General features: G+C 41.8%; 1 protein-coding gene and 1 long non-coding RNA gene across 2 annotated transcripts; both read left to right on the forward strand.

The window, feature by feature from the left end:
• The first annotated feature begins 28151 nt into the window (after positions 1-28151).
• Positions 28152-53065, forward strand: LOC138955890 (uncharacterized). Its single transcript, XR_011452417.1, has 3 exons — positions 28152-28225; positions 44114-44212; positions 52967-53065. It is a non-coding gene; the product is annotated as an uncharacterized lncRNA (long non-coding RNA).
• An 8255-nt stretch (positions 53066-61320) lies between these two features.
• LOC138955891 (uncharacterized) lies at positions 61321-68349 on the forward strand. The gene is made up of 4 exons (XM_070327398.1): positions 61321-61496; positions 63324-63623; positions 67186-67400; positions 67787-68349. The coding sequence occupies exons 1-4, from the start codon at positions 61353-61355 to the stop codon at positions 68058-68060; spliced, it is 933 nt and encodes a 310-aa protein (XP_070183499.1). The 5' UTR covers positions 61321-61352; the 3' UTR covers positions 68061-68349.
• Positions 68350-72089: the final 3740 nt, after the last annotated feature.

Genomic DNA, 72089 nt, shown 5'->3' on the forward strand with positions numbered 1-72089 from the left:
TGACAAAAACTTTAGCGCTTTAGAAAACTGAAAAGTATGTCATGTGACGCACGACATAGGAATCAACATTAATAAGAAAATGTTCAATCACCATCTATGATAACAACTTTCTTTTAAACATGGACAAGAAGTTATGTTTTGAGTTGCTATGACCAAGTGCAAACAAAGTCAAGTCAAAACGTCACTACGCCCACTAGTGATGAATTAAAATACACCACTCACAGAAGAATCAAAGCATTCAATACCTTAAGTTCTTCTTTGACATGACTAAAATACATTTCAGCCATATCTTACTCAACCATACTGTACACAGTGTCACAAAAGATAACTGTGCCTGCATTGATTAACACACATGTGATTCCTCTCACATCAAAACAGTCCTATTAGTCCCAACTCCATCAATCAAACTCAAAGTGTTCTACTCTTCAACATGTCTTTTCTCCCATCACAACAAAGCGACAATTACAAATAATAAACAACAGAGAAACTTGACACCAAGTACAAACATAACATTGTTAAACAGTCATAAGTATAATTAGTATTCCACTATTCCAAGATGCAGTTGCTATCTTGGAAATTCCAGAAAGTCCCTGACCAAGTCTGGCATGCCAGGAGGCTGAGTCATACTCAACAGAGCGGGAAACACAAACTTGACAAAATGTTATGATTATAATATGAAGTTACCACCCCAAGGTAAGATGTTATTCTTGCAACTAGTTTTCAATGTAAACTTTGTTCATGATCTCATCACAATCAAAGGCTTATTCCTTCCTGTCTTCAACTAACTTCTGCAAGTCATTTCCTGCAGTTCCTGTCTATCCCACATGGTAGTTCCTCATCTAATTTTTATATTTGGTTCAAATCAGACTCATCTTTGGTCCATATTAAACATTTCCTCAAATACATTTTACAAACCAACACACCCATCATTTATAAAACAATTGCATTAAATATTAAAACATTTCCATACCTGAATTAGGAATAACAGCTTGAAAAGGTCAGAGACTAAAAGTTGGCACGTCTGAAACCAGCTGAGTTCAGAGGGAGAGACCAGTTCCAGCCATGGGAACTCAAAAAGTTGGAAGGTGGTTTCATCATAAATAATATATCTTCATAGTTAAAAATATAATTTCAACATCTAAATATTCCTTAAATGTAACCAATGACTTTCAAATACTTCTAACAATTTTCTCATCACTACTTCTATTTTATAACTTAATAATTACAATTACCAGAACCTAATTAATTACCAATCTTAAATTTTAAATAACTCCCACATTCTAAGTAAATAATATCTTAAAACCACACATACAAAGTTCTAATATACTTAAAACAGAACATCAAATAACTATTAACTGTCAGGAATACAGAATTACAATAAAGAATAATCAAACTGACCAATGGTGAGAAGTAGTCAATTAAGTCAAGGGAAGTAACCAACTGAAATGCATGTCAAAATAATAAGTGCAGTTGTGTCCCTTTTACTTTAGTCACCTCTTAAGACTGAACTAAGTAACATACATTTGTATTTACTCCTATCATGCCATTTGCTTCACCTGTGATAATCATGAGCAGAATTTAGACAAATCAAGAAAAAACATTATCCAGGCTCTATCAGTCCTTTTTACATTTAGTCAAGTTTTGACTTGATGTTTGAACATAAATGGGGAATCGAAACGAGGATCGTGGTTTATGTGTATGTGTGTGTGTGTGTGTGTGTGTGTGCGTGCGTGTAGAGCGAAACTACTGGACCGATCTTTATGAAATGTTACATGAGAGTTCCTGGGATTGATATCCCCGGACGTGTTTTTCTTTTTTTCGATAAATATTTTTGATGACGTCATATCCGGCTTTTTGTAAAAGTTGAGGCGGCACTGTCACACCCTCATTTTTCAATCAAATTGATTGAAATTTTGGCCAAGCAATCTTCGACGAAGGCCGGACTTCGGTATTGCATTTCAGATTGGTGGCTTAAAAATTAATTAATGACTTTGGTCATTAAATATCTGAAAATTGTAAACGATCCAAATTTACGTTCATCTTATTCCTCATCATTTTCTGATTCTAAAAACATATAAATATGTTATATTTGGATTAAAAACAAGCTCTGAAAATTAAAAATATACAAATTATTATCAAAATTAAATTGTCGAAATCAAATTAAAAACACTTTCATCTTATTCCTTGTCGGTTCCTGATTCCAAAAACATATAGATATGATATGTTTGGAATAAAAACACGCTCAGAAAGTTAAAACGAAGATGGCACAGAAAAGCGTGCTATCCTTCTCAGCGCTACTACTACCCCGCTCTTCTTGTCAATTTCACTGCCTTTGTCATGAGCGGTGGACTGACGATGCTACGAGTATACGGTCTTGCTGAAAAATTGCATTGCCTTCAGTTTCATTCTGACAGCTTGACTAAATGTTGTATTTTCGCCTTACGCGACTTGTTTTATAAATGTCTTTGATGACGTCATATCCGACTTTTTGTAAAAGTTGAGGCCGCACTGTCACACCCTCATTTTTTTTATCAAATTGATTTTAAAACTTTAGCCAGGCAACCCCCGTACTATGGGATTGCATTTCAGCTTCAAAGCTTAAAAAATGATAAAAAAAAAAGTTTGGTCATTAAAAATCTGAAAATGCTAAAAGACTGAATGTCTAGGTTTAGCTTGCAGAAAGCATATTTTGAACAGGTTTCACATAAGTTTAGATCTTTGAAATGACATTGTGTAAGGAAACTGGAAGAAGACACACTTATCAAAATGTTTGCTCTTCAGTAAGATTTTAAACAGGGATGGTATTGCACCAGAAAAGCCACAGTCGCGTGTTGTTGCACTCATGAACAACATGCATTATGGGTTATACATAAGTCGAATTAGGGGTATTAAAATGCTAATTGCACAAGCTTTCTACCAAAAATCACAAACGTCATGAAAAGCGTACGAAGGGAAACAATTTGATGAAAGTGGTACGAACAGACACATTTTCCCGTCAAAATCAGTACGAACGGACACAAAACTGTTTTTTGCAAATTCAATTCATCTTATGGTTCACATAGGTCTAATATCACACGCATTCGTACTTTGTGCTATTTGAAGACGATTGGAATACACAGAACTTGTAGTGGGGGCCTGTTTCACTCTGATCTAACGAATGTGTATGAACGGAAACGCTTTTCGTACGAAGGGAAACATGCACTTTTGTACGAACGGAAACATGGGGTATGAACGGAATCTGTATGTTTTCAAAAGACAAGTGATTGTACAAAAGCCATGGGTTTCTATAAACTTCTGTTCAAGCGAAATGTCGTAACAGGCAATGGTTTTGGTGATCATGTGCAAATCAGGGGTCAGATTCGATAACAGAGCGAGAAAAACAAGAAAATGTTAAAAAATCAGGCAATTTTGCCACGTTCGGCCCGCGTGTGTTATTACTAGGATTCACTAGCACCTTGGTACTTATCGTACACATAGCCCAACCATTTTGCTACCTTATTTTTTCAATATCACACAAGCGCGCTGCCCACACGACTTACTACAACGTTTTTCCCGAAGCAAGTGACAAAAATGGGACTGTATGAACGGACACATCCTGCGGATGAACGGAAACATCCGGTGGATGAACGGAATCAGTTGACACACCGTGTGTATGAGAGAGAGAGAGAGAGCGACAGAGAGAGAGACAGAGAGACATCACAATAACCCGCATGAGTCACTTTCTGCACGCATTCTTCTCTCTGTGAATGTTTGTGGTCGTCAGCCTTTTCAATCATAAGTTCGATCTCGTGAAAAAAGCAAAACATGCACACACACCATAACACAAACATGCACATACATTCACCCAGAAACACACACACACACGCGCACACAACCTCACACAGCCCCCACACACACACACACACACACACACACATCCACGCACACGAACATAGGCTATACATTCACACACACCACCCTTAACACACACTCAAACACACTAACGCACGCACCCACACACCACACACACACGCACTCAAACAAGCTAACACGAACACACACCACACACACACACATACATACTCACACAATCAAACGCGTGTGCGCGCGCATACAAATACACAGACACACACGTACACACACTTACAAACACATACACACATATAAATACACACACATGCACACGCGCGCACCCGTCGCGATATAACCTTGAATGGTTGAAAACGACGTTAATTACCAAATAAAGAAAGAAAGAAAGAAACACGCGCGCACTCACTCACACACATTTGCATGCACACGCATATATGCACACGTGCACACACACACAAACAAACACATATAAACACGCACAAGCACACACACACACACACACACACACACAACCACACACGCACATGCCCAACCGTCACACACACAAACACAACCACACACACACTTGCAGTCACGCGCGCGCACACGCACTCATGTACACACGTTCTGTGCTTGTGTGTGTGTATATGTATGTCTGTATGTGAGTGTGTATGCATGCGTGCGTATGTGCGCGCGAGTGTGTGTTTATTCGTGTCTATGTTTGCCTCTATGTGTGTGTGTGTGTGTTTGTCTGTCTGTCTGTGTGTGTGTGTGTTTGTTTGTGAGATAGTGAGAGAGACAGAGAGAGAGAGAGAGACAGAAAGAAAGAGATGATGAGGGGAAGAGAGAGCGAAAGGGAGAGAGAAAGAAAGAGAGCAAACAAGATAAGAGAGAGAGACTTTCATACGGACACAAAGAGAGACAGACAGACTTAGAGAGAGATGGAAAGAAAGAGAAAGACATAGGGAGAGGGAAGGGAGAAAGAAAGAATGAATGAAAAAGAGAGAGACGTAGACAGGGAGACAGGCACTGAGAGAGAGACAGAGAGAGAGACTGCGATAGAGAGAAAGAGACAGAGAGAGAGTCAACCGCCAAGCTCAGTACAGTGCAATAGTTTCTGGCGTGCCACCTCTCAGGTACGTTACAGAATGCTCCGCGCAAACCCCCGTTGCCTAGACCATTCTCAGCGAGCAGTCGCCATTGTTACGCGTCAGTGACCCCAGACAATGGTACTCGTACCGAGCGCTTGCTAACGCTCGCGAGCGCCACAACAAAACTATGCGTTGCCTAGAAAACGTTCGCAAACGTTCTGTGGCGCTCTGCCTATGCAACGCACCCCAGGTCTAGTGCTGATCTCTGCAATTTCGGTGATCTCAAGAACAGGTTGCTGAGAGATAAAATAGTGTCTCTGTGACGGACAAAATGCAAGAACTTCTGCTCCGTGAAAAGGCCCTTGATCTGACGAAAGCCATTGACACTTGTCGTTCATTTGAAATCTCCGTCCTCTGACAGCCGGAACTGTCAACACCACACGTAGATAAAATCATACGTGGTTCAGTGAGTGCAAACAAGCAATCCTCGAGTGTGAAATACCAGAGGGAGAAAAGTGAAGCGGTTCTGGATTGTAACTTTTGCGGCAGAGATCATGACCGCAAGAAGACAAGTTGTCTAGCCTGGGGAAAGGTGTGCAGAAGATGTCAAGGTCGCAACCATTTCCAGGTCAAGTGTAGGCGAGTGCAGGCGATTTCAGATTCGTCTCTCTGTGAAGATGACATCCAAGACGACGGTGAGGAAAAGATCTATATGCGTTCTGTGACGTCAACTGAGTGTTGTTTTGATGAACAACAAAGTCGCGCATTTCTGAACTCGATGACGTCAGCAAGGCCGGGTCGTGTTACTGCACTCATGCTTGTTGAAAACCATGAGGTGCGCTTTGAGCTAGACAGTGGGGCTGATGTGAACACTATTTGTGAACGCTTCGTTGACAAACGTTTGCTTCTTCCCTCGAAACGAAAGCTTACCATGTGGAATGGATCAGCAGATCAACCAATTGGAGAAGCTGTCATCGACCTCACTGGGGTCCTGATTTGGCCTATTATGGTCCGCTGGACCCGAAAAGCAACAGCTAACTAACTAACTAACTAACTATATCGACCTCACTAATTCAAAATGTGGGAGTAGCACTGCAGTACGTTTCATGGTTGTGAAGAACGAGCGCACATGCCTTTTGGGTGTAAATGCAGTCCAACAGCTGGGGCTCATCACAGTAAACAGGGATGTTTTCATTGATTCTGTTTTCATGGAGACACTTGGTGATCTTGGAGAAGCACATCTACAGACAGATCCTGATGCCCAACCCAAAGTTTTGCCATGCAGGAAAATTCCTTTCGCGTTACAGAAAGAAATTAGACAGCAGATTGACAAGCTGGTGGAACGTGGTGTTCTGGTCAAGGTGGATCAACCGACGCCATGGGTGAGCCAGATGGCGGTCACAAGAAAGGAATCTGATGGATCACTGAGGATTTGCATTGTCACGATCGGGTGACAGAGACCAGGAAAGCGTCACTCAGTGGAGTGCCTGTTCTTGGTCGGTTATGATAGAAAGCGCCTGTGCGTGATATTGGACACAGCAGAGTTTGCTGACAGCGCTTAATGAACACGGATGTTTTGAAACGCACGAGTTTTACAGTGGAGGTTTCTGCTGTCATAGAGCTGACGGTTTTTCGCTGACAGCGCGCACGGGATTTTCAGGGATTGAGTTTCTCGTGTCTTCTTCCTGCTTGGGGAGGCAAAACTGTGTATAGCTGGACTGGTTTGGTGACAAGGTCAGTCACGTGTATTTGGCTAGGTGGTCTGTCAGAGACTCAAGGACGACACACTTGACACCCAGCGGCAGAAGGGGAAGGACCTAACACACAGTTACTAGAGTATGATGGTTTTTCACCGAGTATCATATTCGGCACTCTAGGGGAACTTCCACAAGTTATTCCTTTCCTCTGCCACGTATTTTGCTGAGGACAAGTCGTCACATTTCCTTCGTCGGCGATGGCTTTCGCATAAGGATTCGACAAGGGGTTCTGGACGTTTTGGGTCACTGTTGACGAACAGAGACTGTTCCAGGGAGGAGGCGGACTTTGCTTCCATTGAGAGTTACAATCATAGGCTTTTGAGGTAATAAATCATTATTTAACGCTGTTGATGAGTCTGTGTTGTGGAATGAAATACTCTCTGTTGTTCTTTCCAGGTTAGCGCATAATTAACTCTCTGTGACGCTAAAATACTAATCTGTATATGGTTTTTGCAGATAGGGAGAGAAGGACGGAAAATGGCTGTTTTGTTGTTGTAAAAAGTCAGTTTTGTGCAGGCCCACGTGCTCGATGAGATATTTAAAGATGACATGTTTTAAGGTGGTGGGTGAGGGGTAGCTGACATGTTTAGTGCACCGATGCTTTCTGTTTGCAGCCTTCCTTCGTTCGTTCGTTTCGTTCGTTCGTTACGTTCCCGTAACATCGGCACGGCTGACTCTGGCGGGAACTGTTGAGGCTACGCTAACCAGGAGACCGGCTAACCAGCGGACCGGCTAACCAGCGAACCGGCTAACCAGCGGACCGGCTAACCAGCGAACCGACTAACCAGCATACCGGCTAAGCAGCAGCAGCAGAGATAAAGCTAAGTGCACCATGTCGTACGCACCCCGTTGACCACCGTTGTCTTTCGTATCTATGATTTCATTGGAGTAGTGACAACGTGGGGTGTGGACACCTGCACGAACTAGAGCTTTTCGAACAGAACATTCTCATTTAACTATATCTACACGGGTTCAGCGTGTTCCTATAATTTTCTACATACTACTGGCATTTTGTCAGTGAACACTGGTTTTTACGTGTTGAGAACGTAAAAGGAACATATTTTGAGTGAAGGCTCGAGGGAGGTGGAGAGTTTATACATAAACAGGCGTCTGAAACTTATACTTTTGTTGACTCTATTTAATTGTATGACTGCGAGAGTGGATCGTGGTGTGGTTAGTTAATTAGTAGTAATTAACCGGTTCATAATCACCTTAAGTGATATATTGAAACGTGACACATGGGGGCCAAGCCGGGATTTACTCAGTTAATTTCTGACTGATAAAGACCCACCAATTAAGGATAACTAAGAGCAGATAATCTCGTCAGTGCTCGACTTATTTTCTGCTTGGTGCTACCCTTTTTTGTATAGTTTTGATCATATACCACACCTTAAGCGATTCACATCTTGCAGGAAATGTAAATTGTAATTTGTGAGTTATTGTATGCGCTAACTGTGATTACCTCCCTTTCCTTTGTTTGTGAATCTTTGTTGTACGTTCAGAGTTTACCGTTGCAGAGAGCTGAGCGGGGTTAGCGGATTTGTTATTCGTTTTACTCAGTTTTCTCTACATTGTTGTTTCGCATTCTGTAACAGGTTATATTTCTATAGTCTTGTTTTACTTGGATTTTTCTCCATATTTTGACTTTGTTGGAATTTTGGGGGGGAAGGGTCCGAGGACTTCTGTCCTAACCAAGGCTGTGGGAGACACTCTGTTTCACCGCAAAAAGCAGCCGATAAAGTAGGCCACGGCTGTGGGAAACACTTTGTTTCACCGCAAAAAGCAGCCATAAAGTAGGCTACGCGTTTTGTTCTACACCGTTTGGATTTTTCTTCTGCATTTTCCGGTTGCTGGATTTTTGTATCCACCGCTTTCATCACCGCGTGTTCTAGCTATAGCTGCGTTAGACTTACTTTGGTAATAAAGCTTTGCTAAAACTAACCATGGCTACAGGGGGATCTCCTACGAAGAGATTAACTTTTGAGACTCCTGGTAGCGAGGAACAGACAGAGCGAGACGCACGCGTTAGAGCGCGTAGTTTGCTTAAGCGCAAGGAGTTAGAACGTAAGGAAGACATAGAGCGACAGACGAGAAAAGAAGAGCTTGACAGACAAGAACGACAGGCCGAACGTGACAGACAGGACAAGAAGGACGAACGTGACAGACAAGACAAGAAAGACGAGCTTGACAGACAAGAACGACAGGCCGAACGGGACAGACAAGAAAAGAAAGAGAAAGACGAGCTTGACAGACAAGAAAGAGAACGACAGGCCGAACGACAGGCCGAACGTGACAGACAGGATAAGAAAGACGAGCTTGAGAGACAAGAACGACAGGCCGAACGTGACAGGCAGGACAAACAGGCGGATCGCGAACACCAGCTAGAACTAGCTAGGCTACAGGCAGAGAAGGGTACGCTTACTCAGGCTAGCGCGCCGACGTTTGTCGCCGACCGTACGAGACTGCCGACGTTCGACGATGACAAGGACGAGCTCGACGACTTTTTACGCCGGTTTGAGCGCATTGCATCCGACCAGAAGTGGGAAGAGGCCACGTGGGCTAGCCGCCTTAGCACCTGCTTGAAAGGACGCGCATTGCAGCTCTACAACGCTTTGGATGACGACGAGGCGAGAGACTATCAGGCACTAAAGAAGGCGTTACTCCAGCGCTTCAACCTGACTGCGGAAGCCTACAGACGACGTCTGCGTAACAGCAAGAGACTGAGCGGCGAGCTGAGCCATCAGTTTGTGGCACGCCTTAATCTCTACTTGCGGCGCTGGGTGGAGATGGCCGAAAAGGACTGGACCGTCAACGACCTTGCCGACCTCATTGTCATGGAGCAACTGATGTCCAGCCTGCGACCTGAGGTGGTGACCTTCGTGCAGGAGCACCAGCCAAAGACTACTCAGGAGGCAGCCGACTGGATCAGAGTGCACGAGGACGCCCAGGCGATCTCCGGCAAATCTTCAGGCTCACGGCCAGGAAAATCGGGAAATTCGGGTTCTTCAGGACCCAAGGACGGGAAGGACGATCAGGGACACAAGGGATCAAGTTCCAGAACTGACATCCAGTGTTACTACTGCAACAAGCGGGGCCACGTGAAGAAGGACTGCCACAGGAGACAGGCTGACCAGAAGGGCGTACACTTTGTTGGCAGCGAGGAGTTCAGGGACGTCACGAGCTCATGCACCATCCCACAACTCTGCGTTCCGTGCTCCAGGAAACATTTCCAGCCCCACTGCAACGTCTACGTTAACGGAGTGAAGGGCGAAGTTCTGCGGGACACAGGAGCAGACATGATAGTGGTTCGGGCGAGTCTAGTTCCAGCTATGGCCTACACAGGAGACAGCATCAGGGTGAGAATGGCCGAGGCATCTCACGCTTACGACTTGAACACGGCAGTGATCAAGGTCGTAACCCCGTTGTTCACGGGGACCATTGTGGCCGTCGTCATGGACGATCCTCCATGCGACCTGCTCATTGGAAACCGGGTTCAGTTTGTGGACGGCGTCACCAGGGAGGTTCCCGTTTATCGGTCTCCCGACGTCATTTCAGTGCTCACGCGGGCACAGGCGGAGCGAGAGGACAAACCTCTCAAACCCCTACCTGCTGCACGAGCTGCCCTGGGGAACGTGACCCCCGCGCTTCTCGCGAAGGCTCAGGATTCTGACCCGACCTTAGCTACTCCTCGGGAGCACGCGAAGTCGGGGAAGGTGAAGCTGAGCGGGAAGCATGGGAGGTCAAGGTTCCTCAGGGACAAGAAGTTGCTCTACCGTGAGTTCAGCAACAAGGAAGGTGCATTCAAACAGGTTGTCGTGCCTCGCGAGTTTCGCGAGGGTGTCATGGCAACGGCACATGACTCGATTCTGGGAGGTCATCTTGGCACCAAGAAGACCACGGATCGTGTCTGGCGCCACTTTTACTGGCCAGGCATCTGCACGGATGTCCGACGTTTCTGTGCGTCCTGCGATAAGTGCCAGAAGGTGGTTGCCAAAGGAAGGGTGAGGAAGGTCCCCTTAGAAAAGATGCCGCTCATCGACGAACCCTTTCGTCGGGTGGCAGTGGACATCATCGGGCCCATCTTGCCTGCGTCTGAGGACGGAAACAGATACATTTTGACCATGGTGGACTACGCTACTCGATACCCAGAGGCGATCCCTCTGAAATCGATTGAAGCCACGCGAGTAGCTGAGGCTCTGGTTACTATGTGGTCCCGGCTGGGAATTCCATCAGAGGTACTCACCGACAGAGGCACGCAGTTCACGGGAGGAGTGATGGCGGAGGCAGCACGACTGCTATCACTGGAGCAGCACTTCACCACTCCTTACCATGCTCAGTGCAACGGACTGGTGGAAAGGTTCAATGGCACCTTGAAGACCATGCTGAGGAAACTAGCTCAGGAGAAACCACGCACGTGGGACAGGTACATCCCAGCATTGCTTTTTGCGTACCGCGAGGTTCCTCAGGAGAGCTTGGGTTTTTCCCCATTTGAGTTGTTGTACGGCAGACAGGTACGCGGTCCCATGGCTATCCTGCGTCAAGCTTGGACGGACGAAGAAGCTGACGAGGAGGTGCAGACGACAGCGACCTACATCGTAGAACTCAGGAACAGGATTGAAGAGACCTGCAAATTGGCTCAAGAGAACCTGGGAAGAGCAGCACAGCGTTACGCGCGAGGATTCGACCGCAAGGCACGGCCGCGCAGCTTCAAGATTGGAGAACGGGTGTTGCTACTTCTGCCTGTCAAACACAACAAGCTACAACTGCAGTGGCAAGGACCTTTTGAGGTGACAGCGAAAGTGGGCCAAAACGACTACAGGATCGTCATGAACGGGAAAGCACGCCTGTACCACGCCAACCTGCTGCGCGCCTACATAGAGAGGACTGCCTACGGGGAAAAGGACAAAGTGACAGAAGCAGTTGCTGTCGTGATGGACGAGACAACGGAAGAACAGGGAGGAGGACGGGTACCAGTTTGTCCGCTGGAGGCTAGTGAGGATCTCACGGACGTGCACATCTCACCTGATCTTGGGGACGACCAGCAGGCGGACCTGCAAGAGATCCTGAAGGATGCAGCACGGGTCCTTACAGACATACCACTTCAGACGCATCTAGAGGAGTTTACCTTCGACTTGCTGGAGAAACAGCCAGTGAGGACGAAGCAGTATCCCATGCCTCATGCCCAGAAGGAGGTGGTCAGGAAGGAAATCGCCGACATGACGAAGTTGGGCGTCATCGAGCCAGCGAACTCTCCCTACAGTTCACCAATTGTGCTTGTAAAGAAGAAGGATGGACGCGTCAGGTTCTGTGTTGACTACCGGAAGCTGAACAAGATTACGGCGTTTGACGCGGAACCCATGCCTGATGTGGACTACCTCTTCAGTCACTTGGCCAAGGCCAAGTACTTTTCCAAACTGGACCTCACCAAGGGGTACTGGCAAATCCCAGTTGCCGAGGAAGATCGCCCAAAGACTGCATTTACCACTCCATTCGGCCAGTTCCAGTGGACAGTCATGCCTTTTGGTCTACAGAATGCAGGTGCCGTCTTCACTCGCATGATGAGGAAACTTTTGGAACCTTTGAAGCGCGAGGACATCAGCAGTTTCATCGACGATGTGCTGATCGCGACAGAGACATGGACTGAACATCTCGACGCCCTGCGCGACGTGTTCGGAAGGTTGAAGGACGGAAATCTGGGAGCCAAACCGTCCAAGTGTTACTTGGGATTCCGGGAATTGTCTTTCCTGGGTCATGTTGTCGGCGAGGGATTGCTCGTTCCAGAGGACGACAAGATCCAGAAGATTCGGGAGGCGGAGCCACCGCGCACGAAGAAAGAAGTCAGGTCTTTCCTGGGCCTAGCCAGCTTCTACAGACGCTTCATCCCGCACTTTGCCGAAATCGCACTACCACTGACCAACCTTACCAAGAAACTACAACCGACCGTTGTAGTGTGGACTGAGGAATGCAGCTCCGCATTCAACACCCTGAAGAGGCGACTCACCAGTCAGCCTATCCTCCGACTACCAGACCTGAACAAGGACTTCGTGCTGAGGACAGACGCTTCAGGGAAGGGACTTGGGGCAGTGTTGCTTCAGGAGACAGAGGGGTTTTTGCACCCTGTTTGCTTCGCCAGCCGTAAGCTGACCTCGGCCGAGGCAGCGTATGCAACGGTTGAACGCGAGTGTCTCGCCATTGTCTGGGGCATCCAGAAGTTCGAAGCGTACCTGTACGGACGACCTTTCTGTCTGGAGACGGACCATCAACCTCTGCAATATCTTCAGGTTGCAAGGTTGGCAAACGCCAGACTTATGCGCTGGGCGTTGATTCTCCAACCGTACCAATTCACGGTACGCGTCATTCCGGGCGCCAACAATGTTGGAGCTGACTTTCTCTCTCGGGCAGTAGAGGAGAACATGACTGTGAGCGAAACCGAGGTTTCGTCTTGAAGAGGGGAGGTGTGTCACGATCGGGTGACAGAGACCAGGAAAGCGTCACTCAGTGGAGTGCCTGTTCTTGGTCGGTTATGATAGAAAGCGCCTGTGCGTGATATTGGACACAGCAGAGTTTGCTGACAGCGCTTAATGAACACGGATGTTTTGAAACGCACGAGTTTTACAGTGGAGGTTTCTGCTGTCATAGAGCTGACGGTTTTTCGCTGACAGCGCGCACGGGATTTTCACGGATTGAGTTTCTCGTGTCTTCTTCCTGCTTGGGGAGGCAAAACTGTGTATAGCTGGACTGGTTTGGTGACAAGGTCAGTCACGTGTATTTGGCTAGGTGGTCTGTCAGAGACTCAAGGACGACACACTTGACACCCAGCGGCAGAAGGGGAAGGACCTAACACACAGTTACTAGAGTATGATGGTTTTTCACCGAGTATCATATTCGGCACTCTAGGGGAACTTCCACAAGTTATTCCTTTCCTCTGCCACGTATTTTGCTGAGGACAAGTCGTCACATTTCCTTCGTCGGCGATGGCTTTCGCATAAGGATTCGACAAGGGGTTCTGGACGTTTTGGGTCACTGTTGACGAACAGAGACTGTTCCAGGGAGGAGGCGGACTTTGCTTCCATTGAGAGTTACAATCATAGGCTTTTGAGGTAATAAATCATTATTTAACGCTGTTGATGAGTCTGTGTTGTGGAATGAAATACTCTCTGTTGTTCTTTCCAGGTTAGCGCATAATTAACTCTCTGTGACGCTAAAATACTAATCTGTATATGGTTTTTGCAGATAGGGAGAGAAGGACGGAAAATGGCTGTTTTGTTGTTGTAAAAAGTCAGTTTTGTGCAGGCCCACGTGCTCGATGAGATATTTAAAGATGACATGTTTTAAGGTGGTGGGTGAGGGGTAGCTGACATGTTTAGTGCACCGATGCTTTCTGTTTGCAGCCTTCCTTCGTTCGTTCGTTTCGTTCGTTCGTTACGTTCCCGTAACATCGGCACGGCTGACTCTGGCGGGAACTGTTGAGGCTACGCTAACCAGGAGACCGGCTAACCAGCGGACCGGCTAACCAGCGAACCGGCTAACCAGCGGACCGGCTAACCAGCGAACCGACTAACCAGCATACCGGCTAAGCAGCAGCAGCAGAGATAAAGCTAAGTGCACCATGTCGTACGCACCCCGTTGACCACCGTTGTCTTTCGTATCTATGATTTCATTGGAGTAGTGACAACGTGGGGTGTGGACACCTGCACGAACTAGAGCTTTTCGAACAGAACATTCTCATTTAACTATATCTACACGGGTTCAGCGTGTTCCTATAATTTTCTACATACTACTGGCATTTTGTCAGTGAACACTGGTTTTTACGTGTTGAGAACGTAAAAGGAACATATTTTGAGTGAAGGCTCGAGGGAGGTGGAGAGTTTATACATAAACAGGCGTCTGAAACTTATACTTTTGTTGACTCTATTTAATTGTATGACTGCGAGAGTGGATCGTGGTGTGGTTAGTTAATTAGTAGTAATTAACCGGTTCATAATCACCTTAAGTGATATATTGAAACGTGACATGCATTGACCCACAACCCCTGAATGCTGCATTGATGCATGAACACTTCAAACTCCCTACACTGGATGATGTGCTGCCTATGATGAGAAATGCAAAAGTCTTTACGAAGCTTGACGTGAAGGAGGCATTCTGGCATGTACGACTGGACGAGCAGTCGAGTCTACTCACCACCATGATCACGCCTTTTGGCCGGTTTAGATGGTCTAGGCTGCCGTTTGGTCTTTCAGTCAGCAGTGAGATCTTTCAGAAGCGTTTGACAGAGGCTTTAGACGGACTGAATGGAGTGGTCTGTGTAGCGGATGACATCGTTGTGGTGGGTCGTGGGGAATCGGAGGGTGAAGCTAACCGCGATCACGCAGAGAATCTGAAGAATCTCCAAGAAAAGTGCAAACAGAAGAACATCAGGTTGAACGAGGCCAAGGCGGCAATCAAGAAGAAGGAGATCACATTCATGGGACACAAGATATCAGAAAGAGGCATTCAGCCTGATCCTAGAAAGGTCTCTGCGATTTTGGATATGCCACCGCCAACAGACGTACCGGAGGTGCGAAGACTGTGTGGTATGATCCAATATCTCGCAAGATTGGCCGCTGACCTGGAACCGATTCGAGCGCTAGTGAAGAAGGACACAGAGTGGAATTGGTCGGAGGCCTGTGACGAAGCCCTTCAGCAGGTGAAGAAGAAAATAACAACGACCCCCATTCTCGCGTACTTTGATCACCGGAAGAAACTGACCCTGCAGGTCGACAGCAGCAAAGATGGTCTGGGTGCCGCTATTCTCCAAGATGGTAGGCCTATCGAGTACGCCTCACGAGCTCTGACTGATTCGGAGCAAAGGTGGGCCCAGATTGAAAAAGAGACATTGTCATTGGTGTTTGGCCTAGAACGCTTTGACCAATACACCTACGGACGAAAGGTGTTCGTTCAGAACGATCACAAACCGTTGGCATCCATACTGAAAAAGCCCATCTCTCAAGCTTCTCGACGCATCCAGGCGCTGATGATGAGACTGCACAGGTACGATATCACATTCCAATATGTCAAAGGAACCGAACTGTACATTGCGGACACGCTGAGCAGAGCCCACCTACCTGATCCAGGAGACAGCGTTGAAGTGTTGGCGATGAACTCGCTTCTTGACATCCCAGACAAGATGCATCAGGAAGTGCTAGCGGCAACGTCGGCTGATCCGTCGATGCAGGTACTTCATGAACTGATCGAAAGTGGGTGGCCCGAAAAGAAATGTGACGTTCCAGAAAATGTGCGTGCATACTTTGATCTCAGAGATACTTTGAGTTACCAGCATGGAATCATCCTGAAGGGTGAGAGGATTGTGATTCCATTTTGTCTGCGAAAAGAGATGAAAACGAGACTGCATGCTGCTCACCTGGGGTATGACAGCATGCTGCGTCGTGCCCGTGACCTGATGTACTGGCCAGCGATGACACAGGACATCAAACATATAGCAGACAACTGTGAGGCTTGTCAGAGGATGAAGCCTCAGAACCAGAAGGAGACTCTGAAGCAGCATGACGATGGACAGCGGTGTTGGACAAAAATCGGAACAGATCTCTTCGAAATTTCGGGAAGGCAGTACCTGGTGACCGTGGACTATTTTTCCAATTTCATCGAGGTCGACTACCTGCCCAAGACAACTGCTGATGACGTGATAAACATTTTGTTTCGAGCCATTTTGCAAGATATGGTGTCCCGACAGAGATTGTGTCCGACCAGGGATCGCAATTCACGTCTGACGTTTTCCAGCGCTGGCTGAAGAGATGGGGGGTGATACACACAACTTCATCACCAACTCATCACCAGGCTAACGGGAAAGCGGAAGCTGCCGTCAAGACTGCGAAACACTTGATTTTGAAGTGTATCCAGAGTGGTTCAGATGTGTATGAGGCCCTTCTGGAACTGAGAAATACTCCCGCACAAGACACAAATGTCAGCCCTACTCAGCTGATGTTTGGACACCTGACGAGAAGCCGCATCCCAGCAGCTACTGAGAAGCGGCTTGGTAAGAAAGTGGTCAGGGAAGCCATGCAGAAGCGCACTCGTAGGCGCCAATCTGTGAAGCGCTGCTACGATCGACAGGCACGTGACTTGCCTCCGCTCCAATCCGGTCAGCCTGTGTTTTTCCAACACAAAGTAGTGGGGCTCGTATGTTGCAGAATCACTCAACAATTAATCACATCTTGTGACAAACATCATACTTGGTGATATTGTTCCTTATGATATTTTTAATGATTTCAGATACAGAGCCACTTCAGAAATTGATTTTTGTGTTTATGATAATAAATAAAAGACTGCACCTACAGCAGACGATTTTCATACCAAAAGCCATCAGCAGTAAATATTTCCAACTCAGCAAATAGAACACAAAAGTACCAATGAAAACATTTATTTCATGTATATATTATCAGCAGACAACTTCTGGTGCATGGTTAACAATTGAATTTTACATTTGCTGAGTTGGAAATAAAACTAAATGACAGAACACAAAAGTACCAATGAAAACATTTATTTCATGTATATATTATCAGCAGACAACTTCTGGTGCATGGTTAGCAATTGAATTTTACGTCATTTAGTTTTATATTTTTTAGAAAAGTATATATCCGCAGCATGAACATTCAAGATGGCGGCCTCCGTAGCAATGCGTGTTTTGATTTGAGCGAAAACAACGTTTGTGAAGGTAAGTTTTCAAGATTACGCTTTCATTCACCAATTTCACGTCATTATAATCTTTATTTGTCCCCTCGGGTCTGTTTTTGATCGGCTGAAGCGCTGAAATGCTGCACACTTTCAAATCTTGCTGTAACTGGATTGTGATAGATCTAGATCTATCTGTTGATTGAATGAAAGGAAACCATGCTCGCCACCCACATGATTTTGGACAAGTTAAAAGAACTTTGAATAAAAGGCAAGGAGAAAGAGATTGTTCAAGGCATGATAATTAGTCCTGCCTTTCATAAAGGACTTCCATAAGTCTCTAAAAGACTGAGGGGGGAGGGGTAGTAACTTAGAGTGAGTAGGCCACATGTACTAACTAGTAGGAGGGCCAGCGTGGGAAAAAACCCATTCCCCAGGTCTCTACGGTCTTGTGATCAAACTTTCAAAGATGATAGCTACAAGACAAAAGTATGCAATATGTGCTAATGAAATGAGAAATGAGTGGTTTTAAAAAAGTGGTACCTCTCTCTGAGTCGTCTGAACACTGTTACAATTTTGGTTTGTTATTTTAGGTTGACCGTGCATTGATGTGCATTTTATTTTAACAGAATATACAACTGAGGGTTACACCACATGCCGGTTCCTGAGAACAAGAGTGCTGCGTGAATACATTATGAGCAATTCTGCTGGTGCCACACAAACGAGCTGATTTCACCATTACTATCAAGGTTGGTACCTAATACCTCCAGAGTAGCTTAACAGTTAGCATCTTTTTTTGATAATTAACTGGAACATGTATGCACACATATGCGTAAGCTACCTCTGTGAATTTGGTGGGTTTACCATACCCTCACAAGGGTCAACATTCTGTAAGCGACTGTTAGAATTCTAATGAATGTAGTGGGCAGCAAGATTTTGGAATCAGTTGGGTCACTGGAAACAGTTTTTTGTATTGACCTTAAATAGTAAGAATTATACAAATAATTAAAATACAATTCTTGCATTTTATCTTTTGTGTGAAGGCTTTGGCTAACTCTCTGAGATAGTAAACATTATTCAAATAAAATTGTCACTTTTCAGCTTTTGTGTGAAGGGTACCCCAGGTGGATTTCCTACACCATGGACATAGAGGAGGCCAGAAATCTAAGACAGTCTGCTTCTCATCCCAGCTGATATCCGTTTTTCTGCTTATGAAGTGTGCATCGCTATGAAAAAGGATTCAGCCATTTTTTGCTCACCACATTGCCAAAGCCATTGGCCCAGAGAAGTCACCCTGCCTGCCCATGTTTCACAGTTTTACAGACTGTGATACTGTGTTGTTCTTCAGTGGTATTGGAGGCTTGACAAGTATGGCATGCATTAGTAGACATCACTCAATCTTTCCTCAGGTTGTCTGCTCTTCTTTGAGAGCTAAGTACTACTGACAGGTCAGTTCAAGAGCATTTTGTGGTACTTCTGCAGGACAAAACCAAACTTCCTGGGTGTGAACAGTGCTAGAAGGTACATCTTCTGTCAAAAGCGCTGCCAAATTGACCAAAATACCCTTACAAGTAACGTGCTGCTGCAGGACATGAGTTTGAGAAGAGCCATCTACCAATTAGACTTCATCAGTAAATATACAATCAAGCAAACAACCCAACACCAATTGTGGGGCTGGCAGTCCAAGGCTGGAAAGTGGGAGTTATTTTGGACGAGCCTTCAAGAGGTATCCAGCATGTGCCGAGAACTCATGAAGTGTGGAAGTGCTGCACAACAAAACGCTGCAAATGCTGCAAAGAAGGACTGAAGAGCTCTGCTCTCTGCAGCTGTGCTTGCATGCCTGTGAAAATCAGCAATTAAACTGTGTAAAAATATTATTGCACCCATTTTCGTACCCCAACTCAAACATTCATTCCCGTGTCATTTTATTCAAACTTTCTATGCCATTAATGGCACATTTTTCAGATAAAAGAAGATTTAGTTACAGGGGTCACATGACCGCCGCCCAAATAAGGGTACCCTTTGCGTGACAATGAGGGGATGTGACTACAACAAAAAGTCAAGACAAATTTATGAGGCACAACTGGGTAACTGTTGCATACGAAGAGAAAGACAACTTGACTATCTATCCAGAACAGGATGAATACTTTTTAGTTTTATGCCATTATTCCTACTGATGTATGTGTTTATCTCATTAATAAGTGAGAGTTTTTGTATTGTCAATTGTGAGGGATACCCTACTAAAAGCCATGTATTTTAGCAATGACCAAGTTGATTGCTTCAAAACTCGCAGGAATGTATGTCTAATAATGAGACGTAGTTCGAGTACTGTTTTGAATCTTCCAAAAATTGTTTTAAAAACCGTCACATATTTTTTGACTTACATCAAAAAGATGTTTGACTTCGCATATATTATGATTGTTTCAAGTACTGCCACAGTTTACTTTGTGTATGGCCACTGGCAGAAATGTGCATGTCCTGTAAACGCATGAGAACGAAAGCAACGCTCAAACTTTTTTCTATCCACAACAGTTATCGCTAAGTGCCTCTCAGTATCACGCATGAAAGGGCATCGCTGTAGGACAGCAATCATCCAAAAGACGTTAATCAGGTTTACAGGACTAGCAAATTTACACTTATAGTCATAATTAAATGACACTGTGGCAGAATTTATATCAATCCTTTGTCTGTATGAGTGTATGCGTGCGAAGAAGAACAATTGATTTAATGTAAGCCGACAAGCATATGAATTGTGAACCTTTTAAAAACATGTTCTGAAAGAATGCATTACATGTATATGTAAATAAATGTTCTATTGTTATAACGATACAAAAGTTGACCCAAAGTACGTCTTGTATATGATGCTGAAAGTTTAAAAGCAATCCACCAAGTCATTGCTGAAATTTAGTGCTTTCTGTTATGATACCCTTTCAAGTTTGACTTGGTGTTAGCTTTGAAGTTGATGTAGAAACCTCCGGTTTTTTGTTGGCACAGGTTAGGAAAGCCAACGATTCTTCAAGCCTGCCACCCACCCCGTCCAACCAATCGCTGCACCATTTATCATGTATACATGTATTGTTATGTTTTAACAATTGTTTCTGTTAGTTTCTATTGCAAGAGAATGACTTGTAGCATCAAATACGCCTAAATACCTTTTTCACTGACGGCCATTTTGAATTTTTTTTAAACAACTGATTTTTTAATTTTTCTCGGTTGCTCTGTGTCAGGTTTTGTTAAGCACATAAAACCATACATTTATACCAAATTTGGTGTTTGTCACATGAAATGAAATATGCCTAACATACCCAACCGTTTTTACTGGCGGCCATTTTGAATTTTGTTATAAAAACTACCGATTTTTTAATTTTTCGCGGTGGCTCTGTATCAGGTTTTGTTAAGCACATAAAACTATACATGTATGCCAAATTTGGTATTTGTCACACGAAATGATTGATTTTGCAACGTACGAGCCCCACTAAAGAGGGTCAACGATGGCAAAGGGGTACTGTGCAGAAGAGACGAGATGAGCGGTCCTACATTATTCACGGCGAGAACGACGGGGTCTACAGGAGAAACCGAGTCCACGTCCGGCCCACATGCCCTTCACCAGGCGTACCGGAACAAGACGGGGTCTACAGGAGAAACCGAGTCTACGTCCGGCCGACACGCCCTCCACCGGGAGTACCGGAACAAAACACAGAACAGATGAGACCACCACTTGATATTGATGACGCGCGAAAACCTGTGCCGTTCCTTCGAACATTGACTCAGCTCCTCCAGTGCTTACATTGCCAAGTCCTCGTCCAAAACAAGCAGGGCCGGACTACCGGGGGGGTTATGGGGGTTGCGCAACCCCCCCCCCCCCCCCCCCCCTAGGCCTGAACATGTACCTTACTTATTTAAAACATTTTTTATTATTGCTTATTTTATGCCGTTTCATGCAAGGAGCGACCATTTTCTTATCTCAGAATATGACCTACCCATCAGCTTCAGGGGGCTTCGCCCCCTGACCCCCACAAGGGGCTCTGCCCCTTGACCCCGCCCAGGGGCGGACGAGGGTTCTAGGGTTTCCGGACCCACCTTATAAATATAAAAATATAAAAATATTGAATCAGGTATGCATTTCTTTATTTCACATTGAGTTTCAATTTTGGGGGTTATTATCAGTGACAAAATCTGCTGCTGCCTGAAACTGGTAATGATCATCCTCAGAATGCACCAAATTGCACCATTTTGCATCCTTTTTTTCAAAATTTTCCGGGGGGGCATGCCACCGGACCCCCCTAGCAAGCTAGGCGCTTTGCGCCGTCGGCTCGGCGCCTTCACACCCATATCTTCACAATATACTTTTGAACCCCCCCCCCACCCCCCATAAAATGAACTGATCCGCCCCTGCCGCCTGGGGGGATATCCCCCTGGACCACCTCTAGCAACCCCCCCCCCCTCCTCTTACCCTAGTCCGGCCCTGACAAGCAACACAAAAGCCGAGCTGGATGAAAGACTATGAACTTGATACCTAAAGTCGACCAACTCCCATTTGTTTCCATTCGTTGGCATAGAGGACACTAATGTCAATTGTTTGTGTATGTTTCTTCTCGTCTGTATTCAAACAAATACAGCAACACAGGCACTGTGGTGAAGTAATATCTGAACTGATATGAGTCGTTGCTTCTAAGTTCGCTGTTTTATAAACTATATACTTTTTTTTTCTCTCTCTCAATTTAAAATGGAAATGTTTTCCTTGTAATTGTTTCAGTTAAATTTGTGTTCAGTAGTTACAAGTTAAGAAAAAACAATATAAAGAAGGGAAGAAAGCTGTTTGGTTTAGTATTGAAAGGCAACACGCGTACAGCAGTAGTTCAGGGTGATACTGAGTATACAAGCAAATGCCTATGGGTTTTTGTTTTTTCTTTTGAAAAGTTATAACATTGGCACAATGTTGTTTGTTGTGTTGGTTTATTATTTGCAAGTAATGCATGTCAACGACAAATGCTTTCTTATTTGACAAGGGGGGATGTTGATATATTATGTTCCTTTGGTTTTCGGTATGTAGACATAGACAAACCCAGATCGAGGCTTGTGGTCGTCGCGCTCAAGTGTGGAGCACGGACGTTACGATGTTTGGTAATGTATCTGAAATACATTGAATACAAGTCATCCAACAAACTTACAAACGTGTTTGAGATTGTGAGCGTGCTTTACTAGCTCTTTTAACACATCCTAACATAAACATGCACATACATTCACCCAGAAACAGACACAAACACACATCCATACACACCGGCAACCACACATACACACAACCACACACACACCTACATTCTAACATAAACATGCACATACATTCACCCAGAAACAGACACAAACACACATACATACACACAACCACACACACAACCCCACATACACACAACCACACACATCCACATACACAAACACGTACATTCACACATACAAACACACGCACACACACACACACACACACAAACATGCACTTACATACACACAGACACACACACCCCCAGACGCACATACATACGCACATACACACACACACAGCCTCATTTATATATATTATATACACACACACGCACACACACATGCACACACATACACACACACAAACATACACAGACAGGTGCTATACACATTCACACACACACACACACACACGTGTACACTCGCAGTCACGCACTCATGTACACAAGTTCTGTGTGTGTGTAGGTGTTTGATTTTGTATGTGTGTTCGTATATACGACATGCTGGGGAGCATCGGGTAAATTCTTCCCCCTAACCCGCGGGGGGTACCCTTGACCCTGCACCAAACATGTTTCTGTGGATTGAAGAGCATTGCTCACATGGCTAAACAACAACACAACATTCACAGAAGACAAAACCATGATACGTATCTGAGGTATGCGATTCAATAAACAAAGCGTGTATCTTTACACTTTGGGTGCAGGTCGAGTCAAAAAAGAACAAAAGCGAAGAATCAACTGATAGTGATAGTGACAGCAAACGAACCTCGCTGTTCTGATTGGAGGTAAAGCTAGAGTAACCTCCCTTCTACGAACACGGCAATGTTGCAATCACTGCTCCATGGACGATATTTCTTCTTGTCTTTACAAATATCCACTTCGTGTCTGATAAACCCTTTACTGTGTTTTTATGACAATGAAATGAGTTCCGAGTTCTGCACCACTGATCTAAAAATGCACACTGATCTAAAAAATAAAAAAAATGGCACGTTGCACTGACACAAGGTGAATCAATGAAACACTATGCAAGACTGAAAATGAAGTGGAAACAACTCTTAACTGCACAGCGGGTCAAGTTCTCCAAGCACAGTTTCATCTGACCTTACGAAACACAAAGTTCAGTTTGAACAGAAGCACGGTGATCGACAGACAAAACCATAACAATTACAAGGTAAATTAGCTTTTCCAATTGATTTGACGTGTTAGTTCTAAAAATTCATCGAGGGTAATTAGCGAGCGCAATTTTTTTTCTATAATGACGTTTGTCTCGGTGACTTTGGCATCATAAGCAGTGGAAACACAGGTCACTGCAAGACTTACTTCACATGACCTCATTTACATGATATACGCGTGTGTGATTTGAACGATTATTATCTCACGAGTGTCTCTTTCACGTATGTAGGATAAACGAGAGTATAAATGGTAAGACAACTGGCTGATCCAATGTAAAAACAAAGTACCGGTCAGTATGATATAAACTTCAATACAAGAAAGTCTTGTTATCTACTATTTTAAGGCATTAATTAGGAGACACCTACCATGTGGTTGGTCTTGCGGGGGACATAATCGTGTGTAGCGCCTGCGGTGGACACAACCAGGTGTTCCACGATCCAGGGCGTGGTACGGTGGGTGGAAAAAAAGTACGACGTGAAAAATTTTAAAGACGGTTTTTCTTCTGTTTCTTTTGATGATTAAAATAACTTTATAACACATTGAAAGAGGCATTTGTTTTAAATGTATTGACAAACTTAATAAACGGTGCAACGGACGCGGAGCATGTTTGAATCATCGATGTTGAAATAATGTGTGGGATACACCTATTTTTCTGAAAATACGCCATGTTTGTTTGAGAATACTCCAAGTGCAAAACAGGGGTTCCCGGGTCTGCAGAAGCTACCCATATGCGACCCAGATCGGCTAACTGGGCCCCAGAAGACATGTGCAAATAAACATGGGGCCGAAATAGGGCTCACATGCGGTGCTGGTAGGGGTTGTTGCTGGTCTCCATCTGTCAAATAGAAACGCTTTACGTACTCCGCAAAAAATGCGGGGTACCTTATCTTGTGTGTGCGGGGGGGTCTTACCCACTGAGAATTGAGTACCACCAAATAACACTAGATTAGAGCAGCTTATCCGCGATGTATGTGCCCCTTTGTTGTCTTCAAGTAGAAAAGACGAAAGTGTTTTCGCTAGGCTACACACTGGCCACACTTATATAACGCATGTCCACCTGCTTAAAAGAGAAGAGGCACCATGGTGCCATGCCTGTGATAATAGTTTTTCTGTGAGCCATTTTCTCACCGAATGCTCTGATCTGTATGATTTACGAGTGAAGTATTTTGACACCTCTTTTTTAAAACATATTTGTACGGATGTCAGCTCTACAGCTCTCTTTGGATTTTTAAGATTGATTTTTAAGTGTCTGGCCTTATTTTAATATTTGAATTTTAAAAGCTTTGACACGTAGGGTTTCGATTTAGCTATTGTGTTCCCTTCGGGAGACGTTCCTGATTTTGCTTATTGAAATTGGTTTGATTTAAATAATGTGTAATGTTAAACTTGTGGGGTCTTGATTTGGCCTATATGGTCCGCTGGACCCAAAAAGCAACAAGAATCAAATCAAATAGTGATTCAAATGGTAGTTCTAGGGTAATTTGTAAGAAATTGAGACCTCTCTGCAGATTTTCCGCGGACTTAGAAAGAAAATCGAACACCACTGTTCACGAGTAAACAACAAGACCTAAGTAACCTATCGTACATATATATAGCCTAGGAAATTCTGCTTCAGAATATCTGCAATAAATAATGTGATGTGCCACAAGCATACCTTCACGGGGCAATTCTTTGCCGATATCTCACCTCTGGTTCCGCGTGCGGGGGACAGAAGTGGGTGTACCGCCTGCGGTGGACAGAGCTTTGTTGAACTACGCCCTACTCACGCCGTGGATCGTGTAACTCTGCATTTGCGCCACCGCAACTTTTTATCGCTTCACGCCGACGAAGAGGCAAGCTGCGAGGTAGGTCTCTCGAATGATAAATTAAATTGTTAGAATGCTAGGCACTCAGCATGTTCTCAAGTGTTGCCTTTCCCATACTTATATACTTAGCTATATTTCTGTATATATTTTTTGATGCTTTGATGGCCCTGGTGATCGTGACGATCTGTTTTTCTTCTCGTTTCCCCATGTTCTGGGCATATTTTCAGTTTCTGCGTCAAATGCAACAAAACGGAGATTACTGGTTATTCTTGGACATGTTCACTGATAACTTTAATGTTTTATGAATCTCCACGTGTAGTTTCTCTGTATATAGTTCCATATATACTTTGCAAGAAGCAGATAAAAACAGAGTGTCAACAACTCTCTGTAATTCGCCACCGCATCAATTCAATGTTAGATGTAACTCGCCACCGCATTTTTTGTTATTCGCCATCGCACTACGCAAAAATCAATGTGGGAAGAAACTGCGTCTTCAAAATTTAAAAAGAAAAGAAAAAAAAGGCTAATCAAAATCGGTTGAATCAATTCAATAGTGTGCTTAACAAAACTTCAGATAAGTGCTTCTTTTTCAAACTAAAAAAAAAAAAATAATAATAATCAAAATATGCTGGATCTATTCAAAAGTGTTCATTGCAGAACTGAAAACAAAATTCTTTGAAAACAACATTTCAGGCAACACATTTCTTGGAATGGCGTAAAAGCTGCGTCCTGTACATGAAAGGATAAAAGCATCTTGGGCAGGAGTGAGCAAGTGTGTGTGTGTGTGTGTGTGTGTTGGTGTGAGCCTTGAGTGTTGATTTGTGTTTATACTCTTTGCCACAGACATCACACGCGTACTTAGTGATTTGCACACGTGTGGCGGTTTGGGTTTGCATTGCGTTTGCACGCAAATTTTTTGTGGCACTTGGAGCAGTCGAATGGTTTTTGCCCGATGTGCTGTTTGTTCACATGTGACTGGAGGTCTGCAGACCTCGTGAATGGTTTTTTTGCACATCCCACAGGTAACCCTTGGACCCCCACCCTCCGCTGTGTGATGGCAGAGCCTGTGGTTTCTTAATGTTCGTTGGTGTTTATATGTTTTCTCACATTCTGGGCATAAACACTGCTTTTGCTCTGACTTCTTTTTCTGCGGTGTCGAAGTCACTGATGGTCGAGTAGTAACTTCTACCACATCACTGACATCAAGGAAGCTGTCAATGGTTTGCCCGGACTGTTCCAAATCCATCTGCAACAAAACCACTCGTATCCCGTCAGAAAAGTTATTGTATAAGCATATGTGATTGAAGAGCGCAGCGATTCTTGCCATTCTAGCAATAAACACTCAGTGGCTGAAATCACTAAGTTTGACAATATGGAACCTACCTCTTCCTGTTTGATTTGCGGTCACTTGAGTCTGAAACTGGGCCTGGAACGCTCCTGTTAAAAACATTGTGGGGCCAAATACCACATAATTCTAAAATTTATTAAGCTTCGTTGGTGTTTATGTGTGTGAAATAATTCTAAAATTCAGTCATTCCTATTACCAGCGACAACATCAGTTTGACGCTGGAAGAGAAAAGAACGCCTCTGACAGACGTGACGTTTTTCGGGAAAGAAGAATGACGAAGAATGTGGGAGTGAAACGCCGCCAGGTGCGTCTCAGAAACGTGTTCTACAAAAGCTGAACTATACACTGAACTGAACAACTCCAAATCAATATTTTCAATTGGAAGTGACAGAATCTGAACTCTTCAACATATTATGCAATTCATTAGACAGTTGCGGTGGCGAATAACATCCAAGACGTGAAATTGCGGTGGCGAATTACACCAAGCATCGGTGGCGTATAACATGAAGTCTAATTGTTTGTGTTTTCTTTTGCCGCGTGCGTCATCCAAAGACAAAATTGTGCAACAGCATTCATCAAGAATACAAAGGACATGTTTAGCTCACAGGATATCATCACGGGAATGCATCAACTAGTGCTGTTTCGTTGAAGTTACGAAGGAAGGGACAAATCGTGCAATTTCAGCTACAATTCCAGCAGAAATCGGACTTCAGAACTGCCGAAACCTGACATTTCGACTAAAAAAGCACGTACCTTAGACCTTGAGTATATACTTCTTTAAAATCTACTAATGAAGAATCTAGATGATGCCTGAAAGTCCTACAAATTTTCATTTTCTGTGAGAGACCTACCTTGCAGCTTGCCTCTTCGTCGGCGTGAAGCGATAAAAAGTTGCGGTGGCGCAAATGCAGAGTTACACGATCCACGGCGTGCTACTGTGAAGCGTTCCTGAGAAACAAAATCGGTGACTCCCCAATCTGTCTACTAAAACATGCCTTCACTTCTATCAATGTACAATATACAATAGACTGCGCACAACTAAATGAAACAAAATCTGGTTTTAACATCTGCAGCCAGCAGTTAGCAGTCTTACTTAGATACAAAAACAAATAACATAAAATGCACTCTGAAATCAGCATGTTAGTGTTGGATGGTTGGTCTAGTAGTTTAATGGTGGATCAACTTTCACGTAACACCGTGTGAAACTTCCTGTTTCCTGACCTGGCAAATGCACAAGCCTTCCACTGTTGATCTTAGGATAAGATAAATATTGTCATGGCGGAAAGAGAAACAAATCGTAAGTAAAATACTCCTACATCGTTTTGTTCCGATGACATTGTTTTGTGTTAGTGAAGCGATTTCTGTGGGAAGGATGGTGTCACGTATTTATGAAGAGCATGAGAATACAGTGCTCCTGCTGTTGACGTATCTTCGGGCCCAAAATACAATCGCAAGTTTTTGGATATGGGGAATAATGGCTGTGGCGGGTGACTCCCGTAATCACTGTGTCATTGCACATCTTGTCATTCGCGCTATTTTCGTAGCGCTATCGACAGAAATCCACGAAAGTAGTGCTATCGATACGTAGCGCTATTCACACCAGGCGCGTGTGTCATAGTCACTACGTCTCAATCGAACTTCGTGTCCATATCACTATTTCTTAATTATATCACTGGACGTTTTTCTCATTTTTACATTACGTCAATACTTGACTGACTGATTAAAACAATGGCCCGGGGTGTGTGTGTGTGTGTTCGTTTCAAGGACAGATTGTAACAATCTTGCACTAGAATCACTGGCAGTTAAAATTAGATCAGAGAAATCCCTAAAAGGAATACAATTACCAAGCATAGTTGAAGAAAGTTCCGACCCGATTTTGTTTCTTCTTCTTCTGCGTTCGTGGGCTGAAACTCCCTCGTACACTCGTGTTTTTGCACGAGTGGAATTTTACGTGTATGACCGTTTTTACCCCGCCATTTAGGCAGCCATACGCCGCTTTCGGAGGAAGCATGCTGGGTATTTTCGTGTTTCTATAGCCCACCGAACTCTGACATGGATTACAGGATCTTTTCCGTGCGCACTTGGTCTTGTGCTTGCGTGTACACACGAAGGGGGTTGAGTCACTAGCAGATGGGAAAATCTCCACTCTTAACCCACGAGGCGGCAGCGACCGGGATTCGAACTCACGACCTCCCGATTAGGAGGCCGACGTCTTACCACCACGCCACTGCGCCCGTCTCCGACCCGAATTTGAAGATATTGTTATACGCAGACGATATAACGCTGTTTTGACACGACAGTGGTGATGTTAAGAACGCTTTAACATTAGTTTCCTATTTTTCAAAGTTCTCTGGATTGTCAGTTAATAAAAATAAATGTGGTTTGGTTCCCAAAAAATATTCAAACGTGGAATGTTGTAACCTGAAACGGAAGTCCATAATAACAATCTTGGGAGTCTACTTCAGCAATTCTATCAGAAATAGAAGAGAATTGGACACCTAGAATTGATAAAATACAACGAATTATGAAAACATGGTATAGAAGAAATTGCAGTATTATGGGTAAAATATGTTTGGTAAAATCACTGTTACTTTCACAAGTAATCTCTGTGATGCAAGCTCTGGTAATTCCTAAACACGTCATGATGATTTTGAACACATTATTATACTGGTTTATCTGGCGGAAAAAAGATACAAATCATTTGAAAAAGTGAAGAGGAAAATTATGTGTAAAGATATTAAACAAGGTGGTTTGAATATGATTGATGTGAATGATTTACAGAACTCGTTTTTATTGTCGTGGGCATTACGTTTGCAAAATGATGTATATGGTAAATGGAAATGTATTCCATCTGATTTGTTGTTACGTTTGGGAAAACACAGGTGTTTTTTGTCAGAAGTGTTACCCAAGCAATTTAAAGGCTTGGGATTAATAGATAGTATGTGTTGGAAACATACTTATTTTCTAACCAACACAATACAACCTAAGTTTGAAACAGAAGTTGCAGAAGAGGTTAAAATAGACGAACTTTTTTTGTGGAATAATTGTTAAGTTTTGTATAAGGGGCCAAACGTTATTTTTACGTGAATGGGTTAATGCTGGTATTTGTTTTGTAAAGGATTTGATTTGATAGTTGTTGCTTTTTGGGTCCATCGGACCATACAGGCCAAATCAGGACCCCACAAGTTTAACATTACACAAATCTAAATTAAACCAATTTCAAAAAACAAAGTCAGGAAATGTATCACAGTAAAACTATGTATCACAGTAAAACTATTATCACAGGCGTGGCACCATGGTGCCTTTTCTCTTTTAAGCAGGTGAACATGTGTTATATAAGTGTGACCAGTGTGTAACCTAGCCAAAACACTTTCTTCTTTTCTACTTGAAGCCATCAAAACTACACGTGTCAGCCACTCATCCCCTGGTCACACATGACAAACTCGGAATTCACCATATTTTGGGGAAAAAAGGTGGAGAATTTAATTGGATAGAAAAGGTAAGTGAAAGGGCTTTGGGGAGGCAGAAATAGAGAAGAGACAAGAAAAAGATCCTAATCAGGTTCACGGCATCGAGAGTGATGCGACCTTCTCTCAGAAGTTAGTAGAGAAGGCTCCCCCATCCACCATCCGGGGGACGCGCCTCTACGCCAATTAGGGGGCGCGAGGGTTTTGTAAAGAATATTTTGGTAAATGGACATATAGGATATCGTTCCACACTGTTTGTGACAGAATCGGAAACAAACCTGGACGTGTGTTTCAATATAACGCAGTAAGAACCGCAATTGAAAACGCAGTTAAAAAAAACAAAAGATGGAATTATAAATAGAAATGTAAATATTTTCCATAGTGAAGTGTTATTAAAATCAAGGCAGATTCGTAACATTTTAATGGAAAAGTCAGTTATAGAACCCATTGCAGTAAGATTTTGGAAACATACATTTGGTTTTGAACTTATGAATAAACACTGGAGTCTAGTTTCCGATATAATAAAAGAAACACGATTAAGATTGTTGCACTGGAAAGTTCTTCATAATATATACCCCACAAACATTTTGTTATCTAAAATTGATATTTCGCCTAGTGTGGATTGTACATATTGTGTTGGTGAAATTGATTATAAGGGACATTTTTGTTTATTCATGTAAAAAGATCTATCTATACATATAAATAAAAGAGAGTGTCTGTCTGTCTGTGTGTGTGTGTGTGTGTCTGTCTGTGTGTCTGTCTGTCTGTGATCGCCAAAGCTCCGAGAAGGGAGGGGGCAGGAAGACGATGTCGTGCATGCACACTCCCTAGGAGCCGCAGATGTGCACCTGGGTTTTAGTTTCTTGATTTATTGTTTCCTTTCTCAGATTATGGACCTCCCATTTATTGAATACAGCCTATATAATGCAAGGCCAGTTCAGTGCCTGGTGTTCACATGTATACTGTATAGTAAGCACACTATGCCAGGCATATTAGAGACTCTGTATGGCTCAAATGAAGAAAGAAAATTAACTGGACAGTTCGAGAAATTTCTAGAAGCTAAGGGAGGTAACTCGTGCTTTGTTATCCATGGACAGGAGGTAACTCTTATCACACCAACACATCGCATCTACGGGTGTAGCATGATCAGTTGAACCTGCAGGTCAATTATCTGGAATTTTCTCAAGAAAGGGAGGTAACTCATTCTATAAAAACCATGTAAGTAGGAATTGAATATATATTGTGACACTCTCAGTGGGCAGCACATGCCTTTCAATGCTTTTGAGGCCACCCCCGGGCGAAGCCGGGCCCACTTAATAAATTTTCTTTTTAAACATACACTTTTGAACCGAACTCAGAATGTTTTATTACCTGCGCGCGCGTGTGTGTGTGTGTGTGTGTGTGTGTTTGAGAGACGCACACAGACAGCCATAGACAGACAGACAGAAGAGCCCGGGCGAAGCCGGGTCTCTCACGCTAGTTTCAAATATTTGGAAATATATTGAGGATAAAGTCTTCGTAAAGTATAACGTAAAGATAAAATATAAATGTACATGATTGCTTGTTTGGTATGATATATTGTTCTGAATATTTACATGCAGTTGTTGATTATGTTAATGTTATGATTATTATGGTAAAAATGTGTTTAGGGATTTATAAGTATGGAACTCCAGTAGAAATTAGATATATTTTTGATTATGAATTGCAGTTAAGGAATGTAGAATAAACAACAAAAAATAGATAAGAACTAAAACAAAAAACTATGAAGAAGGATACTCCCTGCCCGCAGAAAAAAAAATAAGGGCAAAAAAGTAAGGGTTCAAGCAGCCTGCATGCAACTGAGGCTATTAAAAAACAAGTCGCGTAAGGCGAAAATACAACATTTAGTCAAGTAGCTGTCGAACTCACAGAATGAAACTGAACGCAATGCAACGCAGCAAGACCGTATACTCGTAGCATCGTCAGTCCACCGCGCACGGCAAAGGCAGTGAAATTGACAAGAAGAGCGGGGTAGTACTTGCGCTGAGAAGGATAGCACGCTTTTCTGTACCTCTCTTCGTTTTAACTTTCTGAGCGTGTTTTTAATCCAAACATATCATATCTATATGTTTTTTGAATCAGGAACCGACAAGGAATAAGATGAAGGTGTTTTAAAATTGATTTGGACAATTTAATTTTGATAATAATTTTTATATTTTTAATTTTCAGAGCTTGTTTTTAATCCAAATATAACATATTTATATATTTTTGGAATCAGAAAATAATAAAGAATAAGATGTACGTAAATTTGGATCGTTTTATAATTTTTATTTATTTTTTACAATTTTCAGATTTTTAATGACCAAACTCACTCATTAGTTTTTAAGCCACCAAGCTGAAATGCAATACCAAACCCCGGCCTTCGTCGAAGATTACTTGACCAAAATTTCAACCAATTTGGTTGAAAAATGAGAGCGTGACAGTGCCGCCTCAACTTTCACGAAAAGCCGGATATGACGTCATCAAAGACATTTATCAAAAAAATGAAAAAAACGTATGGGGATTTCATACCCAGGAACTCTCATGTCAAATTTCATAAAGATCGGTCCAGTAGTTTAGTCTGAATCGCTCTACACACACACACAGACAGACACACACACACACACACACACACATACACCACGACCCTCGTCTCGATTCCCCCCTCTACGTTAAAATATTTAGTCAAAACTTGACTAAATATAAAAAGGCCCAGCCCTAAATCTTTATTCTTAGACTCTCTCTCTCTCTCTCTCTCTCTCTCTCTCTCTCTCTCTCTCTCTCTCTCTCTCTCTCTCTCTCTCTCTCTCTCTCTCTCTCTCTCTCTCTCAGTTCGAGAGATAGATGGGGAGTGAGAGACAATGACAATGACAATTCGTTAAATAAAGAATTGTCATTGTCTCTCACTCTCTCGGCCTTGGTCAATAAATATATTATATTTTGTAAGCGCCTAGGGCTATATTTAGATTAGGCGCACAAATGTTCATAATAATAATAATAATAATATGAAACAAAAGACGATATGCTCCCCCTCGGACCGACAAAAAAGCTGGTCTGTCAACAAACCATCTTATAATGTTCCAAGATATTAGTGTGGCTGAGGTGTTTATCACACGATACGATGCGCCAGTGATTTTGAATTCCAGTTTGCATTTCGTGAAATTTCAAGTCTGCTGTGCGTACACAAAAGATTATGACTAGACTGGTAACAAACATCCACACAAAACGCACTTTACAGTCGAGGTTTGAATAGGGTGGGTGGGGGAGGAAGGGGGATATGTAGTCAAGCATGTGGATCTAGGCAGGTTCGCTGCGGTTATGTGGCTGGAAACCAGTTAGGGTCAAATTATACCTGCGCAGTCGCCGCTACACTACATGCTGCCACAATGATTATGACGAGTACTTGGCTTTTTTTCTTTTTACGCAACGTGTAGCGGGCTGGAAATAAAAAGAATTACTTCAATAATCTGCAGTGCGTCGTCTGTGCCGCTGACTGACTCTAAGGGGCAAATTACACCTGCGCAGAGTCAGCGGCACAGACGACGCACTGCATGCAGATTATTGAGGTAATTATTTTTTTCCCAGCACGCTACTCGTTGCTTGAAAAGAAAACAGGTCAAGTACTCGTCATAATCCCTATCCCAGCAGGCAGCGCCGCTGATTCTGCGCAGGTGTAGTTTGCCCCTTATGGGCAGAATATACCTGCGCAGTTTCAGAGGCACATACGACGCACTGCCTATTATTTATGCCGCGATAGGGATTATGACGAGTACTTGGCCCGTTTTTCTTTCATGCACCGTGTAGCGGGCTCGGATAATCTGCAGTGCGTCGTCGGTCCTGCTCAAGTTACATATGTGAGCGGAGCCCCTTTGGCTCAGAGCAGGTGCGCACAGCCTGTAACCAAATACCTCGTTCGCAATAAATATAGATCATGCCAAACCACTGCTACGCTCTCTCCACTGGTTACATACATGTTCAAGCTCGCATTGACTACAAACTCTGTGCCATATCATGATTTCTTCTCTCAGACTTCTTCTGATCTCTGATCTCTGATTTTTTGACTGTCAAAATTTCCTCCAGACAGCTTCGCTCTTCTGCTGAATCCTGGATTTTTGTCATTTTCCATGTTGGTTACTGGTTCTTCTCCCATGCTGCCCCCATGCAATGGAAATTCTCCCGCATCTCCTGCTTTTAAGCCCGCTTTAAAAACCCATCAGTTCAATTGCCATTTACTCTCTACCTGTCTTGTATATAAACTGAGAAAAAAAGTATTGCACCCATTTGGCTACCTAGCACACTTTTCAGATCAAAGATTTGTGTATCACGTGACCGTCGTCGAAGAAAGGGTACCTCCAAAATCGACCCAACAAAAACGTTAGGTACAAAATACAAATCGACAACAATTTAGAATAGGCGCAGCTTGGCAACGTGTACATACTGGAAGAAAGAAAAATCTTTTTTTTACACGTCAGTTAAGGGCTTTTAATCCCGAAGGCTATTTTCGAGTACACGGTAGCGCTGGAATGAGTGCAATCCGAGCTTCGAACTTTGCCGATTGCAATGTAGAGATGATCGTCACTGCTGCAGGATCAATGTGTGAATTAAATACGATAGAGCGAAAAGAATTGCACTCAGTACTCGCTCAATCCAAGTTTTCTGTTTGCTAAACTTTCGAGGTTTTATATATTTTTCGATTTAGGTTCTTACTAAATCTGGATCTGGATCTGGATGCCCACTTGATGGTGTTCGTGGGGGTTACCTCACAGGTGCCGAAATCGGCTATTGTTGTGACGGGTGGTTTGCGCATCGCCCTAAGTAGGCCTATGTATTAAAAAGTAGTCAAAGGGTCAACAATAACAAAACTTTTTTTCTTTTAAACATTTAAAGAACACATTTAGCAACATACTCGCTCACAAACGGCTAGGACTGGAAGAACATTTATTTGGCTCTGAGAACACATTTGTGATCATATTGATTCCCTCTTAAATAACCAACCAACCTGCCTATTTACCCAGGCCTCAATCATCTACAATTCTTCTTCTTCAGCGTTCCAGAATTTTTTTCTGGTTACATGTAAGCTCGTTTGCTCATTTGGGTTTCTTACACTATACTCTGAGAGCATAGTCAGCTCAATCCGCTTTCGTTGTGTTGGCATGCTGGGTATTTTCGTGTTTCCATAACCCACCGAACTCCGACATAGATTACAGGATCTTTTCCGTGCGAACCACACTTCTGTTGTCTGTGTGGCTGGAAGGTTTGACGTCGACTGTGATTGTTGCTGGAGGCCGTCTTGGGATGAGAGTGTGACTTGTGTTGCCTGTGCTTCACGAAGTCCACTCCTGCTTTGTCTCTGATCAGAGGTTGCGACTCTTTCCTGGCTTCTGCTTGTCTGCTATGCTGTATTGCGTCCACTAGTGTTAGCTTCGCCATGCTCTGCAGCTTCTCGGACAAGTCGTCGTCCGTCACTCCCACCACAATCCTGTCTCTGATTAGTTCATCTTTCAGGGGGCCGTACTCACATTCCTCTGCAATGCGGTACAGCTCCTGGATGAAAGAGTCGACTGGCTCTCCAGGTTTCTGGGTCAGTTTGTTGAATCTGGCCCTCTCCACGACAACGTTCTTACGGGCACCAAAGTAGTCGTCGAGTGCCTGTTTTACCTCTCCGTACGTTGCTGTGTTTTCGTCGACTCGCAGAGTGGTTAAAATGTCATCTGCAGCCTCGCCCATCGCATATAAAAAGGTGCTGACCTGTTCATTCTTTGATTTCTCGAAAAGTCCAGAGCCTGTTCTGTAGCGATCGAATCGCGTCCGCCATTTTGGCCATGAAGCCGGCGTGCCGTCGAACGTTTTCGGCAATGGCAGGGGTGTATGGCGCTGAACCCTGTTTTCAGCTGCCTGGGCCTGTTCATTGTTGTCTCCTTGCATCGTGGGGCCTATGAGACCGCTGCCACCATGTAGTATTCTTGCATACAGTCAGAAACGAGGACGAGCGAGAGTAAAGACAACAGGTTTATTCAAGTACCAGAACGACGCTGCCCGCGCAGGGGCAGGGAGTTGCTTCCCTTGCATTGTACATAGAGAAGGATCGTCTGCTGCAGATACGATCTACTACTGGATATTACCACAATATCAGATGCTTAAACTTGCCTACAGGCAACCGGTGCTGAAAGTGGAAAATAAACAAAGTTAACAATAACTGAGCAAGCTTGTTACAGGGGTGTCGTTTGACGTTGGATATCGGTCACAGACCTGATTTTTTTTCTGAATTGTCCGAGAATTGTATTGAAATCTGGTCAAATGTCCGTTTACATGATACGCTGGTCCATGGCCGCTCAATTTGACATAATACAGGTCAGACCTAAATCCGTTTATTCAAGGAGGTGGCAAATAAACTTACATAAGTTACAAGCAAAAATTTCGAAGATGAACTTCGAAAACAATCTCTCGTATTCGTACTCAAATGCGACTCTGAGTGACGGCCAGACTGACCTCCCCTACCATACATCAGACCATTTGAAAACAAACTATTCCCGATTTTCCAGACCGTTTGAGAATATGTAAAAATGACCTCCATGGAATCCCCGATTAAAAAGTTGTACTTGTAGCCTCATGCTAGTAATGAACAGTATCAGAATGCATACGAGTGAACTGGGACCAACAATATTTTTAAAGTATTGGCAAGCATTTCTTTCCGACCCTCCCCCCGCCCTGAGGCCTCTTCTCCACACTAATAGTGACGACCCAAAAAATGAAAATGTAATCAATATATTTTTTAAGGCACAAAAAATAAGTTAGTTAGGCGACCATAATTATATCTGCGGACTCTAGCACTTTCAGTCTTCAAACTCAAACTATTTATAGTTCCTTTTTTAGACTTATAATACAAGACATTTGGTAATAACAGTCAGTCTTGAATTTTTGTGTGTTAAATTCATAGCTTATAATTTTAGAGGCATCTAAGCCTCCAAAATTGCAGAACCTGCACTTTTAAGTATAACAAGTCATTTTAGATCCCTTTGAAGTCACGTACGGAATGAACTATGTACCTTTAGTGTACGATTGCATTTCGTGTACATGCGTCAAATACTGTGACAAGGGACGTAACTCTGTCATGTAAATGATGTCCCCTGGTAGAAAACGTAAGCATTTTCACGTCTTTTTCGTCGATGAAACAGCCAAATTAATTAATCATGCTTAAGTTTGGAGCTCAATCCGTCAATTAATTTTACGACAAATGTTCTTTGGCTTGTTTTCAGGGACTTGTATTAAAATTAAGGAAAGAATGCCACTGAATTTTGAGCTATGAATTTAACACTCTAAAGTTTAAGATTACCAGAAATTCAGACACGCCAGTAAATACAGCACCCTATAGATCTACTCACGTGACATGTATGCCAGTACTGACCGAGATTTATTCGATTCGATTTATTCGAAAATGCACCGATCGAACTTGGGATCAGTTATAGATCTAAGTTGTGACAGTGTGCATCAGCGTGTGCCAGTATCCATGCGGTTTTTGGCTCCAATACACGAGCATGCTTTCAATTAGAGGGTGTATTTTAGTTTTACGACAGGAAAAAGAAGTTCTTACCTTCAAAACTTCCAAAATATCTGTATTCGATGTTGTCGTTGTTGAACATGTGCTGCACACAGCAAACATTTTGAAATCTCCCAAGCTGCTTGCACAAAGATGGCGCAACTCGGTAAACATCGGAACTTCCGATTACGTTCGTCGCTACTCAGAACCAGCCTTCGGGATTAAAAGCCCGTAACTGACGTGTGAAAAAAATGAACAGGTTGTTTCTTGGGTCATGGACTGGGTGGCCGAGTGGTAACGCACTTGCGCTCGGAATCGAGAGGTTGCGTGTTCGACCCTGGGTCGGGCCGCTATTTTCTCCCCCCTTTCCTAACCTAGATGGTGGGTTCAAGTGCTAGTCTTTCGGATGAGACGAAAAACCGAGGTCCCTTTGTGTACACTATATTGGGATGTGCACGTTAAAGATCCCACGATTGACAAAAGGGTCTTTCCTGGCAAAATTGTATAGGCATAGATAAAAATGTCCATCAAATACCCGTGTGACTTGGAATAAAGGCCGCGAAAGGTGAACATTCGCCTAACAGGCTTGAGGTTTGCTGGTCGATGTGAATGCGTGTTATACTGTGTAAAAAATTCCATCTCACACGGCATAAAAGCGCTTTGAACTTCGGATAAGGCGCTATATAAATAAAGAGAATTATTATTATATTATTTCGTTTTGCTATCTTGCGTATCTCTTGTGTTATGTATTTTCAACTGATGCAGGTGTGGAACACAAGAGCAGTAGAAAACGAGAGGATTTTGCGTCCATTTTGAGGGGTACCATAACAGAAAAAGCGCTTTATTTTGATGTACAGCAATGCCTAAATGGATTGATTCGAAACGTTTAGGAGCTGAAGTCTACATACATACGAGACTTACCCTGGGTGAGATTTTGGGTCACTACATGTTTGAACTCAGATGTTATGCACTCTTCCAGAAAATGTTTTTAAACCCGTCACAGGTTTGTGAATTTACATCCCAAAAATGTATGGCATTGCACGCATACAGACAATTGGTTGTTAGCAGAACTGCCACAGTTTTATTCGAGTATGACCACTGACGGACATTTTCTTGCAATGTAAACACATGAGAAAAAAAAAAGAATGTTCAGGTTGTTTGCTATTGACAGCGGTTATCGTTGAGTGCCTCTCAAAACATGCTGATGTCACGTATGACTGGACGCTGTCGCACTGCAACCCTACAAAAACATTTGATCGTGTTTACTGGACGAGGAAACGTAAACTAGTGATTGTATTTATATGAAACTTTGGCAGTATTTGTAATATTTGAGAAATCATGATTTTTTTTGTATGTAAACCTTCAAATTTATGATACGTTTTAAAACATTTTCCGGAAGATTGCTTATCATCTCGACAAATATCTGTAACGATGCGATGTTTTTTACCGGACGTACGTCTCGTATAGACTTAAGATCCTGAAAGTTACGAAGCAATCCATTTAGTCATTGCTGAAATACAGCGCTTTTTGTCACGGTACCGCTCAAAATGGACGCAAAAACATCTCGTTTTCTACTGTTCATGCGCTCAACATCTGCATCAGTAGAACTGACATACCACAAGAGATACACAATATAGCAAAACAAAACAACCTGTTCTAGATAGATAACTAATTTGGCTTTCTCCTCGGTTTTAAACATTGCCAAGTTAAGCCTATTCTGAATTTGTGTTAATTTGTTTTATTGGTACCTTACGTTTTTGTCAGGTTGACTTCGGCGGCGGTCACGTGATACCTACAACAGAAATCTTTGATCCGAAAAGTGCGCCAAATAGCCAAGTGGACGGCCTTTAATGGCAGAGAAGTTTGAATGAAATGACACGGCAATGAATGTAGTTGGGGTACGAAAATGAGTGCAATCATTTTTTTGCTCATGTAAATTAAAACGTAGCCAAAAAAACCGTGTTGCGGCAAATTTCGCACCCCAATTAAAGCATTTATTTAATTCCCGTGTCATTTCATTCAAACTTTCTATGCCAGGTAAGGCCGTCCATTTGACTATGTGGCACACCTTTTGGATCAAAGAACTCTTTTACATGGATCACGTGATAGCCGCTCAGGTAAGGGTACCCCCAAAATGGACTTGACAAAAACGGAACGGACCAATTAAAAATCGACGGGAAAAAACTCGCGTTTTTGCGTCAATTTTGAGGGGTATCATGGCAATGACTTAGTGGATTGCTTTGAAACTTTACGAATATTTTGCCATTATACCAAACGTATTACGATTAAAATTATAGATTGTCACGGATATTTATTCAGATGTTGCGTAATGTTCCGTAAATAAAGTTGATAAAGCCGTCATAGGATTGTTCCATTGAGTCAACAAAATTCATGACTGTGCATGTCTACAGATAAATTATTGGTATAGATACTGTCGAAGTTTCATTTGCGTTTATCTACTGGCGTAAATTTGCTAGTTGTGGAAACACATGAGAGAAAAAAATGTAACGTTCACGCAGTTTCGCACTTGTTTGTGTTTGTTCGTTCATGGGCTGAAACTCCCACGGCTTGTACGTGTATGACCGTTTTTACCCCGCCATTTAGGCAGCCATACGCCGCTTTCGGAGGAAGCATGGTGGGTATTTTCGTGTTTCTATAACTCACCGAACTCTGACATGGATTACAGGATCTTGTTCGTGCGCACTTGGTCTTGTGCTTTGCGTGTACACACGGGGGAGTTCGGACACCGAGGAGAGTCTGCACACAAAGTTGACTCTGAGAAATGAATCTCTCGCCGAACGTGGGGACGAACTCACGCTGACAGCGGCCAACTGGATACAAATCCAGCGCGCTACCGACTGAGCTACATCCCCGCCCTGTTTTGCACTGACAGCGGGTATTGCTGCGTTCCTCTCAAAACATGCTAGCAAATTTGCGTCAGTGCTACATACCCAAATAAAATGTTGGCAGTGTTTGTATCAATCAGTTGTCTAAATACTTTGGAAGTCATGATTTTTTTGGACACAGGGGAATAATCCTATGAGGGGTTTAACAATTGTTGTTCCGGAATATTACGTAACATCTGTATACATATCTGCTATGACAGGTTGTAAGACTAGTCTGTGCCTAATACCTCTACTCAAAGATTAGTCGAGAAAAAAAGATTGGTTCCGCATAACTCTCACTTACTCTGTGTGTGTGTGTGTGTGTGTGTGTGTGTGTGTGTGTGTGTGTGTGTGTGTGTGTGTGTGTGTGTGTGTGTGTGTGTGTGTGTGTGTGTGTGTATAGAGTAATTCAGAGAAAACTACCAAACCGATCTTCATGAACCTTTGCATGAGAGTTCCTGAGAATAATATCCCCAGACGCTTCTTTTTTTCTCTCAATTTTTCCGATAAATGACTTTGATCACGTCATATCCGGGGTTTTGTGTAAAAGTTAAGGCCACACTGTCACACCCTCATTTTTCGATCTTTACTTTACTTTACTTTACTTGGTGTTTAACGTCGTTTTCAACCACGAAGGTTATATCGCGACGAGGGAAAGGGGGGAGATGGGATAGGGGAAAGGGGGGAGATGGGATAGAGCCACTTGTTAAGTGTTTCTTGTTCACAAAAGCACTAATCAAAAAATTGCTCCAGGGGCTTGCAACGTAGTACAATATATGACCTTACTGGGAGAATGCAAGTTTCCAGTACAAAGGACTAAACATTTCTTACATACTGCTTGACTAAAATCTTTACAAACATTGACTATATTCTATACAAGAACCACTCAACAAGGGTAAAAGGAGAAACAGAATCCGTTAGTCGCCTCTTACGACATGCGAGGGGCAGAGAAATAAGGATGTGGAAAAGAAGACTTTTGGTAAGTGAAACAAAGGTGATGGATCCAGTCAGGTAGAAATAAGACAACAAGAAAAGAATTGGAAAACTGCAGGGAATAGTAGGGAGTGTTTTCTTGGAAGGAAATATAGGTGAAAGGACTGGTAAGGCAGAAATAAGACAAAAGAAGAGAAGTAAAGGGGTGGGGTAGCTCTGTGGAAATACTCCCGCCCCGTGAAGGCGACCCCATGGGAGCTCATTTTTCGATCAAATGGGTTGATATTTTGGTCACGCAATCTTCGACAAAGCCCAGACTATTGGATTGCATTTCAGCTTGGAAGCTTAAAGGCACACACAGCTTCCCATAAATCATCAGTTTCTGGCCTCAGACACTGTCAGGCTTTTACACACAGTACATTTCGTTTAAACACACCGCTTGAGAACATTCTACTCTACCCGTCATACAAACAACTTTACAGATGCGTTTGAGGGCAGATCTTTCTGATGAGGCTGGAAGGGACGTTTATTCCCCTAACTTATTCAGAAAACAGATTGAGTTTACATGACGTAGTGTCGATACAGTGGAACCTACAACACAGACACCCCCCCCCAAAAAAAAAAATCAAATTCGCAAAATCAAGGTTCCCGCGTTAAAATTGACAACAAAACAGAACTGCTGAAACGAAACATGTTTAGCATGTCGTTAGACAAAACAATCAAATCTGCATCCAAATCAGTCAGTTTTGTTTACATATCTTGTCTACCAAGGACGCTACTATGGCATGCTGAGCGGTGTAGGTGTCAATTCTCTCAGAAGGCATAATAGGCAGTTTTTGAAGCCGTTTTAGCGGGTAATGAGACAAAAAATGATACATTTGAGGAACTCGCCAACGCATTGCCTTCAAATGACACCTACACCGCTCAGCATGCCTTAGCATCCATGGTAGACAAGATATATTTGATTAAGTTGTTGTGAACTTTTGTCGAGTTTATCGCGGGAACCTTGATCTTGCGAATTTGATTTTGGGGGGTGTCTGTGTTGTAGGTTCCACTGTATTGACACTACGTCATGTAAACTCAGTCTGTTTGCTGAATAAGTTAGGGGAATAAACGGCCTTTCCAGTCATATAATTGGTTTTACGATAAACGGCCTCATCAGAAAGATCTGCCCTCAAACGCATCTGTAAAGTTTTTCATGACGAGTAGACTAGTGTAGGTGCCCTCCGTAAAGAGCGAGCATTTTTCAACGAATGTATTTTTGCACGGCCAGCCGGATGTATTGTTAAACAAATCGTAAGACTCATTTTGGCTCTACTTTTAAAATCTAAATAATACATTGACAGCTTGTTACACAAACATTCTTTAATCATAACTTTGTTTGTTTTTCATCAAGACAAGATCAGTACAACTCGAAGTTTTGAAAGTTTTAAAAAAGGGAGCCCGGAAGTAGGTGACGGGTCACGCAAGGTCGTGTTTCCCCAAGCAGACGAATGTTCTGCTTATCGCTTGTTTCTTTGAACCTAACCGCCGCAGATAAGTTTGTGTGACTCGCAGTCGTTTGTTGCATTTTAGATTCAGAGGTACACAATTTCGTGCTTTTGTAGATACAGCATGTCGCAGTAAAATCAAAAACGGACGACGAAATTGTGAAAAAAAAGGAAAGTGTGTGACACGGGTCCACGATGGCTCAGGGGTAAAATAAACCACGAAATCTGGTGTGTGGTTTACGCAAGCTAAATAGCCATTCAAACGAACTGTGTCATTTAATGCTGTTAAATGCTATTGCAAGTGTGTTCCATAAGGTTAGAACTGCTTTTTTCGTGAGAAGATTTAAATCGTTCTGTAAACCATTTGAGGCAGACTGGGGCTTTAATTATCAATTAATCTTATTCTTTATCATTTCCTGTTTCCATAAACATATAGATATGTTTTGTTTAGATTAAAAACAAGCTCAGAACGTAAAAAAGATTACAGAAAAGTGCAATTTCCTGCTAAGCGCAAACGCTACTGCGCTATAGTGGCTTGTCAATTTCACTCTGTTTTCCACGTGAAAGGTGTCAGCTATTTCCTGCAGTGTATTCAGTTTGATTCTGTGAGTTCGACAGATTGACTAAATGTAGTAATTTTGCGCTTTATGCGACTAATTGTTTTGTTTCTCAAATCAATAATATACAAACCCGCAGATTTTCTGTTTACACACACACACACTGGATGGACTAAACGTTGTTATGGAAGTAGAGTACTGATAGAATACTGAGTTTCTATGGAAGGGGGAGATGTCTTACTATGCGTTGTAAAATTGCACTCGGTAATATTCATGGTTTGTGTGTGTTTGTTCACAGACAATCCAGAAACGCCCTGTCAGCCCTCCATCCCACCTGCTGATGTCGCCTGTCCCGAGGCTTTGGCGGCTGCCGTGCCCGACTCCATGCCCTGTGGAGGTGAGTTGCAGTTAAGGCTGGAGTATACTATGGAGGCCCAATTTCAAAGTGATTAGGTAGTTTTAAAAGTTACTTTTTCTGTTAGTTCAATGTTTGCTTTATCAGAAAAAAACAAAATGAAAAGTGCTTGTCGCGCAAAATTTTAAGATAATGACTGAAGTTTGAGCATAGGTATCAGATTTTTTCAGGCAAACACTACTGAAGAAATTGTAATATTGTATTGTGAAAATGTAAACAAAATAACAATCAGATGATCACAAACTGAAGAAGAGAAATAAGGAAGCAAAATAGAACATCAACCATAGTGATTTTACTGGTGAATTCGGAAAACCTTCTGTATCCATTTTTGAAGCTCAATTTGAAGCATGGAACACAGACAAACATAGATTAAAAGTGTTAAAGTGATTACAGTGTTCAGAAATAGTGTTAGATACCAAGTTGAGTTATCCCTCTTCACCAATTTTAAAAGAAATACACCTCTTGTCGCGCAAAATCTTGAACTGTGATGCTTTTACTATCCCCAACCCCTACCCATTTTTCAGAAAAGAGTGCATAGTATCTTCCAAATAAAAAAGCACGGTAGTCAGATGATCAAAAACTGAAGAAGAGAAATAGGGAAGCAAAATAGAACATCATACATAGTGATTTTACTGGTGAATTCGAAAAAAACCACTTTTGTATCCATTTTTGAAGCTCAATTTGAAGCATGGAACACAAACATAGATTCAAAGTGTTAAAGTGATTACAGTGTTCAGAAATAGTGTTAGATACCAAGTTGAGTTATCCCTCTTCACCAATTTTAGAAGAAATACACCTCTTGTTGCGCAAAATCTTGAACTGTGATGCTTTTACTACCCCCACCCCCTACCCAATTTTCAGAAAAGAGAGCATATTATCTTCCAAATAGAAAAGCAAGGTAGTCAGATGATCAAAAACGTAAGAAGAGAAAGAGGGAAGCAAAATAGAACATCCAACATAGTGATGTTACTGGTGAATTCCGAAATAACACCTATAAACCCATTTTTGACTCACATGCGTAGCAAAAGTGAGTCTATGTACTCACCCGAGTCGTCCGTCCGTCCGTCCGTCCGTCCGGAAAACTTTAACGTTGGATATTTCTTGGACACTATTCAGTCTATCAGTACCAAATTTGGCAAGATGGTGTATGATGACAAGGCCCCAAAAAACATACATAGCATCTTGACCTTGCTTCAAGGTCAAGGTCGCAGGGGCCATAAATGTTGCCTAAAAACCAGCTATTTTTCACATTTTTCCCATTTTCTCTGAAGTTTTTGAGATTGAATACCTCACCTATATATGATATATAGGGCAAAGTAAGCCCCATCTTTTGATACCAGTTTGGTTTACCTTGCTTCAAGGTCAAGGTCACAGGAGCTCTTCAAAGTTGGATTGTATACATATTTTGAAGTGACCTTGACCCTGAACTATGGAAGATAACTGTTTCAAACTTAAAAATTATGTGGGGCACATGTTATGCTTTCATCATGAGACACATTTGGTCACATATGATCAAGGTCAAGGTCACTTTGACCCTTATGAAATGTGACCAAAATAAGGTAGTGAACCACTAAAAGTGACAATATCTCATGGTAGAAAGAGCCAATAAGCACCATTGTACTTCCTATGTCTTGAATTAACAGCTGTGTGTTGCATGACCTTGGATGACCTTGACCTTGGGTCAAGGTCACATGTATTTTGGTAGGAAAAATGTGTAAAGTATGTGAGTCGTATGGGCTTTGCCCTTCTTGTTGAAGAAAAAATACACATGTACCGAACATGGCAAGGCGCGAACCGGCGACCTCATGGTCTCTAGCGCACTTCACTAACGACTGAGCTAAGAAGACAAGCTGACTGTTGTGTGAAAAATAGGAAAGTCTATTTTGTTGTATACTCTATTCCCGTAAATGCAGGTTTTAGCTATTGTTTTTAATTGAACTAATAAAAAATGTCAGTATTTTACAACTTCTGGCGTTTCCGAATGTTTATTTCATTATTTTGCATATGGATATGGCTCATGCGTGGATTACCTGTTACGACACACAAAGGGTTCTATATCCGATAAGCGAGTCGCAGAAGTATCCTACAGCCTTAATGCAAAACTTCTGCGGGTCAAGAGTATAGCACGGAACTAGGTTCCAAGCAAGGGGTGCTGCAATGAAACCAGTTTTAAACAGTTTTTTTCTTCGTTTTTGGATATTGTTTCGTTGTGGACGTGCTCAGTATCCGTTGTCATTTCGCTGTTGAATTCTTCGCGCATGCTTGGAAGAAATCAAACCAGGAAATCGAATGTTCTCGAGGGGTTGATTTGTATACAACCCGTTATACAAAAAAATAGGCAGATGCGTTTTGGGGCAGATCTTTCTGATGAGGCTGTTGGTTGTAAAACCAATTAAATGACTGAAAAGGCCATTCGTTCCTCTACATTGTTCAGAAAACAGATTGAGTTTTCATTACTTAGTGTCTATACAGTGCGACTTACAACACAGACACCCCCCAAAATCAAATTCGCAAAATCAAGGTTCCCGGGTGAAAATTGACAACAAATCAGAATTGCTTAAACAAAACATATTCTGCATGTCAGTGGAAAGAACAGTCAGTTTTGTTCACATATCTTGTCTAACATGGACACTATGGCATGCTGAGCGGTGTAGGTGTCAATCCTCTCCGAAGGCATAACAGGCAATATTTGAAGCCGTTTTAGCGGGTAATGAGACAAAAAACAGAATTTGTCAGTAACCGTTGAACCCATTGCCTTTAAACTTTCGGTCATTTGTGGTAGTACATGTCGTAAAATACACATGGAATCTTAAATCATATGCGACATGCCAGAAAGAGTTCTTAAATTGAAGATAGGTCTTTGAAACATTAAAAAAAATAATTTGTTAACTTCAAGAACAATAACAGATGCGCCACATACTCAAATTTCATGTTATGTACATATTTTATCAGACATGGATGGTATGAGGATTTGATCGCGAAGGTAATTTTTAAGAAGTTGGCTCTTTCAGAGCGCTGAGCAAAAATGTCAGCCTACGCCTAGTAAAGCTCACTGCTGACACGCTTAACTGATAATGGCTCTTGAAAGAGCATTTTCCAAGAATTGTTGTGCGCGTTTAAACCAGTGAGCTATAAACAGCCATAGTTGAAACTGTATTACATTGAAGTGTCATTTGAAGCTTTCATTTTTCAATAAGCCAATAAAACAATTCATCAAGTCGTCGATGTGGTTTCTGTCGAGATGAACCCTTACACTCAGTGTGAACAGTTCGTCGTGTAACTCTAGTATGACTTTCTTTCATCCTTTTTCTTGTCCAAATAATTTGCAAAACAGGGTAAACAAACCTGTACAGGCTATGTGTGATTCGGTACAGTAAGGTAGGGTCTTTGTCTGAAATTATGGTTCTTTAATGCACGGTAATTAGAAAAGAAACAACAATTTCTTGGAGCTTACAAGAAGTTGACCGCCTCGTCCTTGAGATCTCCGAGAGAGAGAGTGTTATAGCCAGTAACGAGCCACCTCTCAGGCATGTTACAGAACGTTGTTGGCAAACTCCCATTACGTAACTCTTTCTTGGAGAGCAGTCGCAATTGTTACGCTTCGCTGACCCCCCAAAAAGCGTTTAATAACGCTTGCGATTGCCACGACAAAACTATGCGTTGCCTACAAAACGTTTGCCACCATTACAAAACGTTTTGCTTATGTAACGCAACTTGTTGTCAATTCTCAAATAAAACTTTGGAAGTGCTTGTATCAATGAGTTGTGTGCATGCATGCGAAGTCATGAATATTTTGGATGCAAGTCCATAAACATACGACGGTGATAACAAACTTTTTTTCCGGAAGGTTGTATAACCGACATTCTTTTCTCCCCATCAGCTAAAAACCTTGGATTCACCCTTTCATCTGACATGACCCTCAACAAACATATATCTTTAGTCTGTAGAGCAGCTTATTTTGAGCTTCGTAAGATCAGCACCATTCGCCACACACTCTCCTCTCAAACAACTAACACTCTTGTGTGTGCCTTTGTTCTTTCTAAACTTGACTACTGCAACTCTCTTCTCTCTGGCTGTCCTCTGTACCTCCTGCATAAACTACAAAAAGTCCAAAACTCGGCAGCACACCTCATTCTCAAAGCACGAAAACGAGATCACGCAACACCACTTCTTCACACACTGCACTGGTTACCTATTCAAGCCCGCATTGACTACAAACTGTCCACCCTCTTATCTGCTTTAACTTCTTTTCTGGCTCGTCTCCTGCTTACTTCTCTGAACTCCTCATCGTCTATTCTCCAGCAAGACAACTCCGTGCCTCTTCTGACTGTTTCATCCTTACCATTCCACACACCAAAACCAAAACATACGGACAACGCACTTTTACTTTCTGCGCACCCACACAATGGAATTCTCTCCCCTTTCACATCCGCCACTCTCAGTCACCCCAAGCATTCAAACGAGCACTTAAAACACACCTCTTCAAGAAATACAACCCCTGATTTTGTTTTTCTCAGTCCATCAGTAGGCTACATGTACAGGCACAGGATAAAAGTTTCTAAACAAGTCAAATTTCTAGGACTGATTTTTGATAGCAACTTTTCTTTCCCACCCTACATCAAATATCTAAAAACAAAATGTCAAAAAGGACTCAACATCCTGAAAGTCATGTCACACGGACTGGGGGGCTGACAGAGCAACATTGTTACGTCTGTACCATTCTCTTGTCCGTCCACAGTTGGACTACGGTTGTATTGTTTGCGGATCTGCCAAAAGAAATATCCTCAAAGTTTGGATCCAATCCATCACCAGGGTCTGCTTTCCGCACAACACCAGTAGATAGTTTGTATGCTGAGTCTGGAGAACCTCCTTTGGAGATCCGTAGACTTCGGCTCTCTATAAACTATTACCTAAAGCTAAAAGCAAACCCCGAAAATCCTGCCTATGAGTGTGTTATTAACCCTACTCTGAAGGACAAATTTCTTTCCAAACCTAACGAAACACCAACTTTTGGCATACGTATGCTTTCTGAGTGTGAAAAGGCTGTCATAGATATTGACTCTGTTTGTGACGATCCTTTGACCACAAACACTCCACCCTGGAAATTGGAAAACCCAACCGTACATTTTTTCCTAACTTCTTTCAAGAAGAATGAAACCTCAGACTCTGTCTTTCGGCCGCTCCTTTTAGAACAATGTTCCAAATACACAGGGTATGAATTTATCTTCACTGATGGCTCTCTAAAGGATGATTCAGCTGCTGCTGCAGCAGTCTCTAACAAGAAATTACAACGCTTACTTCAACTTCGGCTGCCTAACGGTTCGTCGGTATATTCGGCGGAACTTAGGGCCATCATCTTGACGTTGAAATTAATCTATCAGTCGACACATTCGTCTTTTCTGATTGTATCGGACTCGCTCTCAGCTCTTGAAGCTATTTCATCCAGAAAGTTCACTCATCTTTTTTAATCGACATTCACGACCTTCACACTAAACTTCTGAAGTCAAGATTATACATTTTATGTGGGCGCCCAGTCATATGCGCATACAAGGTAACGAAATTGCTGACAAGGCAGCAAAAAATGCTCTGGAGATGGCGGTTCTACCGCTTCCTGAGCAATCTGTCCCTTTCACCGACCTTCGTCGAAAAACTCTTTTTTACAGTTTAAAATCTGGCAAGACCGTTGGTGTACCTGCAAGGAAAATAAACTGTATAAGATACGCCCTGAGCTATCAAAGCTCTTCCTTTCCTTTGTTGGCTTCAAGTAGAAAAGAAGAAAGTGTTTTGGCTAGGTTAAACACTGGTCACACTTATATAACTCATGTTCACCTGCTGAAAAGAGAAGAGGCACCATGGTGCCACGCCTGTGATCATAGTTTTACTGTGATACATTTTCTCACTGAATGCGCTGATCTGTATGATTTACGAGTGAAGTATTTTGACACCTCTATTTTGAAACATATTTTTACGGAGGCCAGCTCTACAGCTCTCTTTGGATTTTTAAGGGAGTCTGGCCTTTATTTTAAGATTTGAATTTTAAAGATCCTTGACACGTAGGGTTTCGACTTAACTTTTGTGTTCCCTTCGGGTAACGTTTCTGACTTTGTTTTTTGAAATTGGTTTAATTTAAATTTGTGTAATGTTAAACTTGTGGGGTCCTGATTTGGCCTATAATTATGGTCCGCTGGACCCAAAAAGCAACAACAATCAAATCAAATCAAATTCAGCAAACGTTTGGGTCTAATTGGTTCAAAACAGTTGAGCAGATCGCGTGCAACTCGAACCTGTTTCTTCCGTTTCCCTGTCAGATTATGAGGCATCCATTTTGCAGCCAGCTTTTGAAGCTGAAGGTCATTGTGTAGAATTCTATGGACTGTTCTATATGAAAGTTTAAGTCTTGCACTATATACTCGTATGTACATTTTAAAATCTTAGTTCTTAAGTTTTGATACAGCGGCTACATTAGTCTCGTTTGCAGAGCTGTTCGGACGTCTTGTTTGCGATTCAGAGTTGTTCCCTTTTTCCCCAGTTTTGATTTCCCTTTTCTTTTATCAGATTGTAAATTATGAAGCAGCTTTGATTCATGTAACTTTCTTAACCTTTGTAGAAATGTCCTTTGTGTCATTACTTAGCTACACTCTTTCACAGAAGAGGAGTTGTTCATGGTGCTTGACAAAAGACCCCGTTTTGAAGCATAACCCAAAAGTGACGTATTTTGATGCCTCGTCATTTATGACGTAGCAACCTAATGGCGTCATATCTGAGAGGTAAACCAGTTAAATGTTTGGCCTTTCAAATGATATATTACTTTTGATGATCAGTTACCTGAAACATTTATAATAGCGTTTTGATCATTTTGTTTGGATCATAACTCGTACAAATCTCTCGGTTTAACTGCACTAAAAATTAAAAATAAAGGACAAATGATCTCGTTTTTGTGCTCAGCTTTCTCTAGTTACAACTGTGTTAACCTTAGTTAGAACATGTAACAAAAAATCACAAGGAAATTGGTTAAAATCTACCAGTAACAAGTACACATGGTTCCAAAGTGCCATAGACGTTACAAAACAGTGCCACGTCAGTGACGCACTTTGTGCACAACAAAATGGGGACAAACAAACACAAATTACATGGTTCGACTCCTCCATCTAAAAGCTAAGAAAACTTGAAAAAAGAAATAAATCAATCAATCGATAGTTTTAGGCTTCTGTAGCAACTTTGACTAATTTTCGAAACCAAAACAATAACAAGTCGCGTAAGGCGAAAATACAATATTTAGTCAAGTAGCTGTCGAACTCACAGAATGAAACTGAACGCAATGCAATTTTTCAGCAAGACCGTATACTCATAGCATCGTCAGTCCACCGTTCAGGCAGTGAAATTGACAAGAAGAGCGGTTTAGTAGTTGCGCTGAGAAGGATAGCACGCTTTTCTATACCTCTCTTCGTTTTAACTTTCTGAGCGTGTTTTTAATCCAAACATATCATATCTATATGTTTTTGGAATCAGGAACCGACAAGGAATAAGATGAAAGTGTTTTTAAATTGATTTGGAAAATTTAATTTTGATAATAATTTTTATATTTTTAATTTTCAGAGCTTGTTTTTAATTCAAATATAACATATTGATATGTTTTTGGAATCAGCAAATGATGGAGAATAAGATAAACGTAAATTTGGATCGTTTTATAATTTTTTAATTTTTTTTACAATTTTCAGATATTTAATGACCAAAGTCATTAATTAATTTTTAAGCCATCACGCTGAAATGCAATACCGAAGTCCGGGCTTTGTCGAAGATTACTTGACCAAAATTTCAACCAATTTGGTTGAAAAATGAGAGCGTGACAGTGCCGCCTCAACTTTCACGAAAAGCCGGATATGACGTCATCAAAGACATTTATCGAAAAAAGGAAAAAAACGTTCGGGGATATCAATCCCAGGAACTCTCATGTAAAATTTCATAAAGATCGGCCCAGTAGTTTGGTCTGAATCGCTCTACACGCACGCACGCACGCACACACACACACACACACACACACACACACACACACACACACACACACACACACACATACACCACGACCCTCGTTTCGATTCCCCCTCGATGTTAAAATACTTAGTCAAAACTTGACTAAATGTAAAAACTAGCACACGCAATGACATTCTTAAAAGTTGTCATTAAAGGACTTCACGCGGCGCGATCCCAAATGACATCAAAACAAAATGGCGGCATGCAAGGGGAGTTAATTAGAGGCAAGCCGTGAATGGTATCACTATGAGTAACTATAAACATCTCGTGTGGCATATGTACGGTGAAAAAGCCGTCAATTCCATTTTGAATTTCAGGCTTGGGTGAGCATTTTTGTAATTGTACCCCTCAACATTGACGAACAAACTCTTGATTTGGATGGTACATGAGATCAACACATGCATTAGTAGAAATGGGACAACTAAAGAACTACGCAAGACAACTTAACAAAACAACCTGTTCTGAATGGATAAGTGTTTTGACTTTGTCCCTGTTTGAAAAAGTTGCCAAACTGTGCCTATCCTGAATTTCCGACCATTGTTCAATTCGCACCTTACGTTTTTCGAATTTGTGGCTACCTTTATTTGAGCGGCGGTCACGTGACCCCAGCAAAAGAAATCTTTGATCTGAGAAGTATGCCAGATAGCTAGTGTGACTTTCATGGCATAAAACGTTTATTTGAAATGTGTTTGCGTTTGTCCACAGAAAATCCCGAAACTCCAAGTCAGCCCTACATCCCACCTCAGCCTGCTGATGTCGCCTGTCCCGAGCCTTTGGCGGGTGCCGTGTCAGATTCCATGCCCTGTGGAGGCGAGTTACGATGTAGTGACTATTCCATATATAGCTGAAGGCTTTCGGTTTGACTGCAAACTTTTATATTGACTGTTTTGTGCTGAAAGAATGGAAGTGAAGAACAAGAGATTTATGTGTTGGTATTGTTCAAAAATTGTTAAAGCATTCAAGACCACCATAGACCATGCAGTCGCATTACATACCTCCCAACGCATTAAAATTTGCATTTTTAGGTTGAACAAAGAAACGGGACCATTAAACTATGTAACAAAAGAATACGACATTATTCCCCAAGATGGAGAACGTGTTGCCAATGAAGATTAAACCATCACTACAGATTGCAACAGTCAGAAAACGGAAAATGAGGCCTCTGAAAGCAAAAATGAAGAGTCAGGTTGCGGAAACTTGTTATCTTCTTCATGCATAAAGGGGGTGGGCGCTTACAAGGTAGTTAACGGTACGTAACTTATGTAGGCATTATTTCTTAACAAACTATCTGTGAAGATATATTTAACTCGCCCTTTTCCTCAATATTTAAAAAAAACTTTTTTTTACAGAAGTTTTAGAATCTCGGCTGATTTTCAGTTGTTTCTTTCACAACTTTGATCTTATTATATATACTAACAGTCAGGGCCGTGCTGGGTATTCATTTAAAATACAGTATGGCATCAAAAGCATTTGAAGACGTGTGCTACCCATTCAGAGTGCCCCCATCAATTCAATTCCTGCTTACTTGGTTTTACAGAAAACATTTCAGATATTTGAGCAGCAGTTTTATGATCACTTTACACCCCTTGAGCATAAGGTATGATAGCATGATAAGAGTTACCTCCCTTCCATAGTTAACAAAGCAACATTTACTTTCCTTTGCAATATATAGGCTCTATTCAACAATGGGGAGGTTGATTATCCGAGAAAGGAAACAATGAATCAAGAAACTAAAACCCATGTGCACATCTGTTGCTTCTAGTAGTGTGCATGCACACTATCTTATTCCTGCTTCCTGCCATCTCTGAGGTATGGCGATCACAGACAGACAGACAGACACCCAGAAAACACTTACATCCATTCTTATACATATAAGTTACTGTCTGGCCAAACACTTGCTATGACAGCTCCTGATGCTTGATCACGACAGAGTAATACATACAAAAATGTCCTGTGTTGGCCAAGGCAGAGTTTTTCTTAGTTTTTTGTTGGACATAATGCTAATGGAAGCTAACAAGCACTCATCCTTCAAGTAGAAAAGAAGAAAGTGTTTTGGCTAGGTTACACACTGGTCACACTTATATAACACATGTTCACCTGCTTAAAAGAGAAGAGGCACCATGGTGCCTCGCCTGTGATAATAGTTTTACTGTGATACATTATCTCACTGAATGCGCTGATCTGTATGATTTACGAGTGAAGTATTTTGAAACCTCTATTTAGAAACATATTTTTATGGAGACTAGCTCTACAGCTCTCTATGGATTTCTAAGGAAGTCTGGCCTTTATTTTAAAATTTGAATTTTAAAGATCCTTGACACATTGGGTTTCGACTAACTTTTGTGTTCCCTTCGGGGGACATTCCTGATTTTGTTTTTCGAAATTGGTTTAATTTAAATTTGTGAAATGTTACTTGTGGCGTCCTGATTTGGCCTATATGGTCCGCTGGACCCAAAAAGCAACAACTATCATATCAAAGCACTCATCCAGATATGCATACATAGTGTCATACATTCTTTCTTTCTTTATTTGGTGTTTAACGTCGTTTTCAACCACGAAGGTTAGTGTCATACATTATTTAGTAAGTTTACAGAAATTAAGTTGTACAAAATTACACATAACAATTATAGTTGGTATTTAAGTTCGAACCAATAGTTATGCAAGATGTAACATTTGAAAACCAAAACTAAATTATGTCTGTAACAAGCAAGTTATGCATGTTAACGTTGTAACATTGTGTTTTCCAACTACATCACTTTAAATTGATCTATTTCCGTCATTGTTACACACAGCACAACCAAAATCACAAGATCACGGGGGATAACCGGCTATACAGTGGTAAGCTGGTGTACGGTGAGTAACACTCGATTCGGCCTGCATTTTCCAGTTTTACCACAAAGTTGTTGATTTCTGTCTGGATTAAAGGTGACCTACTGCATCTGCGATGACTAACTTTGTTTCGAAATGCATAATATGTTGAAGAAGGATTTGCGTTTTCCCGTATTTAAATGTTAAAACGAGAAATCGTGGTGACGAAGCACCGGAAATGGCTGCTCGGTGGGTTTCAAATGTAGAAATGCGCTTCTTTTTACAAAACCAGCTCGTATTCAGCTTCGGTACGGGAGTCTTAGTGACAAAGGAATCATACTTGATGCAAAGGAGTGCTATTGTCGGGTTGGAATCATTCGTTAGAGCGTGCAGGCGAGAGGCGGTCAAATATGCGAGATGATCGTACACCGGGTTGAAGACCGCCGCGAATGGGGCCGCAGACGCATACTCCGGTTTGATGCATAATTTTCTGTTAAACTAGACTTTTAGAACATTCTCAGTCTCTGTCTGTCTTTGTCTCTGTCTCTGTCTCTTTCTCTGTCTCTCTGTCTCTGTCTCTCTGTCTCTGTCTCTCTCTCTCTCTCTCTCTCAGCAGTCTCTCTCTGTACGTCACTGAATAGTCGTCGGTTGCTAAAATGCCCCCCCCCCCCTTTACCCCCTCCTCCCCCCCTCCCGACTAACCTTCAATACATGTATAATGTTGAATAGGAGTGGCTGTCATCTGTTAGCCAGTCAGCAATACTTTGAGGGGGAAAGGAGGCATATGGTTAGGAGGTAGTCGTCCTTAGCGGATTATGACTTTATTCAGTCAACGAAGTCATTCGGCGCTCAGTGTTTTCTGGGTAAAAAGAAGAATAAGTGTTTCCCAATAATGCCGCGGAAAAATATGTAAACATTTGCTTTAAAAAACCTTTGCTGCGGAAAAAACTATGCTTCTGCGGATGATGACATTAATTCAAAAATGCTGCAGATAAACCGGTTTTTTTTACATCATTTCTGTGGGTTTTTTCGCAGGAAAACTGAAAAAGTGATAATATGTACGCTAAGGAAAATTACATCCTAATGGTTTGCCTAGTTTCCATCTGAAAGTAGTTTTTCCGCAACATAATGTTTACATGTTTTTCCGCGGATTTATTGGGAATACTTGTTTCTTCCGAATAACCTGTGACAGTTTTCTTTATACCCAGAAAAACTAACGATCTTGTTAAGTAGCATTTGTATCCGCCGCCGCCCCCCCCCCCCCCCCTCAGGATATAATAGCTTGCTCCACAGTGCCCCAATCAGAAGCGAGAATAATTTTTGAAGCAAATCGAAAACGAAGTGGACTACTGCGTCCGTCTATGCAAATTTGATAATGCTGCTGACAGGTAAGTGTGTTACCAGCGTAATTTTGCAACTTTGAACTTCCGACAACGAACTCATTCGGCGCTCCGAAAATTCTCAGTAATTTAGGACGAGTCCATCTCTCAACAGAGAGACAACTCAAGTGATAATGAGCAAGTATAAAAGGCCGCGGAAACAGAGACTACATATCCATCCTTTTCGGATTATGACTTCATTCAGCTATTCTGCGGAAAAACAGAAATACAGCATAAAAACGGGTTTTCTGCAGCATTTCTGAATAATGTTATCATCCGCCGAAGCATCTTTTTCCGCAGCAAAACATTTTACTGCAGTAAAATTGAAATAAATAATGCTGCGGTAAAACGGTGCTGTCCTTTTATTGCAGAAAACCTTCTTACATTTTTTTCGCAGCATTTTGTACTAGCTCATGATAATATTGGATCACGTGAGTTCCCTCTATGTTGAGAGATGGACTCGTACAAAATTACCCGGAAAACACTAAGCGCCGAATGACTTCGTTGCCTGAAAAAAGTCATGATCCAGGACAACTACCTCCTAATCGTGTGCCTCCTTTCCCCCAAAGTACTGTGTATTGTTCTATGCTGGCTGGCTAACGGATGACAGCCACACCAATTCAACATTATATTGAAGGTAAAAGTGGGGGGGGGGGATTAGCAACCGACGACTATTCAGTGACGAAACAGTGAGAGACTGCTGAGAGACAGAGACAAAAAGACAGACAGACAGACAGACAGACAGACAGACAGACAGGCAGAGACAGAAAGAGGAAGTGAGAGAGAGAGTGTTCGAATATCTAGTTTAACAGAAAATTATGCATCAAACCGGATTTTGGGTCTGAGGCCCCATTCGCGACGGTCTTCAACCCGGTGTACGATCATCTCGCATATTTGACCGCCTCTCGCCTACACGCTCTAACGAATGATTCCAACCCGACAATAGCACTCCTTTGCATCAAGTATGATTCCTTTGTCACTAAGACTCCCGTACCGAAGCTGAATACGAGCTGGTTTTGTAAAAACAAGCGTATTTCTACATTTGAAACCCACCGAGCAGCCATTTCCGGTGCTTCGTCACCACGATTTCTCGTTTTAACATTTAAATACGGGAAAACGCAAATCCTTCTTCGACATATTATGCATTTCGAAACAAAGTTAGTCATCGCAGATGCAGTAGGTCACCTTTAATCTAGACAGAAATCAACAACTTTGTGGTAAAACTGGAAAATGCAGGCCGAATCGAGTGTTACTCACCGTACACCAGCTTACCACTGTATAGCCGGTTATCCCCCGTGAAGATGCACTAATCATAAGCTAGTCCACGTCTCTGTTAAACGAAGTGTGTGCTTGGATGCATCATGTAAATAAAACAGCTTGGAATGCAAGGTTTTGGGTTTTCAAGAAGTCTTTGAAAACGGGCACTGTGAGCTATATTTTCAATGATCACTTTAATGCAGCAAAAAGAGGAATATATGAGGTATATGTTAGACACCAACTTAAGTAACATCATGCATTTGGGAAGCTGTTTAATTTATATTTTCAGACCTACTACCCTTCTTCGTCTTATGCAGACTGTAACTTTTGTATTATGCCAACAAAACGCGATGTAACAATTTATCCCGCGCGGTGTAGGTGTGAGAGAGAAAGTGCGTGTAAGTGTGTGTGTGTCTGTGTGGGAGAGAGAGAGAGTGGGAGAAAGAGAGAGTTCGTGTGTGTGTGTTTGATTGTGTGAGAGAGAGAGTTTGCTGATTTGTCCTTTACCGGGGATATGGAATTTCTTGGCTGGCTGACGACTGCGTTTAAGGCACTCAATCAACAAAGGGCCTAGTTTCTGTCACCATAAACTCATTTTGGAATTCTTCTTGATTGGGAACGCGAGTGTCTTTTACCCCGTTTATGGTAAACACTTGTTTTGCTCAGTTTTTCTTCAAGCTGGAAGCAATGCTCTCTAACCTAGCCTGCCAACATGCAATGCATGTTTGTACCACCTTTTTTTGCTGTCTTTGAGAGCCTTTCAAACGAAATTGTACCTTTTTCATTTTGGAATTCTTTTTACATTTAGTCAAGTTTTGACTAAATGTTTTAACATAGAGGGGGAATCGAGACGAGGGTCGTGGTGTATGTGTGTGTGTCTGTCTGTGCGTGTGTGTGTGTGTGTAGAGCGATTCAGACCAAACTACTGGACCGATCTTTATGAAATTTGACATGAGAGTTCCTGGGAATGGTATCCCCGGATTTGTTTCATTTTTTAGATAAATACTTTTGATGACGTCATATCCGGCTTTTTGTAAAAGTTGAGGCGGCACTGTCACACCTTCATTTTTTTAATCAAATTTATTGAAACTTTGTAAAGCAATCTTCGACGAAGGCCGGACTTCGGTATTGCATTTCAGCTTGGTGGCTTAAAAATTAATTAATGACTTTGGTCATTAAAAATCTGAAAATTGTAATAATTTTTGTTTATATAAAACGATCCAAATGTACGTTCATCTTATTCTTCATCATTTCCTGATTCCAAAAACATATAAATATGTTATATTTGGATTAAAAACAAGCTCTGAAAATTAAAAATATAAAAATTATGATCAAAATTAAATTTCCGAAATCGGATTAAAAACACCTTCATCTTATTCCTTGTCGGTTCCTGATTCCAAAAACATATAGATATGATATGTTTGGAGTAAAAACACGCTCAGAAAGTTAAAACGAAGAGAGGTACAGAAAAGCATGCTATGCAGCTCAACGAAACCACTACCGCGCTGAACAGGCTCGTCAGTTTCACTCCGTTTTGCACAAGCGGCGGACTACGGTCATTGTGAAAAAATGCAGTGCGTTCAGTTTCATTCTGTGAGTTCCACAGCTTGACTAAATGTTGTAATTTCGCCTTACGCGACTTGTTTTGGGCTCACGTAAGTGTAGCCTATGCGGTGCTAACTTTTGTCTGTCTGTGCGTGTGTGTGTGTGTGTGTGTGATAGAAACTTTAACATTTGACTAAACACCGAAATACTAATTTTACCTGGTTATTATCCAAGCAACAGCTTCAAAATATTGAAGCAATGATCAACATTTCGTCGGCACGTATGTAGTTAAAGTGTGTATCCAAAGAAAACGGGTGGTGGTGTTTTTTTTTTTTTTTGGGGGGGGGGGGTAAAAACAGCTAACTGTTTTGTGTCGTGTATGGTATGTAGACCAGGTCAGGGGTCAAGGTTAGGTCAGATCGCGTGAAGGATTGTGGTATAGATACAGTTATCACCGAGCTGCAGTTCGCCGATTCGGAGAAGACGACTCATGATTTCACATTGTTCGGTTTCGTAGCTCCAGAAAAATAGATAAAGAAGATACCAAAGGAGATTTCCTACAGGTTAATCTGCACAGCGTGTTTCCTATGGAAAGCCGTTTGGCTCATAACCATTACACGTGTAAAAAAAGTATTAGTACACGTGTAATAAATAATTAATACACGTGTAATTAATGATTAATACACGTGTAATAAAAAAATGTCATACACGTGTACGAAATGATTAAATACACGCGTAATAAACATTTCTTACACGTGCATGAAATATTTATTACACGTGTATTTAATCATTTCTTACACGTGTATGAAATATTTATTACACGTGTATTTAATCATTATGCTATTCCATAGCATAAGAAAAAAGATAAATTACACGTGCAATAAGAAATAAATACACGTGTATTAATCATTTATTACACGTGTATTTATGATTTTTTACACGTGTAATGGTTATGAGCCAAACGGCTTTCCATAGTTTCCAGTGTCTGCGCGAGGAAGCGCTGTCGAAAGCGCAGTGTCGATCTGGCCATCTGGCAGTCGTGTCCCCGTAAGTAGGCTACAGACAGACAGATCTAGATCTAGTGTCTCGCACTCTTGCACCGTATCACTTATGCTTACTGTTTCTTTCTTTCTTTATTTGGTGTTTAACGTCGTTTTCAACCGTTCAAGGTTATATCGCGACAGTATGCTTACTGTGTGTGTATGTGTGACGGAGTGATTGAGTTTGTGTTACTGTTTGTCGATTTCTTACGTGAGCCGTGAAGGCTTCGCCTCTTGTTCTTTCTGTTCTTCCTCATTTTACTGTGATTGACCCAAAAATGTAAATCGTTTGAAACAGGAAGACCATGCACATTGAGAAAGGAAACAAAATCAAAATTGAATCGATCCTGATATGCCAAATAGGTTTGATGGGTAAAAAGGAGACAAAAATACCATCCATCTCGTTGTTGTTGTTGTTGTTGTTGTTGTTGTTGTTGTTGTTGTTGTTGTTGTTGTTGTTCAAGAATTCACCCAAAGAAGTTGCATATGGCAGCAACCCTCCACCGGCCCCAACCCTTACTGTTGTTGTTGTTGTTGTTGTTGTTGTTGTTGTTGTTGTTGTTGTTGTTGAACCCCCCGCGGGTTAGGGGGAAGAATTTACCCGATGCTCCCCAGCATGTCGTAAGAGGCGACTAACGGATTCTGTTTCTCCTTTTACCCTTGTTAAGTGTTTCTTGTATAGATTTTAGTCAAGCAGTATGTAAGAAATGTTAAGTCCTTTGTACTGGAAACTTGCATTCTCCCAGTAAGGTCATATATTGTACTACGTTGCAAGCCCCTGGAGCAATTTTTTTATTAGTGCTTTTGTGAACAAGAAACAATTAACAAGTGGCTCTATCCCATCCCCCCCCCCCCCCTTTCCCCGTCGCGATATAACCTTGAACGGTTGAAAACGACGTTAAACACCAAATAAAGAAAGAATTGTTGTTGAGAAGGATGATGATGAATAAGGTTGTTGTCCTTGTCTCTGCCAACTGCGGCAAACAATGCTCTGCTTTATAGGTCCTGGCTTTTCTTTGAACAGATGTGCTGGACTACCCACTCGGTGTGTGTCGTTTGGTCATGCTGGGAAAAACTGGTAACGGGAAAAGTTCTACTGGCAATTCCATCATTGGCTTCAAGCGCTATTGTTCGCGTAGCGCCTTCGAGTCCGTCACGTTCGATTGCTCCTGGCAATCAGTTCGCCGTTTTGGTGTTGAAGTGGAAGTAAGTAACCCGCTGTTTTCTCCCAATGACAAAACAAGCATGAAATGATATGGGATTGTTTTAACCTTCTTCCCTTTACTGTGATAGACTCAATTGTACACAGTTCAAAGAGACCATCATGAAAACAGACAAAGCAAACAAAATTCTAAGGGTCCTGAATAGCCAAATGGGGTTGAAAAAAACACAAACACCACGAAACCAACAAACCAACCAAATAACAAAAATAGTCTGAAGCTGTGTGTGAGTGTGCGGTCAAGATTTGTAACTTTTTGTTTTACTAAGATCAAGTTATAGCAATATTTGAAGTAACAAATGTGAAGAGACGCCAGGTTTTTAGAACCTTCTTCATTGTTACAGTGATGGACCTAATTGTAAGTAATCAAACACGGTGACCGCCGTGTGAACTGAGAAAGGAAACAAACTTGGATTGGTCCCGCGTAGCCAAATGGGTTGAAGGGGTAAAAAAAAACCATTGCAGAACAGCAGGTCTATGACCACCCAACCCCATGATTGCTCGATCCTAACTCTGTCCAAACTACATGCATCTTTGATTGAAAAAGGCAAGAAAGTCGTGTTTGCATGGGTGTCCTCCCATGTGGGATTTCGAGGTAACTGTTTTTTCTTTTTTTTTCCGTCTTGTCCCGTTGTGCTTTCACACCGCCCCGTCCCTGCACTCACTGCTCCAACCACCTCTGAATTTCGTTCCGCTGCCAGACTTGTCGAATTTACAGCTGCGATAGGCTACCCTCGGAAGATGACACTGCACTTCTGCTGAGTCACTTCGACGGTGTTCAGTACTGGGTCTGACCCGAGCTAACTACCTACTATGCCCCCCACCAACGACATTGACTTTTTAAGTCGCGGAGCCAGACTGAGTGAGCGTCCCCTCCAGAGAGCAGACCGCCACCACGTCCCTCCGTCGACCCCCCAGAACGTCACACGTTGAAGACTGACAGCAGAACTACTATTCAGGGAAGGAAGGAACAGGAACACTGAGACCAAGGTCACCATGAGAGCTCCGGGCATGAAGGGCCACAAGAGCAAGGACAATTTATATTTTGGATGATTAATGAGATGAGGATGATTATAATGATGCTTTGGATTTCCAATTTGGTTTGAGACTACGTGACAGGGCAGCACTCTACGCTTACTGTCATAATATATCCTGGCGTCAACCAGGCCCGAGAACTGCCGCACCTGTACAGAACGTGAGCACCCTCAAAGTCGCATTCGTTAAGTGAATGACACCCATAGGAACCATAGCACTTCCACTCTGGGTAGGAGCCGACCGTAGCCCGAAAAACCCACATGACCCTGATGGGATTCGAACCCACGACCTCCCGTCCCGCAGCCCGATGCGCTAACCACTGCGCCACGGGGGCCGGTATTTCGAGGTAACTTGGCATCTAATCAATGCGGAAGAACAACGGGTAGTGCCCATCACTGACAAACATATCAAGAGATATAAATGAGACGGATGTGCAGAAACAAACTTCGCAAAATTCCTCAGCTGAGTAGCTTGCAATTGCCCCAGTGCCGCTGTCACAGTCTATGACAGACAGAAATGATTGTTTATAATGTTAATAAAATGGCCTTTCAGTTTCAGTTTGTTTGTTTGCTTAACGCCCAGCCGACCACGAAGGGCCATAAAAATGGCCTTTGGTGACAAGCAAATGTGTATAGTGTTATGGTGTATTTTCTTGTGCGAGACGAGATACACGGATATTATCTGGCACATTTTTCACCGTTTTGTGTTTTTGGTAGGTTTTTTTTTTTTAAATTGTATCTTTTGTTGATTTTATAATAATATATATTTGCTTTTTACAGGTTGTTGACACCCCTGGCTTTTTTGACACGGAAATGGCTGAAAACAAGTTGAAAAAGGAAATTGTTAAATGTGTGGGAATGGCCTCCCCTGGTCCACACGCGTTACTTGTCACGGTCCGAATCGATGTCAGGTTTACTGATGAAGAGGCAGACACAATTCGGAAAATTCGCTTTGCCTTTGGCGACCACATCATGCGTCATATCATTATCATCTTCACTCACGGCGACGCTTTGGATGACGACGAAAGCATGGAAGATCGTCTTCGAGGAAGCCCTGCAGGGCTCTCTAATCTATTGGAGGTGATAACATACATTAAATATGAATGCTTTCAAAATGAATATTTGATCCATGAAATAGGAGATATAAACTGTGCAAACAAATCATTGCACTCATTTTCGTACCCCAACTTAAACATTCATTCCCGTGTCATTTCATTTTATATGCAATTAAAGGCCCTCTATTTGACTATATGCCACACTTTTCGAATACAAGATTTCTGTTATAGGTATCACTTGACCGCCGCCGAAGAAAGGGTTCCCCAAAAATAGACCTGACAAAAACGTCAGGTACCAATTAAAAAAACTAAAAAAGTTCAAAAAAGGCACCTGGTGAATCCTCGGATGGTGAGCATCATTAGGGTTGATGCTATCTTTACGACTCATATGTCTCTACGAGGGTCAACTGATAAGTTTCAGGACGGACTAGAAAAGAGTTTACCTGCAAGACTAGAAGATGTTTACTTTTTATATTTAGTCAAGTTTTGACTAAATATTTTAACATCGAGGGGGAATCGAAACGAGGGTCGTGGTGTATGTGCGTATGTGTGTGCGTGTGTGTGTGTGTGTGTGTGTGTGTGTGTGTAGAGCGATTCAGACTAAACTACTGGACCGATCTTTATGAAATTTGACATGAGAGTTCCTGGGTATGAAATCCCCGAACGTTTTTTTCATTTTTTTGATAAATGTCTTTGATGACGTCATATCCGGCTTTTCGTGAAAGTTGAGGCGGCACTGTCACGCCCACATTTTTCAACCAAATTGGTTGAAATTTTGGTCAAGTAATCTTCGACGAAGCCCAGACTTCGGTATTGCATTTCAGCTTGGTGGCTTAAAAATTAATTAATGACTTTGGTCATTAAAAATCTGAAAATTGTAAAAAAAAAATAAAAATTTATAAAACGATCCAAATTTACGTTCATCTTATTCTCCATCATTTGCTGATTCCAAAAACATATAAATATGTTATATTCGGATTAAAAACAAGCTCTGAAAATTAAATATATAAAAATTATTATCAAAATTAAATTGTCCAAATCAATTTAAAAATATGTTCACCTTATTTCTTGTCGGTTCCTGATTCCAAAAACATATAGATATGATATGTTTGGATTAAAAACACGCTCAGAAAGTTAAAACAAAGAGAGGTACAGAAAAGCGTGCTATCCTTCTTAGCGCAACTACTACCCCGCTCTTCTTGTCAATTTCATTGCCTTTGCCATGAGCGGTGGACTGACGATGCTACGAGTATACGGTCTTGCTGAAAAATGGCATTGCGTTCAGTTTCATTCTGTGAGTTCGACAGCTACTTGACTAAATATTGTATTTTCGCCTTACGCGACTTGTTAACATTGTACCTTCGGACGTCTACACACTTGTTCCACCTGTGCCTCAGAGGCTCGATGCCGTTGCTGCAGAAGCTTTTTTCTTGCAACCATAGGAAGTCCTCAACGGAAGCCATGGCGTCATTGTCGGTTTCATAGTGCTAACCCCTGAAGTACTTCTTTGTGTTTGGAAATAGACGATAGTCAGAGGGTGCCACATCTGGCGAATACTGCAGATGGTTAACAATCTCAGCCGTATTCATGATTAGTTGCAATGGAAACCAAGGACTTGTGGGCAGGGGCGTTATCTTGATTGAAACACACCCATTTGCGGCCCTTTTCTTTGTTTTGGCCTTGGTGTGCTCTCTTATGGGTGTGCTCTCTTATTTGTCTCAAAAGTTTGGAAAAGATTTCAACAGTTATTGCTTCATTTCTTGGAAGACAATCTTGCAAGAATATCCCTCTGCTTATTCGTTTTCTTTGCAGATGTTGGATCATGCTATGATCCTTTTTACATTAAGTCACGTTTCGACTAAAGGTTTCAACATGGACGGGGAATCGAGACGAGGGTCGTGGTGTATGGGTGTGTGTGTGTGTGTGTGTGTGTGTGTGTGTGTGTGTGTGTGTGTGTGTGTGTGCGTGTGTGCGTGTGTAGAGCGATTCAGAGTAAACTACTGGACCGATCTTTATGAAATTTTTCATGAGAGTTTCTGGGTATAATATCCCCAAACGTTTTTTTCATTTTTTGGATAAATGTCTTTGATGACGTCATATCCGGCTTTTTGTAAAAGTTGAGGCGGCACTGTCACACCCTCATTTTTCAATCAAATTGATTGAAATTTTGGCCAAGCAATCTTCGACGAAGGCCGGACTTTGGTATTGCATTTCAGCTTGGAGGCTTAAAAATTAATTAATGACTGGTCATTAAAAATCTGAGAATTGTAATTAAAATTATATTTTTACAAAACGATTCAAAATTACGTTCATCTTATTCTTCATCATATTCTGATTCCAAAACCTATAAATATGTTATATTCGGATTAAAAACAAGCTCTGAAAATTAAAAATATAAAAATTATGATCAAAATTAAATGTCCGAAATCGATTTAAAAACAATTTCATCTTATTCCTTGTCGGTTCCTGATTCCAAAAACATATAGATATGATATGTTTGGATTAAAAACACGCTCAGAAAGTTAAAACGAAGAGAGGTACAGAAAAGCGTGCTATCACGCTCAGCGCGACCATTACCGCACTATTCTGGCTTGTCGATTTCACTGCCTTTGCCACGAGCGGTGGACTGACGAAACAACGAGTATGCGGTCTTGGTGAAAAAATGCAGTGCGTTCAGTTTTATTCTGTGAGTTCGACAGCTTGACTAAATGAAGTAATTTCGCCTTACGCGACTTGTTTCTAGTTTGTGAGCAATCGGATATGACCTTTGGGAAGCCAAGTCACACAAAGTAACCGGTGATAACACATGTTATTTTGCATGAAGTCTTAATTAGAACCTTTCTTAATTCATTCCAAGTTATGAATGTCGAAGTCAGCTTCTTCCTATTTGGTCCCGGAATTTCTTCTCAGTTCCCGTATATTTGTGGCACTGTGATCTGATAGGGTACCTTATGTAGCCCATTATTTCCGACTCCAGCCCTCGGTATTTCTGTCAGGGTTACCTGTCCGATAGCTCCTTGTTCAAAAACCTATCCTCAAAGCACATTGTCATGGTGGGAGTCACCGCCGGTTGGTTCAGGATTGCTTATCACTAGCAAGCAAGCTTATTTACAACAAACCTCCATATCTGAGAGCCGTTTATTACCCGTCACCTGCTGAGTAGGGGAATGTCACCCTGCAACCGAACTGGTAGTAGTCTGGTCACAGAGAACAGACTTAAACATCATTCCATAACAAAAATTTGTGTGACGACCTTTTTTGTTGACCATTGTTTAATTTTCGTCCTAGCTGTTAAAATTAGATATATTCATATCACCTTATGATCAATGTTTTGAACTCAATTAAGAAAGACATACGTGAATATGTGTTTTTCTTATAGCTCTGAAAGTGAATAAGCAAAGGTAACTGTGATAGTTTGATACAAGTTAGTGAACATTGTTGCTTGTAACTGCACTAAAATTAATTAAATATCTTGTAGCCCTGTTGTGTTACAATAACATCTATTTTTGCTTTCTCTATTTTTTTAGAGAAGATCATATAATTATACACAACAAACTTTAACAAAACATATGTTTATGTTTCTACAGGAGACAGGGGCGCGCTATGTAGTCTTTAATAACACGAAAGCACTCCCTCAGGACAAGAAGGACGAGCAGGTGAAAAAGCTGCTGCTGAAAGTGGGAGAGCTTCTTGCAGCGACAAGCAACCAACATTTCAGCAACCCCTTTCTTATCCGTTGTCATGATAATGTCATGGCCTGTGCAAAACAAATTGCTCAAATTCTGGATGGCAGCAGTGCTAGGTAATAAATAAATGAAACTCTTCAAAGAAAGAATGAACCCATGTTCATTCATTTTTATATAAACATTTCACATTTAATTAGATCTTTAACTCTGTTTATATTGTATATTCATACTGTTCTAAATACACTGGTTCAATAATACAGGTTTGTAATACTTTTCAGGAAAAAAAGTTGTTACTATCAAGCCAGATCAACAAGATGTGTCTGTAAAAAAAACTATTTGGAATTAATAATACTAAACAACTCCTTGGAGGATGCATTTAAATCAAATCATAATAAACCAATATCTAAACTTGCACAAACAAATCGCATTATTTTAATTTGATGTTGCCTGTGCTACGTATGACTAGTGTAAAACTCATTCAAGGTCCATTCCCTGTTTACAGTGAAACCGCCCAAGCGCTACTGAGAGCATGTCTGGAATCAACGGACAGTGCAGAAGAACTGCTACACGACCTCCGGGATAGCAACAACGTAACGTCATCGCAACTGAAACAACTGACAGACAAACTGAATGCTTGGGAAAAAGGAAAAGCAGACTCCGACAAGCAGATCAGGTCTTTAACGAAAGCACTGAGATACGCTCAAAAACTAATGGAGAACCTTAAACAAGAATTGGAAGAGGAAAAGAAGTCTTGGAAGATGTGCATCCTGATGTAAAAAGTGCACACCAGTGTTCAGCTGACATGAATTAAACTCAGCGAAAGAATTATTTCCACATTTTCTTTTTATCCCAACTAAAGAAATCACACACCCATGTCATTTCATTAACACTGTCTGACCTGAAAAATATGCTAGCTAGCAAAGTTAATACCTTTCATGGCACAGACATTTGAATGAAATGACACAGGCGTGAATTTTGTAGTTAGGTTACGAAAATAGATTTGCGTTCTAAACTGAGCAAAACAATTATTGCACCCATTTTCGTACCCCAACTAAACCATTCATACCCGTGTCATTTTATTCATGTATATGCCATTAAAGGCCCTTCACTTGGCTACCTGGCATACGTTTCGGATCAAAGATTTCTGTTTTAAATATCACGTGACCGCCGCCGAAATAAAGGTACCCCCGAATCGACCTTACCATAACGTCGTGTACAAATTAAAACAATCTACAAAAATTCAGAATAGGCGCAACTTGGCAATTTTTATATACGAAAAGAAAGAAAAATCATGTATCTATCCAGAACAGGTTGTTGCGTATCTCTTGTGTTATGTCATTTTTAGTGATGCAGGTGTGAAACGCATGGGCACTAGATAACGAGAGGATTTTGCGTCCATTTCGAGGGGTACCTTGACAGAAAAAGCACTATATTTCAGCAATGCCTGAATGGATTGATTCAAAACTGTCAAGAGCTGAAGTCTACATACGAGACTTACACTGGGTGACATTTTTTATCACCACATGGTTGTACTCAGATGGTATGCACTCCTTCGGAAAATGGTTTTAAACCCGTCACTGGTTAGGGAAGTTACATCCCGAAAAATCATGACTTTGCATGCATTCAGACAAATGGTTGTTAGAAGAACTGCCAAAATGTTATTCGAGTATGACCACTGACGGACATTTGCTAGCCATGTAAACACACAAGAAAAAAATGGACGCAAAAACCTCGTTTTCTACTGCTAATGCGCTCCACACCTGCATCAGGAGAAATGACATAACACAAGAGATACACAATATAGCAAAACAAAACAACCTGTTCTGGATAGATAAATGGTTTGGCTTTCTCCTCGTTTGTAAACGTTGCCAAGTTAAGCGTATTCTGATTTTTTAGCCGCCTTTCTGTATAAAGCGGATAATAGGTTTCACTGTGTCTGTTTGGATGTTTGTTCGTTGTCCCACGACAGTTTCGACTTGTTTCGCTGGTACTCTTGGGTCAATTGTGCTCAAATTTGGTGAGTAGCTTGAAATTGTGGGGCCGAGGGTGTGTGCAACAAAATAGGTTCCTAACTTCAGACAAACTTGAGATATTAGCTTTACACGCCTTTAGGCGCCCAGCCAGTGAACTTTTTTAAAAAAGGATTTAAAATGAGGATACGCGTCTCAACGTAACACTTGACGTCGAAGAAATGTGCTTGTGAGACTAAAGACCTTTATTCACGAAGTATGGGTGCTTTTACAAAACATGGGTGTGTACACTAGTCAGATAATATATATTTTTAATTCGTTTCAGTTGTTTTCAAAGACGTTTTCTATTGAAAGTGAATGTGTACGTCAACGCGTACGTCTGCGTTTTAAACATCTTAACAAGGCGTCTCAATGAAAGGATTCACATGAAGACGCGCGTCTCGACCTAACACTTGACGTCGAAGAAAATGTGCTCTTCAGACCTGGGACCTTTTATTCACGAAGCATGAGTGCTTTTACAAAGCATGGGTGTGTACACTAGTCAGATAACTTTTTTTTTAAATTCGTTTCAGTTGTTGTCAAAGACGTTTTCAATTTAAAGTGAACGTGTACGTCAATGCGTACGTCTGGGGGTTGAAACATCGTCCCGCGGCGGTCTGAATGCGTGCAGTTTTTACATTTAGTCAAGTTTTGACTAAATGTTTTAACGTAGAGGGGGAATCGAGACGAGGGTCGTGGTGTATGTGCGTGCGTGCGTGCGTGCGTGTGTGTGTGTGTGTGTGTCTGTCTGTCTGTCTGTCTGTGTGTGTGTGTGGATCGATTCAGACTAAACTACTGGACCGATCTTTATGAAATTTGACATGAGAGTTCCTGGGTATGATATCCCCAGACGTGTTTTTCATTATTTTGATAAATGTCTTTGATGACCTCATATCCGGCTTTTCGTGAAAGTTGAGGCGGCACTGTCACGCTCTAATTTTTCAACCAAATTGCTGGAAATTTTGGTCAAGAAATCTTCGACGAAGCCCGGACTTCGGTATTGCATTTCAGCTTGGTGGCTTAAAAATTAATTAATGACTTTGGTCATTACAAATCTGAAAATTGTAAAAAAAAAAATTTTTTTTGTAAAACGATCCAAATTTACGTTCATCTTTTTCTCCATCATTTTTTGATTCCAAAAACATATACATATGTTATATTTGGATTAAAAACAAGCTCTAAAAATTAAAAATATAAAAATTATTATCAAAATTAAATTTTCCAAATCAATTTAAAAACACTCTCATCTTATTCCTTGTCGGTTCCTGATTCCAAAAACATATAGATATGATATGTTTGGATTAAAAACACGCTCAGAAAGTTAAAACGAAGAGAGGTACAGAAAAGCGTGCTATCCTTCTCAGCGCAAGTACTAAACCGCTCTTCTTGTCAATTTCACAGCCCTTGCCATGAGCATGAGCGGTGGACTGACGATGCTACGAGTATACGGTCTTGCTGCGTTCAGTTTCATTCTGTGAGTTCGACAGCTACTTGACTAAATGTTGTATTTTCGCCTTACGCGACTTGTTATTTTTCATATACTCTAAGAGAGGCTAGGTTTTCAAGACTACACAATAGCTCAATCGGTACGAGGGCTCTCGTGGAAAGGCGAATCGCGTCATGGCTGAGCATTTTTTAGTTTATTATTTTCATCCGAGCATGCAGCTGACAATAGCTCGTTTGCGATCAGCCTGAGACCCTCTCTCTGTCTGTCTGTCTGGACACAAGCCGATTACCGTCTGTCTGTCTCTCTTTATTTGCACTCTGTTCTCTCTGTCTCTGTCTCGCTCTCTCTCTCTCTCTCTCTCTCTCTCTCTCTCTCTCTCTCTCTCTCGCTCTCTCTCTTTTTTTATCACTCTCTCTTTTTATTACCGTCTGTCTGTCTGTCTGTCTGTCTCTATTTTTTTGCACTCTGTTCTCTCTCTCTCTCTCTCTCTCTCTCTCTCTCTCTCTCTCTCTCTCTCTCTCTCTCTCTGTCTCGCTCTCTGTCTCGCTCTCTTTTTTTGTCACTCTCTCTTTTTTCCACTGCGTTCTCTCTCTCTCTCTCTCTCTCTCTCTCTCTCTCTCTCTCTCTCTCTCTCTCTCTCTCTCCCTATCTCTCTCCCTCTCTCTCTCTCTCTCTCCCTCCCTCTCTCTCTCTCTCTCCCTCTCTCTCTCCCTCTCCTTCTCTCTCTCTCTCTTTTTACATTTAGTCAAGTTTTTACTAAATGTTTTATCGTAGGGAGGGGAATCGAGACGAGGGTCGTGGTGTATGTGTGTCTGTGTGTGTGTGTGTAGAGCGATTCAGAGTAAACTACTGGACTGATCTTCGTGAAACTTGACATGAGAGATCCTGAGTATCTCCAGACGTTTTTTTCAAATTTTTTAATACATGTCTTTGATGACGTCATATCTGGCTTTTCGTGAACGTTGAGGCGGCACTGTCACGCTCTTATTTTTTTAACCAAATTGGTTGATATTTTGGTCAAGTAATCTTTGACAAAGCCCGGACTTTGGTATTGCATTTCAGCTTGAAGGCTTAAAAATGAATGAATGAAACTCATTAAAGTTGTCATTAAAATCGATTTTTTGCAAACAGATTTAAAATTGATTGCATCGTATTCTTCATCACATTCTGAATCTAAAAATATATACATATGTCATGTTTACTCTTAAAATGTGATCACAATTAACGAAAATAGATTAGTCTTACGATTAAAATTTAAGAAATCGATCCAAAAATGATTTCATCTTATTCTTTATCATTTCCTGATTCCAAAAACATATAGATATGATAGGTTGTATTCAAAACAAGCT

The sequence above is a fragment of the Littorina saxatilis genome, unplaced genomic scaffold (assembly GCF_037325665.1).
Source record: "Littorina saxatilis isolate snail1 unplaced genomic scaffold, US_GU_Lsax_2.0 scaffold_500, whole genome shotgun sequence".
Classification (NCBI taxonomy): domain Eukaryota; kingdom Metazoa; phylum Mollusca; class Gastropoda; order Littorinimorpha; family Littorinidae; genus Littorina; species Littorina saxatilis.

What these genes read in the sequence shown, in the direction of transcription:
- LOC138955891 (XM_070327398.1), top strand. Translation starts at nt 61,353, where the DNA reads ATGCTGGGAAAAACTGGTAACGGGAAAAGTTCTACTGGCAATTCCATC. An exon ending in GTTTTGGTGTTGAAGTGGAA is followed by an intron (nt 61,497 to 63,323) that starts GTAAGTAACCCG and finishes TGCTTTTTACAG; the next exon opens with GTTGTTGACACCCCTGGCTT. An exon ending in GGCTCTCTAATCTATTGGAG is followed by an intron (nt 63,624 to 67,185) that starts GTGATAACATAC and finishes ATGTTTCTACAG; the next exon opens with GAGACAGGGGCGCGCTATGT.